At 41.6% G+C, this 60,964-nt stretch overlaps 1 protein-coding gene and 1 long non-coding RNA gene across 3 annotated transcripts in view; one reads left to right on the plus strand and one right to left on the minus strand.

Annotated features, from left to right (window-relative positions):
- LOC122540145 overlaps nucleotides 1–9,073 on the minus strand; it is a 9,118-nt gene extending 45 nt beyond the window's left edge. Inside the window, exons 1-3 of one of the 2 annotated variants that reach the window (XR_006309246.1) lie at nucleotides 8,949–9,073; nucleotides 1,819–1,880; nucleotides 1–185 (exon numbers count right to left, since the gene is read on the minus strand). The exon at nucleotides 1–185 is cut by the window's left edge and continues 45 nt beyond it. This is a non-coding gene — a long non-coding RNA (uncharacterized LOC122540145). Of the gene's footprint in view, nucleotides 186–595; nucleotides 874–1,818; nucleotides 1,881–8,948 lie in introns of those variants that run through there. The other variant, XR_006309245.1, reaches the window with a different exon arrangement.
- A 6,329-nt stretch (nucleotides 9,074–15,402) lies between these two features.
- LOC122540113 (MORN repeat-containing protein 1-like) lies at nucleotides 15,403–60,394 on the plus strand. Its single transcript, XM_043675422.1, has 8 exons — nucleotides 15,403–15,509; nucleotides 21,098–21,169; nucleotides 23,319–23,417; nucleotides 25,693–25,803; nucleotides 25,956–26,046; nucleotides 34,623–34,710; nucleotides 58,038–58,134; nucleotides 60,261–60,394. Exons 1-8 carry the CDS (start codon nucleotides 15,449–15,451, stop codon nucleotides 60,392–60,394), a joined length of 753 nt encoding a protein of 250 aa, XP_043531357.1. The 5' UTR covers nucleotides 15,403–15,448.
- The last annotated feature ends 570 nt before the right edge of the window (nucleotides 60,395–60,964 follow it).

Consider the following 60,964-nt stretch of genomic DNA (forward strand, 5'->3'; position numbering starts at 1 on the left):
CTACCTCCCCTTTTAAAACAGTGGCATCATAAAGAAAAGTGCTAATCCAAGTCCCTTTTTCTTCGGCAGTTTCTTGAGATCGAGGATGGCTGCCATTCTAGTTCAGTTGCTGTTGCAGTTCTGCAGGTTTTTGTTAACGATTTGATTTTGTTTTTGTTAGAGTGCCCCAGCAGGGACTGTCGAACCTGTTGAAGTTTTGTTTAAAAGAGCAGAAAGTTGACAAGTAATTGAGTTGAAGTATTTAAAATGATAAAGAGGTTTGCTGTTGGTGTTGGATATTTTGGGATTGAAGTTAATAGAAATTTGTTGTGTAAAGATATCTATCAAGTGATTTGAAACAAAATTAGGTGAATGAAGTTGAAGTGCAGCTCAAGCATGATCTGACTAAATGGTGAAACAAGCTTGAGAAGCCGAATGGCCTCCCTTCATGACATTGTAAAATGAATTTGTATTTGATCTCACTTTCTGTAATATGATTCAAGTACCTAATGTTTGGTCAATGTTGACACAGATAGACATTGCTGTTTGCTGCAACAAGTTTATCCACACAAATAACATCAACTTCGAGAAAGCTTGTAAATTATTGTGGGTTTTATTCACTGTGGGGCTTTGGGAGAAGATGTATTACAAAATGATGGGCAGCCAAATATGTAACAAAAAGGCATGTGCCTGTTTTAGGACAGGGCAAATAACAAAAAAAGTGTGATTAGACAAATCACATTTTCAATATGCGTTCAATATGATAAACTTCATGTCCAAGTCACCTCCTTTCTTGGAACTATATTGCTGTTGCTGCATTTTTGTTGGATTAAAAACCCTGGAACTCCAAATGGCCTTCAATGGTTCAGGAAGTAGAGTCATGACCATCACCACCTTCCCAAGGGCAAAAAAGGAAAGGCAGTAAATCCAGGGCTTTCCAGCAATGCCGGCATCTAAAGAGTAACTATGAAATGTATATAGTTGAAAAATGTGTTCCTTGGATATACTTATTTTGGAGGTGGTACTGCAAAGGTTCAGAAAATTAGTTCCTGGGATAAGAATGTTGTTCTACATTGACTTTTTGAATACATTGGATCTATACACTGTTTAGATTGAAATATATTTATGTACAAATGTCTGTCCTAGACTGACTTAGTCATGTGACTCCTTCCATGCGGCACACACCGTACAGACAGACAATTCAAGCATCACTTCAATAAACTCCTCCTGGGGACAGTGATGATACTATGGATTTAAGAGGTGTTTTGTGTCCAGTTTTTTTTTAATGAAAGATTGAGAAAGAGGTGCTTCTGTCTGTTGCAGCTAATATCTGGGGTTCTCTTCCTGCTGCTAGAATTGCATGTGAGACAATCTAGAGCTGAAAATGTGTTGCTGGAACAACGCAGCAGGTCAGGCAGCATCCAGGGAACAGGAGAATCGACGTTTCGGGCATAAGCCCTTCTTCACAATTGAAATATAGACAAAATAAAAATAAAAGAATTGCCTTAACTGAAACTCTATCAAAATGCCTCACAAAATAATATATATTAACTACTACTAATTAACTGTTCCAATTTGGTAACATCGGACAATCAATTTTACTGTATTTGCCTTTGCCAACGGTGTGCTTATAGGATGTTACCAAATTGGAACAGTTAATTAGTAGTAGTTAATATATATTATTTTGTTAGGCATTTTGATAGAGTTTCAGTTAAGGCAATTCTTTTATTTTTATTTTGTCTATATTTCAATTGTAGTGTAAAAATGAAATGTCTTTTACATAAAGTCAAGCAGTTTGACAAATCAAATTACATCGGGAGTGCAATGCCTTACACTTACCTTGAGGGTAATACATTTTCAATTCTTAATATATTTTCAGCGGGTAGGTCTGGTCAATAACACTAAAAAACACAAAAACCACAGTGAAGATACTGCTTAAGAGAAAATAGCTGCAGCTTTCCCCCGACCATCTCCTGCTCAAATTACTGGGAAAACTGGGAGTTCTAACATGAACAATGGCAGAATTATGTAACAGCTGTGGTTTGTTTGAACAAACCAGAACAAGTACAAATCTTGTATACTTTTATCACTGGCAGGGAGAGACTGTTTCAAATTATTTTCCACTCTAAATCCATCTGAGGAACTGAAAAAGAAGATGCAGAAATTGTAAAAGCTTTGAAGGTACACTTTGAGCCCCATAGCAAATGTTACATATGAACAGTATGTATTCAATACTACTGAACACATTGGAAAAGAATCCAATGATCGGTACATAATATCATTAACTCAGCTTGCAATGAAAGGATGAACTAATTAGACACAGGTTTGTGTTAGGAATAATGAATGTAAAAGCATAAACACCAACTGAGAGAAGGTAAACTTACATCCAGATGAGCAATTAACCTGTTCAGAATTCCAAGGTTGTCAATCTACAGCTAGAGCAGATTAATGCAGAAGAAACCAAGTGTTATACTGACAGAAAATCCAGACACACAGGGCAGAACAGTCAGAGACAAACAATGGGATGTGAATAATGCAGAAGGCATCATGCAAAGTGGGAAGGCATGTCCAATACAGAGAGACCAGGGTTCTCACTGCAAACAACTGAATCATTCTGCACACAAGTCTCTGGCTAAAGGGAAGATTAACCACAGGTACAGATGGCCATTGGAGAGTTAGTGGCTGAAAATCCTGACAAATGTGATCTCTACCTTGCGGCACACACCTAAAGCTTCACTTCAATAAACTCCTGTTGAAAACACTACTGTGTTGTGCTTTTGAAACATGCTCTCTGGAGTTCAGAAGAGGTAAAGATGGTTTCATTGAAACATTCAAAATTCTAAAGGGGTTTGACAGGACAAATATTCGAGATGGTGTTTCCCCTAGGTTGGGGAAACCAGAGTGTAAGGGCACAGTCTCAAGATAATAGACTCGTCATTTAGGTTTGAGCTGAGGAAGAAATTCCTCACGTGAGGAAGAAATTCCTCACATGAAGGGCTGTGAATCTGAGGTTGCAAGTACTCCTTTGTTTAGTATATTTAAGGTGGAAATGAACAGATATTTGTTGCTAAGGGGACTAAGGGATAAGAGATTGAGCACGAAAGTGGACCTGGGCTGAAGATCTGTCAGGATTGTTGTGAATGATTAGATTAGATTAGATTACTTACAGTGTGGAAACAGGCCCTTTGGCCCAACCAGTCCACACCGCCCCACCGAAGCGCAACCCACCCATACCCCTACATGTACCCCTTACCTAACACTACGGGCAATTTAGCATGGTCAATTCACCTGACCTGCACATCTTTGGACTGTGGGAGGAAACCGGAGCAGCCTCAGACACGGGGAGAACATGCAAATTCCACACAGTCAGTCGCCTGAGGCGGGAAATGAACCCGGGTCTCTGGCGCTGTGAGGCAGCAGTGCTAACCACTGTGCCACCCGATGGAGCAGCCTTGATGGTATGGCTTATTCCTCCTCCTCTAATTCTCTTGGGCATTTCCCATTTCAGTTGATCTACCATTCATGGTGGTATCTGCAGCTGCCCAGGACATAAGCTCTGGGAATCCCTCCTTATACTTCTCTGCCTCCCGACCTCTTCTCCCTTCAGATGTTCTTTAAATTCACCTTTGGGGCAAAGTATTTAGGCATCTGCTGTGATTTCATCTTTTAAATTTATTCATGGGATGCATTTGTTGCCCACAGCTAATTGTCTTTGAACTGGGTGGTTTGCTCTGCCATTTCAGATGGCTGTCCTCAAGTCATAGAGTCATAGAGATGTACAGCACAGAACAGAGCCTTTGGTCCAACCCATCCATGCCAACCAGATTTCCCAAACCAATCCATTCCCACCTGCCAGCACCCGGCCCATATCCCTCCAAACCCTTCCTATTCATATACCCATCCAGATGACTTTTAAATGTTGCAATTGTACCAGCTTCTATCACTTCTTCTAGCAGCTCATTCCATACACATACCACCCTCTGCGTGAAAAAGTTGCCCCTTAGATCTCTTTTATATCTTTCCCCTCACACCATAAACCTATGTCCTCTAGTTCTGGACTCCCCCACCCCAGGGAAAAGACTTTGTCTATTTATCCTATCCATGCCCCTCATGATTTTATAAACCTCTATAAGGTCACCCCTTAGCCTCTAATGCTCGAGGGAAAACAGCCCCAGCCTGTTCAGCCTCTCCCTATAGCTCACATTCTCCAACCCTGGCAATATCCGTGTAAATCTTTTTTGAACCCTTTCAAGTTTCACAACATTTTTCCTATAGGTAGGAGACCAGAATTGCATGCAGTATTCCAAAAGTGGCCTAACCAATGTCCTGTACAGCCACAACATGACCTCCCAACTCCTGTACTCAATACTCTGACCAATAAAGGGAAGCATACCAAACACCTTCTTCACTATCCTATCTACCTGTGACTCCACTTTCAAAGAGCTATAAACCTGCACTCCAACATCTCTTTGTTCAGCAACACTCCCTAGGACCTTACCATTAAGTGTATAAGTCCTGCTAAGATTTGCTTTCCCAAAATGCAGCACCTCACATTTATCTGAATTAAACTCCATCTGCCACTTTTCAACCCATTGGCCCATCTGATCAAGATCCCTTTTGTAATCTTTGCTGTCCACTACACCTCCAATTTTGGTGTCATCTGCAACTTACAAACTATATCTCTTTTGCTCACATCCAAATTATTTATATCAATGATGAAAAGCAGTGGACCCAGCACTGATCCTTGTGGCACTCCACTGGTCACAGGCCTCCAGTCTGAAAAACAATTCTCTGTCTTCTACCTTTGAGCCAGTCTGTATCCAAATGGCTAGTTCTCCCTGTATTCCATGAGCTCTAACCTTGCTAACCAGTCTCCCATGGGGAATCTTGTCAAAAACCTTACTATAGTCCATATAGATTACGTCTACCGCTCTGCCCTCACCAATCCTCTTTGTTACTTCTTCAAAAAACTCAAGTTTGTGAGACATGATTTCTAACCTTGCTAACCAGTCTCCCATGGGGAATCTTGTCAAAAACCTTACTATAGGCCATATAGATTACATCTACTGCTCTGCCCTCACCAATCCTCTTTGTTACTTCTTCAAAAAACTCAAGTTTGTGAGACATGATTTCCCACGCACAAAGCCATGTTGACTATCCCTAATCAGTCCTTGCCTTTCCAAATACATGTATATCCTGTCCCTCAGGATTCCCTCCAACAACGTGCCCACCACTGACGTCAGGCTCACTGGTCTATAGTTCCCTGGATTGTCCTTACCACCCTTCTTAAACAGTGGCACCACATTAGCCGACCTCCAGTCTTCCGGCACCTCACTTGTGACTATCGATTTTCCAAATATCTCAGCAAGGGGCCCAGTAATCGCTTCCCGAGCTTCCCACAGACGTCTGGGGTACACCTGATCAGGTCCTGGGGATTATCCAATTTTATGTGTTTCAAGACATCCAGCACTTCCTCCTCTGTAATATGGACATTTTTCAAGATGTCACCATCTATTTCTCTACATTCTATATGTCCCATGTCCTTTTCCACAGTAAACACTGATGCAAAATACTCGTTTAGTATTCCCCCATCTCCTGAGGGTCCACACAAAGGCTGCCTTTCTGATCTTTGAGAGGCCCTTTTATTGTAGATCCAGGGTTAAATGTAGCCCATTCCAGGTGAGGATGGCAGATTTTCTTTTCTAAGGAACATTAATGAGTATCTCCTTATGTAATTTAATGTTACATTTGCTTTTTGACACTTCTGTAAAGCACCTAGGATATTTAATTGCATAAAGACATGGTGGCTCAGTAGTTAGCACTGTTGTCTCACAGCGTCAGGGATCTGCGTTCAATTCCACCCTCGGACAATTGTCTGTGTGGAGTTTGCACGTTCTCCTTGTACCTGCATGGATTTCCTCTGGGTGCTCTGGTTTCCTCCCCAGATGTTCAGGTTAGGTGGATTAGCTGTGCAAAATGCAGGGATAGGGAGGCAAGCTCTTCAGACTTGATGTGCTGAATGGCCTGCTTCCACACTGTAGGGATTCTGTATTAAAAAAAATTATTTTAATACACGTCTTTTGCAACTGCTGCCCAACCTGCTGAATATTTCCAGCCTTTTCTTTAACTTTCCGAGAATCTACTGCCCTCATGAAGTTGGGCATATTCTTGGAGACACAATGAAAGCTCCTGGGGGAGTCTGGGGGGAGGAAAAAGTGTGCAAGCTCTGAAAACTGCTCCGTTCTCACCAACATCTTCGACTCACCGCTAGATGGCCTGCTTCCCAAAGTTAAAAATCACACAACACCAAGTTATAGTCCAACAGGTTTAACTGGAAGTACATTCTTTCGCAGTGCTGCTCCTTCATCAGGTAGCTAGTGGGGCAGGATCATAGGACACAAAGTTTATAGTAAAAGATCAATGTGTCATACAACTGATGCAATGTATTGAACGAACCTAGATTGTTGTTAAGTCTTAAATCATTTAGAATGGATTGCAGATTTCGATACATTAATATATAAACCCTAGAATTTTCAAGTCACATTCCCGAGATAACTTAAGGTTTTATAAAGAAAGATGACATCTCAGCTCAGACAATGCAGTAAAGGTGTGAGATTAGAGTCTGTTTGTATTCCAACCTTGAGTCTGACCAGTTCTATTTCCAAAGTAGGAATTTATAAATGTCACATAGACTGACAGTCTACAGATTGTGTGCTTTTTGAACAGAATAGAATGTATTTGCAAATGCAAATTCACCCCATAGATTTATATGTGTGTGCGTGCGTGTGAGCGAGAGGGAGAGTGTATGAGTGTGCATGTGTGAGCGAATGAGTCGGAGTATATGCCTGTGAGAGGGTATGCGCATGAGTGTGAGTGCGTGAGAGAGCATATGTATGCGTGAGTGTGATCATCTGTAAGCGTGTATGTGCATGTGGGTGTATCGTGTAGTGCGGTTACCTGTAATGTGACATGAACCTAACATCCTGGTTGAGACCATCCTCATGGGTACCGAACCTGGCTATCAGCCTCTGATCAATGATTCTGCATTGTTGTATATTCCTAACTCCACCTTGGAGAATGGTCACCCAAAGATCCAAGGCCAAATGTTCCTGATCACTGAAGTGTCTCCTCACTGAGATGGAACATCCCTATCTGGTGATTGTTGCCAGATGTCCACTCATCCATTGTTGTAGCATCTGCTTGGTGTCGCCAATGTACCATGTCTCGGGGCATCTTGCCTGCAGTGTATGAGATAGACAACACTGGCCGAGTCACATGAGTACGTGCTGTGTACATGGTGGGTTGTGTCATGTGTAGTGGTGGTATCCATGTCGGCTCTCTGATACGTGGTCACCATGACAGGGTTATATGGTGTTGTGATGATGTTGTCCTGAAGGTTGGGCAGTTTGCTACAAACAATGGTCTGTTTAAGGTTTGGTGCTTGTTTAAAGGTCAGAAGTTGAGGTGCAGGGAAGATCTTGGTGAGGTGCTCATCCTCATCGATAATGTGTTACAGGCTGTGAAGAAGAATGACAGGTTTTTTACATTACATTACCTACAGTGTGGAAACAGGGCCTTCAGCCCAACTAGTCCACATCGACCCTCCAAAGAGTAACCCACCCAGACCTATTTCCCATGCATCTAACACTATGGGCAATTTAGCATGGCCAATTTACCTAACCTGCACATCTTTGGACTGTGGGAGGAAACGAGAGCATCTAGAGAAAACCCACGCAGACACAGGGAGAACGTGCAAACTCCACACAGACAGTTTCCCGAGGCTGGAATTGAACCTGGGACCCTGGTGCTGTGAGGCAGCAGTGCTAACCACTGAGCCACCATGCTGCCCTGAGTGGAGTTTCTCCACTCCTGGGAAGTACTGGACAATGAAAGGTACCCTATCGGTTGCATCTCGTGTCTGGCACCTGAGGAGGTCATTACGGTTTCTCGCTGTGGCACATCGGAACTGGCGATCGATGAGTTGGGCATGGCATCCTGTTCCTATGAGGGCATCCTTCAGCATCTTCAGGTGTCCATCGTGTTCCTTCTCATCCAAACAGATCCTGTGTATGCGTAGGACTTGTCTGTAGGAGATGGCTATGTTCAGGGTGGAAGCTAGAGCATTGTGAGATTATCTGTGGGTGTATGGTAGAGTGAGGTACTGAGGTGCCCATCCTTAATGGACATGCGTGTGTCTAAGAATGAGACTGATTCCAAACAGTAATCCATGGTAAGTATGATGATGGGATGAAACTTCATATCATTGTGTTATTGTTTCAGTGACTCCTCGCCATGGGTGCAGAGGAAAAAAATATCATCAATATATCTGCCTCACACCTTTAATGCATTGTCTGAGCTGAGATGTCACCTCTTTTTATAAAATCTTAAATTATCTCGGGAATGTGACTTGAAAGAAGTTCTGGGATTTACATATTAATGTATCGAAACCTGCAATCCATTCTAAATGATTTAAGACTATGTTCGTTCAATACATTGCATCAGTTGTATGACACGTTAATCTTTTACTATAAACTCTGTGTCACATGATCCTGCCCCACTAGCTACCTGACGAAGGAGCAGTGCTCCAAAAGCTTGTACTTCCAAATGAACCTGTTGGACGATAACCTGGTGTTGTGTGATTTTTAACTTTGTCCACCCCAGTCCTAACACCGGCACCTCCACATCACTGTTTCCCAAAGTAATGGGTCCCTCACAGGGACAGAGAGGAGCTCAGAGCAAGAAAGTGGACCAATGGAATGTTGTATTCCTGCTCTAGGCCCTGAGCAAGGTGGCTAGAACGTCTACAATCAGGAAACAAGGGCCTCCATGGCCACTTTTAAAAAGACAAAGCAAGCCATTTGTAAATGATTGAGAATTACAAATTCTTAAATCAATTCTATAGCTTAATTTTTTCACTTAAATGCTCAACAATAATCCAGCTGCTGGACTGTATCCTACTTGGTACTTACAGTAATGCACACAGAGCATCTGTCCACTGAATGCTTATCTGAAACGTTCTGCCCAGGCACAACACATGGTGAAGCTGAGTATATATTGGATTCTCTGGTAGATTGGAATCTGCGTCTCGACACTGCTCCAAATTCCACTGACGGCTGCACTCAGCATTTAATCCCTTTTCAATGCTGGAGCTGGGAGGAGGTGAATTGCAGTACCACATTGCAGTGGAATGTTTGTGTCAGTCTGCCGCTTTGACACACAGCAGCTTTTGCTGACTGCCAACTTTCTTTGACCTGTTAATGTCACTTCTCCAGAAAATCAGAATAAAACCCCCACTGTTGCACTAGGAACTGGGTTTCTACTTCTCCTGCACGCTTAGATTCCTGATGAAGGGCTTATTCCCGAAACATCCACTCTTTTGCTCTTTGGATTCTGCATGACCCGCTGTGCTTTTCCAGTGCCACACTTTTCGACACTTAGAGAGTATCAACAGAATAGAATAGAATACAATATCCTTTAATGTCACGTGTACGGAGGTACAGGAGTACAGTGAAAAGTTTACAATGATGCCTCTCATGGTGCCATCTTAGATGCAAAGCACCTAGGAAGGGTAGCTCAGTGGTTAGCACTGCTGCCTCACAGTGCCAGGGACCCAGGTTCAATCCCAGCCTCAGGCGACTTGTCAATGTGAAGTTTGCACATGCTTCGTGTCTGCATGGATTCCCTCTGGATATTTCCGGTTTCCTCCCACAGTCCAAAGATATGCAAGTTAGGTGGATTGACATGCTAACTTTCCCTGTAGTGTCCAGGGTTTAGTGGATTTGCCATGGGAAATGCAAGATTACAGAGATAGGGCAAGAGGATGGGTCTGGTTGGGATGATTTTCAGAATGGGATTCTATGAAATTTTACATACAAAAAGAGGAATTAAAAACTAAAAATTGCATTACCTTCCAGTGATTCTTAGAAATAAGACATAGTTAAATGGATAAACATTACAGTTAGATAAACAAATTCCAGATAAACATTACATTATAGTAGCTCAGTGCAGGGGCTTCCATGCATGGTCCAATCTGCTGACCACCCATGCCAGACTCCAGTCTGACAATCATCCCCGCTGTGCTCCAGGTCTCCAGCCTGCTCTGTTCCGGCTCTCAGCCACTCCGATCTGCTCCCGCTCTCAGCCAATCCGACCTGCTCCAGGCCTCCATCCCGCTCTACTCCAGCTCTCAGCCACGTAATGAAATTTTAGAATTGATAATCAAAAACGGATGAGTGTTCAGGAGTGCTTTGTCGGAGGAGAGAGAGAAACTGAGATGTTTGTGGGTGGAATTCCAAACCTCAGAACCAAAGCAACTGAAGGCCTTTGGTTAGTTTTTAGCTTTCCAGTCCAGGTTTTATTAATTGAATTTAAATTGCACCAGTTGCCATGGTGGGAATTGAACCCCAAATCATTTTTACCTCGGTCTCTGGATTACTAGTCTACTACAAGTGACATTACAACAAGGCAACTGACTGACATGAGCATATTTAGCAGGCCATCCAGGCCTCAACTCCCCTTTCATGAAACTCAGCATAGCTGTCAACACCCTGATATTTCAAAAATCTATCTACCTCCACTTCAAATACTTTCAGTGATCGAGTATCCACAACTAAGTGAGGCAGAGAATTCCAGACGTACACCAACCTCCTTGAGAAGAAATTCCTTCACGTCTCAGTTAAGACTGGAGGCCTGTCATCAGCAGTGTGCCACAAGGATTAGTTCTGGGTCATAGAATCATAGAGATGTCCTGTACAGAAACAGTCATAAGAAGAACCTGTGTTGGCTGGGACTTTTTTCCCTGGAGCAAGGAAGGTTGAGGGGTGATCTTATACAAGTCTATAAAATCATGAGGGGCATAGATAAGATGAATAGCCCAAGTCTTTTTCCAAGAGTTCGTGGAGTCCAAAACTAAAGGGCATAGTGAGAGGGGAAAGATTTAAAAGGGACCTAAAAGGCAACGTTTCACACAGAGGGATGTGCATTTATGGAATAAGCTGCAAGAGGAATTGGTAAATATAGGTATAATTACAACATTTAAAAGACGCGGACAGGTACATGGATAGGAAAGGTTTAGAAGGAAAGGGCAAGTGGGACTAGTTCAGTTTAGGATACCTGTTTGGCATGGATGAGTTGCTGTCTGATAAGGGTCTGTTTCCGTCCCATATGACAATGAATCTATAAACGAGTTGCCTTATTCCGTAACATACCCCAGATTCCCTCACTAATGGAAACATCTTCTCAATATCTACCCTGCTAAGCCCACTCAGAATCTTGCACGTTTTAGTTTCTTCTAAACTCTAATCAGGAAAGACCTAAACTGTTTAGCTGCTCTCAATAAGTAAACCCACTCATCCTAGGAGTCAGCAAAGTGAATCTCTTTTGAACTGTCACAAATAAACACCTAATCTGGTAATTGTTGATTGGTGTGTGCAAATTGCTTGCATTTTTTCTGACTCGAAAGACCACATTTCAAAAAGTGTTTAATTGGCTGCGAAGTGCTTTGGGATGTTCTGAGGTTGTGGAAAACACTGTATAAATGAAAGTTCTTTACGAATCTGGAGAGTAGGAACTGAATGATCACTGAATGTTTGGTGTTCACTAATGTTGATCATCTTTTAATTCACTTACAGGATATGAGCGTCTCTGGCCAGGCCAATGTTTATTGTCCATCTCTGATTGTCCTGAGGGCAGTTAAGAGTCGAACACATTGCTGCAGGTTCAGGGTTACATGCAAGCCAGACTGGGTGAGGGTGGCAGAATTCCTTCTCTAAAGGACATTAATGAACCAGATGGGTTTTTCTAACAAACCACCAGTGGTTTCATGGTCACCATTAGATCCTTAATTCCAGATTCTTTACTGAATTCAAATTCTACCATCTGCCAGGTCCCCAGTACATAAGCTGAATTTCTGGATTAATAGTCAAGTGATAATACTACAAGGCCCATTGCCTGGAATACAGGTGAAAGGGTTAATGCTGAAGCATGCCATAAGTACCATCAACAATGATTATGTCATATGAGAACAACTTAAGACCTTGAAGGAGTAAGACCATTAATTGGGGTTTTCTTCAGAGACTCAATAACAGCATCTATCACAATGATGTAACTTGTACATCATACAATAAACAGTATGAGCCTCTTATCATTAGCTTACCATGTGATTTTCTGAGACAACACTAGACCAAGCAGGTCCTGTAGATCCCTACCAGGAAAGAGGATAGTGGCAGCAAACCTACGAGAAAGATGATACGACATGATGAGCAGTAGTGGGGTTTCATCTTATAACATGGTCACAGCAGCATGGATTCCATTCAGCTGCATCCTACAACATCAGAGGAAATTTAAAAACTCCTTCCAAGCCAGTTTTAAGAAATTGCTCGTGCAGATGGTCAGCAGCTAGAAAAACTGAGAAATCTCAAGAAGAGAACCTCCTGGCAATGAACAACAAAGCAGAATCGACAATTGATGGTCAAAGGTATTTCAGACCTGGCGAGGGTTGTTCAACAACAAGAGGGAGCGCAGAATTCTGTGCAGCTGGAGATTTAATCACACCAAGATGGTTACAAGTTGCATTGGCTGCTGCTGATCCATAGGAGCCATCCCAATTTGAGGTACAGCTAGAGAGTGAATGGGCATCAGAGGCTGCATGAATAAACTTGAAGTCTCTGGTAAGCAAGCAGTTTTAAATGGCACAATTTACGGGCTACGAAAACTGGAAATAAAATACAGGCGTCCAAATTGCATGGCACTCCCAAGTGATCCACACACAGTGATCAGCTTCATTAATCATGACATTGTCTGCCAATTCCAGAAGAAGCTGTGGAACATGGACTTCAGAGAGTGACACATCCAGAATGAAAATGAGAAGGAATGCTGACCGTGAGGCACAACTATTGTCAGGGAAATCAAGGGCCACAGAAACACAGACCTTGCAATGTTGTGAAGCCACAATTAAAGTGTTAAAGGAGCAATTTAGAAACCTGAACAAATAAAGTCTAATGGAAAAAGAAAGTGAGGAGACCATTGAAGCCATGGGAAAGGCATGACTTAAACTGCAGGTAAGTCAGGAAAGATTTAATTAAACCCCATGCTGCAGGATTCATCGAGGAAGAAAAGGCGTCAAAACAACAGGGATCATTATTTAGAGCAAGAATCAATCAGCTGTGTAAAATGATTAAAAACAGGATTCATTTCGTAGAGCAACTAAGAGAGGCATTCATTCAATAAGGCTGTTAAGAGAACAGAATCATTATTTAAACTACTTTAAAGCGAGGTGAAAGCAAAGATATTAAGGAAATGAGAATTGTTTATTATTTATGGCATTCATCTAGAAAAGCTGCAGAGAAGGCAGAAATTATCTATTATACTCACAAAATGCTGGAATCCTCCATTTTGACCACAAAAGTTCAAAAAACACTTCCATTGTGGCTGTTATCAGTAGCAGCAAAATGAAAAACCATTACCCCTGACTAATGCACCTAACACTATGGCAATTTAGCATGGCCACTTCACCTGCACATCTTTGGATTGTGGGAAGAAACCCACGCAGACGTGGGGAGAATGTGCAAAGTCCACACAGACAGTCACATAAGGCAGGAATTGAACACACTGAGCCACTGTGCTGCCATCTTAAAATTTAGAAAATGGTGAAATGAGGTTCCAACGCCTCTTTCACCTGGACTGCTCTTCAGTTTACAGAAAAATTTACATTCCTGTTCTTTGGCTGTCTACAATTGAGGGGGAAACAGATCAGAGAATTTCTTCATGAGAATTGCTGCTGGATCTAGCCTAACAGGTCCAAGCAGCAAGCAGTCAATGAGGTTCTTCAGGCCAACTGCCAGCCTCTCTCCCACAACTATTTCAATGCTTGGGTGTCTCTAAAGAAGGAGCACACGTTGTCAGCCAATACACCAGAGCCTTTCCTAGGTATCAGAATGACTGGAGTCCATAATACAAGTAATTGTTATCATGCAATAAACTACAAATTGTCAAGACAGGAGTCTCTTGTTAGACTACCAGCAATTTCCTTCACGAGATCAAACAGTCCCTGTAGATCCCTACTAGAATGGAGAATGATGGCAGCAAATCCATCAATTAGCTCAGATAACATGATGAACAGTGGTGAGGATTCATTTTATGACATATAAAAGCTTAAGTTTACAGATAAAACTCAAAAGGAGGTCATTTGATCTATCAGGTCTGTGGCAATCAAAGAACTGCTATCCTGTCTAATCTAACCTTTCAACTTTTGGTCCATAGACCCACCTCAAGTATAAATCCAGATTTTAAAAAAAGGCCAATAAGAGTTTTTCCCTCAACCTATACACTTTCAGGCAGTGAGTTCCAGATCCCCAACACTCTCTGGGTGAAAAATATTCTCAACTCCCCTCAAATCATTTTACTAATTGCTTTAAATCTATGCCCCCAGGCTGCTTATTTCTCTGCTGGGGGGCATATATTGTTCCGATCTACTCGATTTAGGTTTCTGAATTCTGAACTCCTCAATTAAATCTCCCATAAGTTTATTCTGCTCCCAAGGCAACAAACCCTGTCCAACAAAGCTTTCCTAAATTGATAAAACTTTCCATTCCTGGCAACGTGTGTGTGAATCTCTCCTGTACTCTCTGCAGTCTGATCACACCATTTGTTTGCAAAAGGATGAAGAATTCTGTTAAATATGTAATATGAACCAGTGGAGCCCAGGACTGGGAGAGCATTAAGTCTGGAGTTGCAGCATAAAGAAGAGGGCTGAGCAGGGTACAGATATGAAGCTCATGTGAGAGATTTTACTTGGGAATCTGGATCTAAATCTGTGCTTTGGGCTTGAGCGGCCAGGACCAGATACAGAATACTGCATGTTGAAGCTAATCAAATTTTAGGTGTGGTAGTCACATGGTTTCCTCATAGCATTGCCAACTGAAGTTGGACAAATTCCTGCAGATTTAATCACATGATCTTTTAGCGCAAAAATACTTTCAACTTGTTTTGACATTTGTATAAATAAACAAGTATTCCAGGAAAACAAAACTTTTTTTTTGTAAATGCCCTGGTGATTTGTCAATGAATTGCTCCCAGCAATATCCAGATTTTTTTTTGTAATTCTTAGAAAATCTAGAACTATCTGGGAGGGATCTTATTGCAATGAGGTTACCACCAACGAACAAGAAGCTGACAGAAGACAGCTGAAGTTAACAAAACCCATTCAGCACAATATGTCTCTCCCTCCCCTGTCCTTCCAATTGGGCCCAGGAAGATTCCTCATCAGAGTATGAGCAGTGGCCTATGGGTGGCGCAAACGTTGGGAGGACCGTTACTCTGGCGCCACCTCCTGCGATCATCTTGCTGGCCGTTGGTCGGGAGCATTGGACCCGCTGGAAACTCCGAATCGCTATTGGTGAGTTTCCCCTAGCAACGGCGTCAGTGCCTCGACCAATGGGTGGCGCTGTTATTGATTTCGGGCCGCCGTGCGATGGAGGTACTCCAGGGCACTGGTCGTTATGTCGGGGACGTGAAACGACAGCTGCGGGACGGTGAGGACCCGGAATCGGCCGGTTAACGGGGCAGTGATACGGGCCGTTTAGAGGGGTAATACCTCCAGCCAGTACAGTGCAGTTGGGAAGTTGTCTGCTGGTTGTTGTATTTGGCATGTTAATATTTTTCCCACATGTCTCTGGTTGTCAAGCGTGTTAGCTTAGTGGCAGTGGTCAATCTGCTTGTTATGTCGTTGCAAGACAGTTTAAACTCTGATGTGGAGGATATGGAGAATCAATAACAACCTAAACAGCTTACTTTAACATAACAAACACAGAGCCATAAGAGGAGGCTATTTTTCACCTCTCCCTCCTTATTAAATATATTCCATCATGGTAAAAATCTCACAACATCAGGTTATAGTCCAACAGGTTCATTTGGAGTACCTTTGGAACGCTGCTTCTTCATCAGGTAGCTGTGGAGTAGGATCATAAGACAGAATTTATAGCAAAAGCTCACAGTATCATGCAATTGATTCAATATATTGAACAAACCTAGATTGCTGTTAAGTCTTTAATCTTTTTGAATGGGTTGCAGGTACCAATTCATTAATATGTAAATCCAAGAACTTTTTCGAAGTCGCATTCCTGAGATAACTTAAGATTTTATATTAAAAAAGTGATATCTCAGCCCTGACACACTATAGGTGTGAGGTTAGAGTCTGTCTGTATTTCAATCTTGACTCACACCGGTTCTATTTCCAAAGTAGGAATTTATAAAATGTCACACGGACTGACTGCCTATTGTATGTTTTTGAACAAAATAGAATGTTTCTGCAAATACATTTGTGATTTGATCTTGATTTTAACTTTTAAACCTTACTGGGGATAACTCTATTCTTAGCACTATGTTTGACAACAAGTCCTTTCATTTAATTGATTTTTTTCAACAATGGGTAGGTATACGAAGGTAAGAAAGGAAGTCATGCACTTTAAACCAGGGTCAGGAGTTACAGTGTGAATGAAATGGTGCAATTTTGATGGATATGTACTCCATTGTGAAAAATGATGTTAGAAATTTAAACAGCAATGTCCTATCCTGCCTGTCTTTCAGTCTGTCTATCTTCACATGCACCATTTCTAGTTACACTCCACCTTACTTATAAGATACAAGAAATAAGTGAAGTTGCTATTTATCCAGGCTAGGAGTTACATTAAAACGTCTTGAGGCTGTCATTTACAGAAACATGTGTTTGTCACATATCTTTACTGGACATATTTGCTTTGAAAAGGTTTGACTTAGTCATTGCTAATCTTCAATCCCTCCCTGAGACAAAGGACTGCCGGGGTCTAATCTCTCACTTTCGGATTCTCTATGACTTTTATGCATATGCAAATGCAAATTCACCCTATAGGGTTGGGTGGGTGTGTGTGCGCGCACGCATGTGAGGGGGAGAGAGCGTGAGTGTGACAGAGTATAAGCCTGCGAGAGGGTGTGACCGGGTGTGTGTGTGTGTGTGTGTGTGTGTGTGTGTGAGAGAGAGAGAGACAGACAGACAAACACTGTGTGAGTATGTAAGAATGTGTGTGCATGATAGTGTGTAGTGTGACATGAGCCCAAGGTCCCTGTTAAGGCCATCCTCTTGGGTGCCGAATATGTTTAGGATGGAAGCTAGAGAAGTGCACTTCTCTATTACATATTAAAACAGCCATCCCCAACGGACAAGCCGTATGCATACTGAACTCATCTCTGTCTACCTTGACACTGTCCTATCCTCTCCAGTCTAGTAACTCCCCACATACGTTCAAGACACCACCCACGCCGTCCACCTCCTCCAAGACATCCGTTTCCCCGGCCCCCAACACCTCATCTTCACCATGGATATCCAATCCCTCTACATCTCCATCTGCCATTAACAGGGCCTCCATGCCTTCCGTTTCTTCCTCTCCTGACGTCCTCAACAGTACCCTTCCACAGACACACTCATTCGTTTGGCTGAACTGGTCCTCACCCTCAACAATTTCTCCTTCGAATCCGCCCACTTCCTCCAGACCAAAGGGGTAGCCATGGGCACACATATGGGCCCCAGCTATGCCTGTCTCTTTGTTGGCTACGTAGAACAGTCCACGTTCCATAGTTTCACTGGCACCACTCCCCACCTCTTCCTCCGCTACATTGATGACTGCATAGGCGCCATCTCGTGCTCCAGCGAGGAGGTTGAGCAATTCATCAACTTCACCAACACATTCCACCCTGACCTTAAATTTACCTGGACCATCTCTGACACCTCCTCCCCTTCCTGGACCTCTCCATCTCCATTAATGACCACTGACTTGACACCGACATTTTTAACAAACCCACCGACTCCCACAGCTACCTGGATTACACCTCTTCCCACCCTACTGCTCACCTTCCACCCTACCAACCTTCGCAAAAACCAAATCATCCGCCGACATTTCCGCCACCTCCAAATGGACCCAACCACCAGGGATATATTTCCCTCCCCACCCCTCTCTGCTTTCCGCAAAGACCGTTCCCTCCATGACTACCTGGTCAGGTCCACGCCCCCCAACAACCCACCCTCCCATCCTGGTACCTGCCCCTGCCACCGCAGTAATTGCAAAACCTGCGCCCACACCTCCTCCCTCACCTCCATCCAAGGCCCCAAAGGAGCCTTCCACATCCATCAAAGTTTTACCTGCACATCCACCAATATCATTTTTGTATCCGTTGCTCCCGATGCGGTCTTCTCTACATTGGGGAGCCTGCACACCTCTTAGCAGAGCGCTTTAGGGAACATCTCTGGGACACCCGCACCAATCAACCACACCGCCCTGTGGCCCAACATTTCAGCTCCCCCTCCCACTCAGCCGAGGACATGGAGGTCCTGGGCCTCCTTCACCACCGCTCCCTCACCATCCGACACCTGGAGGAAGAACGCCTCATCTTCCACCTCGGAACAATTCAACACCAAGACATCAATGTGGACTTCACCAGTTTCCTCATTTCCCCTTCCCCCACCTCATCCAGTTTCTCCCCACCTCCACCCTCCTCTCATTTATCTCTTCACCCTGCAGGCACTCTGCCTCTATTCCTAATGAAGGGCTTTTGCCCGAAACGTCGATTTTCCTGCTCCTTGGATGCTGCCTGAACTGCTGTGCTTTTCCAGCACCACTCTAATCTAGAGTCTGGTTTCCAGCATCTGCAGTCCTTGCTTTTACCGTATGCATACGGATCAGTTCAGATGGGGAGGAAGGCGACGGACACCTGAAGGTGCTGAAGGATACCCTCATAAGAACAGGGTACGATGCTCAACTCATCGATTGCCAGTTCCAATGTGCCACAGTGAGAAACTGTAATGACCTCCTCAGGAGACAGACACTGGATCCAACCGATAGGGTACCCTTCGTTGTCCAGTACTTCCCAGCAGTGGAGAAACTACGGCATATCTTCGCAGCCTGCTACACATTATCGATGAGGATGAGCACCTCACCAAGACCTTGCCTACGCCTCCACCTCTCACCATTAAACAACCGCCAAACCTGAAACAGACCATTGTTTGCAGCAAACTGCCCGGACTTCAGGACAACATCGACTACAACACCGTACTACTCTGTCTTGGCGACCACTGCAAGACGTGTTAGTGTTGACATGGATACCACCATTATACATGGGGACACCACCCACCATGTATGCATGTGACTTGGCCATTGTTGTCTGTCGTATACGCTGCAGGCAAGATGCCCCGAGACATGGTAAATTGGCGAGACCCAACAGATGCTACGGCAACAGATGAATGGATACCGTGCAACAATCATCAAACGGGGATTGTTCTCCAAGGCGGACTTCAGCATACGCAACAACGCAGAGTGGCTGAGCAGAGGCTGATAGCTAAATTTGGCACTCATGAGGAGGCCTTCAGCAGGACGTTGGATTCATGTCACACTACAGGTGACCCCACTACACTATACACTCTCACGCACACACAAAAGCACACATACACACACATTCTTCTGCTCTCTCACTCATGCAGATCCTCTCTCATACACACTGTCTTTCAGACACACACATATACCCCACACACACTTACCCATGTGCGCTCTCTCACTCTCTGTCTGTCTAGAGTCAGTCTGACTCAAGATTGGAATACAGATAAACTCGAACCTCACACCTTTTACTGCATTTTATGAACTGAGATGTCACTTTTTTGTTATAAACTCTTAAGTTATCTTGGGAATGGGACTTGAAAGAAATTCTGGGATTTACATTTAAAGAATCGATACCTGCGACGCATTCTAAAAGATGAAAGATTTAACAGCAGTCTAGGTTTGTTCAATATATTGTATCGGTTGCATGATACTATGATCTTTTGCTATAAATTGTGACTTGCGATTCTGCCCCACTAGTTACCTGATGAGGGCACAGTGCTACAAAAGTTAGTACTTCCAAATAAACCTGTTGGACTATAACCTGGTGTTGTGTGACTCAAAGTTTTGGAATTTGGGAAAAAGCCTCAAACCATCCTGGCCTGAAAATGAGAAGTTTTCTATAGAAAAGATGAATTTTTGCCCTTGGTGGTCAACTGTATATTCCCTTTCATTAGAGTTGACTGACTCCAATTCAGACCTGAATTGGTTTCAGGCATAACCTGTGTTGGAGTAATACTCTACTTGTATAACCAACCACATCTCAATAACAAATAAAAACAAATGATGTCTCAACAATTCACCCCCATCCCTTTATTGCAATGCGTCCTTAACTGAAGGCAGTAGGGTGAATGAGGGCAAAGTATCAAAGTCCTTCTTTATTTTCCACTCATTTAAATGCCAGTTGGGATACACAAATGTTATCAATAGAAATCAAATTAACAGTAGTGTCTCCTTTCTGATTGCAAAAATAATAAGTGTCTAATAAATAATAAATGTCAAATTATACTTAAAATAAAAGTGAGTATATTACGTCAAAATGTGTTACTGTGTCTAGTATGGTCTCCAGTCATTCTGATACCCAGGAAAGTCTCTGGTGTATTGGCTGACAACATGTGTTCCTTCTTTAGAGACACCCAAGCACTGAAATTGTTGTGGGAGAGAGGCTGGCAGTTGGTCTGAAGAACCTCCTTGAGTGCTTGCTGCCTGGACCTGTTAGGCTAGATCCAGGAGTAATTCTCATGAAGCGATTCTGGTTTGTTTCCCCCTCAGGTGTAGACAGTCAAAGAACAGGAATGTCAATTTTTCTGTAAACTGAAGAGCAGTCCAGGTGAAAGAGGGGTTGGAACCTCATTCCACCATTTTCTAAATTTTAAGATGGCGGCACGATGGCTCAGTGGTTAGCACTGCTGCCTCCCAGCGCCAGGGACCCGGGTTTGATTCCTGCCTCGGGCGACTGTCTGTGAAGTTTGACATTCACCCTGTATCTGTGTGGGTTTCCTCCCACAATCCAAAAGATGTGCAGGTCAAATAAATTGGCTGTGCTAATTTGCCCATAGTGTTAGTTGCATTAGTCAGGGGAAAAACAGGGTCTGGAAATTCTTTTGTAAGTTTCTGACTTCAGCTCAGAATGAAATGATTTCTGAATTTTTTTTTACTGCTGTAATTAAGTGGGGAAATTCAACTTTTGTAAATAGAACATTGATTTTTATTTCTTTCAGGGTTTGGTCTGTATATTTATCCGAACAGCTTTTATCAGTATGAGGGAGAATGGAAAAATGGGAAAAAGCATGGTAAGTTATTCATGTGCTGCTTTCTGAAGTATAACATCCATTGTGTATTGTCAAACAAAGGAAGACCTTGTGTTTGGAAATCAAGTTCCCAAATCTTGAACTTTCTGAAAGTCCTTGCAGTCAGTGAAGCACTTTTAGTGGAGGCTCCTGAGTTAACACGGGAAAGAGGGCGGCCAGTTTACACACAGCAGGGAATAATGACCAGATAATCTATTCTAGTGATATTGGATGAAACATAAACATTGTCCAGGAGATTGTATTCCAAGTCCTCACTCTTTCAGAATGGTTCCATAGGATCTTTTATGTCCACCTGTGATGCTTTAGTATTTGACTGGGAAGGCAATATCTCTGATATTGCAGCATTCCCTCAGTTCTGCACAAGAGTCAGCCTAGATTTTTAGTGCTAGTCTCTGAAGTGGGTCTGCAAATCCACAACCTTATAACTCAGGCTAGTATGCTACCCACTGAGCAATACTGATATTTGTAAAATGGTATGCTTCTATAAGCTTGATTATCATTCTATGCCTTCTCATAGAGTCATAAAGATGTATAGCACAGAAACAAACCTTTCAGTCCAACTCATTCGTGCAGACCAGATATCCTAAATTAATCTTGGCCCATTTCCTTCTAAACCCTACCTATTCATATACCCATCCAGATGCCTATAAATGTTGTAATTGCGCCAGCCTCCACTATTTCCTCTGACATTTCAATCCATACATGCACCATCCTCTGTGTGGAAGGAGTTGCCCCTTAGGTCCTTTTAAATCTTTCCCGTCTTGCCTTAAATCTATGGCCTCTAGTTTGGACTCCCCTACCCTGGAAAAAAGACTTGGCTATTCGCCCTATCTATGCCCCTCATGATTTTATAAATCTCTATAAGATCACCCATCAGCCTCCAATGGTCAAGGAAAACAGCCCCAGCCTATTTGGCCTCTTCCTATAGCTCAAGCCCTCAAACCCTGGCAATATCCTTGTAAATCTTTTCTGCACCCTTTCAAGTTTCACAACATCTTTTCTATAGCAGGGAGACCAGAACTGAACACAGTATTCCAAAAGGACCTAACCAATGTCCTGTACAGCCGCAACATGACCTCCCAACTCCTGTACTCAGTGCACTGACCAATAAAAGCAAATGTACTCAATGCCTTCTTCACTACCCTGTCTATCTGTGAATCCACCTTCAAGGAACTTTGAACCTGTACCCCAAGCTGTCTTTGTTCGGCAACACTCTCAGGACCTTATCGTTAAGTGTATATGTTCTACCCCAATTTGCCTTTCCAAAATGCAGCACCTTGCATTCATCTAAGTTAAACTCCATCTGCCACTCCTCGGCCCAATAGCCCATCCAATCAAGGTCCCATTGTACTCTGAGGTAACCTTCTTTGCTGTCCACTACCACCAATTTTGAAGTGCTCTAAGTTATTTGATAATTTCATATGCAATGATTCCATATATAGTTTAGATTTTTGTTTAATGTTTTTAAGTTGGGTAGGGAAAGGTGACTAGATATGTGATATCTGTAATTCTTTTGACTCTGGTGCACATTATATCTAAATCCAAAGTCACATCACAGACTGCAGTGACAGGTTTTCACAAATTTAGATTCTTTAAGCTCCTTTCCATTCTCTGCAAACTTGCATTACCCTTTCTGTTGACTCCACTGAACAGCATATACTGATATTAATAGATTATTCCTAGTGAGCTCAGGCACACTTTCCATACAGTTTTGCTATTTTGATTCTCAGCTTTTGGATTTTTCAAATTAAATTTTGGAGTCTTAAGAAAAGACTACAATCCAACATTTTGGTTTCAATCCATAATTGTCCAAATCATTACTCAAAACTATTAATACATCTACATATGATTAGCACTACTTTCTGACAACTGACACAGCATGGCCTTGACCGTTTGTTACAGTTGATTTAAAAACAAAACTGGGTTGCAATCTTTGTCTCCTGTTTTCTTACTCCTGGGTGTAATGTCTTTCTCTAAGCAAACCCTTTTTTAAAAAAGTAAGGCAGGTCTGTTTTGTCATTGTTTGCTGTCAATATTCTGATTTGTAACCTGGTCACACAGTTCAAATTTGAACTGTCTAGTACTGATTGACAGGAAAGGCTGTGATTGATTTTATTTTTGGTCATACTAGGTATTGGGAAGTTTCTCATGAAGGATGGAAGTTACTATGAAGGAGAGTTTGCGAATGGAGAAATAGAAGGGAACGGTATCCGGTACTGGGCTTCCTCTGGTATGAACACTTGTCAAATCGCTATCTGTTAAATTGATTTTTTACACATGATCTTAAAACCCATTCCTGTTTAAGAAAAAGAATAATTTAGCAAATTAAGATCTTGAGGGATCGAGCAAGTGAACTTGTGTGTCATTTTCACTTCAGTGATTTCATACATGCAATTAAACATTTCTGTACTTTATTACAATTTGTGTTTCTGAACAGTTTAAAATTAATGTCTTTGTTTCCTATACAGATGTTATGTCCTTAACTTATTTTTTTGTTTTTAAATGTTTTAGGTTCTTCTTGGACTGTTCCTATTAATCCCATCCTTTGTTTAATGTTGATTTAAGTATTAGAACTTGCTTGCTGCTTTAGCTGATCACCAAAACCTTGCATTTACGTAGCATCTTTGATCTATTAAAACATTCCAAAAAACTTCACATGAACACTATCAAATATTACTTGACACTTTCCCACATAATGGCTGTATCAGGATGGATGACCAAAATCTTAGGTTTTAAGGACCATCTGAAAAGAGGTGATTTGGGGGCAAATTGAGGTCACAACAACCAATGATGAAGAATTATATTTGCCGATACATGAGAGACCAGAATTGTAAGAGTGCAGAGTTCACAGAAGAACTTGAAAAGAAGGGATAAAGTTTTAAAACTGGTGCTGTCAACAGACCGAGAGGCAATGAGTGACTAGGAATTGGTGCAAGTTATGATGCAGACAGCAGAACTTTTTAGTTGAGCTCACATTTAAGGTGTTGCAAGGATCCTACTTGGCTTAGTCAAGAAGTTTTTATCAATTGATACACTGGGCCAGTGCTAAGGATGCTATAGAGGTGGAAGTAGGTGATCATTTTGCAGATTACTGTGAATAATGTTCTCAATGTGTCCCTTGTGGAAAGTGCCTGTGTGGGTATTGGATAAGGTTGGGGTTGGGACTCTCTGTGATGGCCAGTGATGAACAGCTTGCTTGTAAATTTTTTTCCTTGGCTCACACATAAGCCATAGGCACTCAGCCCCTTTGGGAAGGAAGAACATACTGTTCACAGAAACAATGACTGTTTAATGAGGTAGAGAAGGCATGCAGCTCTTTGAAGCAAAACCTAGCAAAGATTCTGCACCTGAAGGAATAGACAATAGGTGCAGGAGTAGGCCATTTTGCTCTTCGCCCTGCACCACCATTCAATATGATCATGGCTGATCATCCTTAATCAGTATCCTGTTCCTGCCTTATCTCCATAACCCTTGATTCCACTATCCTTGAGAGCTCTATCCAACTCTTTCTTAAATGAATCCAGAGACTGGGCCTCCACTGCCCTCTGGGGCAGAGCATTCCACACAGCTACCACTCTCTGGGTGAAGAAGTTTCTCCTCCTCTCTGTCCTAAATGGTCTACCCCGTATTTTTAAGCTGTGTCCTCTGGTTCGGCACTCACCCATCAGCGGAAACATGTTTCCTGCTGCCAGAGTGTCCAATCCTTTAATAATCTTATATGTCTCAATCAGATCCCCTCTCAGTCTTCTAAACTCAAGGATATACATACCCAGTCTTTCAGCGTAAGGTAGTCCTGCCATTCCAGGAATTGACCTCGTGAACCTACGTTGCACTCCCTCAATAGCCAGAATGTCTTTCCTCAAGTTCTGGAGACCAGAACTGCACACAATACTCCAGATGTGGTCACCAGGGCCCTGTACAGCTGCAGAAGAACCTCTTTGCTTCTATACTCTTGTTATGAAGGCCAGCATGCTATTAGCCTTCTTCACTACCTGCTGTACCTGCATGCTTACCTTCATTGACTGGTGTACAAGAACACCCAGATCTCTCTGTACTGCCCCTTTACCTAAATTGATTCCATTTAGGTAGTAATCTGCCTTCCTGTTCTTGCCACGAAAGTGGATAACCATACATTTATTCATATTAAACTGCATCTGCCATGCATCTGACCACTCACCTAACCTGTCCAGGTCACCCTGTAATCTCTTAACATCCTCCTCATATTTCACCCTGCTACCCAGCTTAGTATCATCAGCAAATTTGCTAATGTTATTACTAATACCATCTTCTATATCATTAATATGTATTGTAAAGAGCTGCGGTCCCAGCACTGATCCCTGTGGTACCCCACTGGTCACTGCCTGCCATTCCGAAATGGAGCCGTTTATCACTACTCTTTGTTTCCTGTCAGCCAACCGGCTTTCAATCCAAGTTAGTACCTTATCCAATGCCATGGAGGAACTTAAGCATAATAAAAATGTAAATTTTTTTTAATTTTTTTATAGGAAATGAATATTGTGGACAGTTCTCACAGGGAGAGCTTCATGGATTTGGAGTGATGAAGTACTTTGATGGCACTCGGTATGAAGGAGAGTTTCACTATGGCGTCCGAACAGGTGAATGTATTTTTGTCTGATTTTTTAATCTATATGTAGCCTGCCTGTTCAACTTGACATTGTGTCTTGTGACATTTACTATAATTGTAGAACTGGAGGCTGACCCTCTGTTACTGATAAAATGTATAAGTCTACTTTAATTCTTTGTCTAGGACACGGAGCACTGATAGATAAAGAGGGCCAGGTGTACCGAGGCTCCTTTCACAACAATAAGAAACAAGGAGAAGGAGAAATGTACTATAAGTAAGTGAAACCTACTTACTGAGATTCTGATGTTTTTATAATCAACCTGTTCAGAGTTGTTAATACATGGCTGTGGAGCAGGTGGGATTTGAACCTAGGACCGATGCTTTGTCAAGTCCCCCTAGTTAGTGAGGCAATATTTACGCATGTGCAAAATGAATAACATAGCTGTTTCCAGCTTCATTCACTTATTTACTTTCCTTATTTTCTTTTAGCTCTACATCTAACCACCAAATTTTGAAAGTCCCAAAATATTATGTATAGTGCTATCATAGAAACAGCCCGTTAGGCTCAACCAGTCCATGCTGGTGTTTATCCTTCACATAAACCATCTCCCACCTCACTTCATCTTACCCTATCAACATATTTTTCTGTGTGGGAAATCTCATGGTAAACCTTTTTGAAAATGGAAGAGAAAAGTCCAAAACATTAAATAAGATAGCTGAGAGGGGAAAATGTTCCCAATATTTTTGAGATGAAATCCACCCACTCCTCTCCTCTCATTCTTTCAATAAAATCTGAAATGTGGCACTCAAGGTACCAGAGTGTGATAAGCTCCGTGTAGTTCATCTGGAATCCTGAGCCTTCAGAAGTGATGAAGGTGTTTGGTATGCTTGCCTTTATTGGTCATAGGAGTTGGGAGATCATGTTGAAGCTGTATAGGGCATTGGTTTGGCCACTTTAGGAATACTGTGTGCAGTTCTAGTCTCCCTGCTATAGGAAGAATGTTGTGAAACCTGAAAGGGTTCAGAAAAGGTTTACAAGGATGTTGCCAGGGTTGGAGGCTTTGAGCTGTAGGGAGATGCTTGATAGTCTGGGGCTGTTTTCTCTGGAGCAACAGAGGCTAGAGGGTGACTTTAGAGGCTTATAAAATCATGAGGATATGGATAGGGTAAATAGCCAAGGTCTTTTCCCTGACGATGGGGAAATCCAAAACTAGAAGGCATAGGTTTAAGGTGAGAGGGGAAAGATTTAAGAGGGACCTAAGGTGCAACTTTTTCATATCGAGGGTGATGTGTTTGTGTGGAATGATCTACCAGAGAAAGTGGTGCTGGCTGGTACTATTACAATATTTAAAAGGCATCTGGATGGGTATATGAATAGGAAGGGTTTCGAGGGACATGGGCCAAGTGTTGGCAAATGGGACTAGATTAATTTTGGATATGGATGAGTTGGACTGAAGGCTATGTTTCCATGCTATACAGCTCTATGACTCTAAAGTAGGACAAGAGAGGATTAGACTGTCAGAAAACTGTCAAAGAAACTTGGCCTCTGTTCTCATTGCGCACACAACACAGACCAGGGCACAGTACTCTGCAAATGATGAACTGTAAAAGTCAATTAATGAGGAAAAAGATTGCTTTGACAAGAACTAATGACTCCTGCACTGCTGTGTTAGAAAGTCTTTGTTGCTCCATCAATACAAATTCCATTCCGTCAAATCTCAAGTGGATTCTTTTGTGAAGGATTTCATTAATATGCCCGCTCGCAGTTACTCATCTATACAGTCATGTTTTCGTGACCTTGTGCTCTTGTTTCATGGTGGTGCCTTGCTCAGAAGTGTTGCCTGCCTTCTTTCAAGCATCTTTCTTGTAACTTTAATATATCCATTTTGTTTTCATTGGCTTTGATTATCTGACTCTCCCTGTGTTTAAACAGTGTTGTTCAGTCACTTGTCTGTGCTTAGTTGGCTAACCTTCCACTGGGTTGAAGGCAGGGAAACCATGCAAAGCACCGTAATGTGCCCCAGGGCTAGGGCGATGTCAATAAGACTTAATTCTTGTTCTCCAGTGACCCCTACTGGAAAGTATGTGTTTGTAATTATCAGGTAAAGAAGGCAACAGGCTCAGCTGAGATATCCTCCAGGTTCATTTACAATAAATAACCATCTCATTCAGATATTAGACACTTTAAAAAGCAGGCAACTTCAGGAAAGAAGATAAATCGATTGGAAAAGCAAATGAAATTGCAAGGGAACCAGAATCACTGAAAAAGAGAATGAACTTAATATTATCTGTAGCTACATTTATATTGTGCTGAGACTACAGCCAGTGATACCAACTCCTCATCCTGCCAGTAAACAAAGAGCATCAGCAAATAAATAGATACAGTGTATTTCTGCACTATATAAAAATGTTTTGCATTTTTCTCTTCCCACTTCGTATCCTGAAAATATGGATTCCATCCTTGAATACAGTTTTCTATAGATGCTATGTAATACTGAGATACAGTTCCACAGACACTGAGTGATATTATGGTACAGTTCTGAAGGCACTGAGTAATCATAGGGTACTGTTCCATGGGAACTGATTAATGTTGAGATACTGTTCCACACGCACTGAGTACTTATTTTTCTATTTGTTTATTCATGGTGTATGGGCATTGCTGGCTTGGCCAGCACTTATTGTCCATTCGTAATTGTCCTGGACATTGTGAGTTGCTTTCTCAAACTCCTTGGCATGTAGGAAGACCCACAGTGCAATTAAGAAGGGAGTTCTAGGATTTGGACCTAGATTTTGGAGCAGCATGGTGGCTCAGTGGTGCCTCACAGTACCAGGGACCTGGGTTCAATTCCCACCTCGGGTGACTGTCTGTGTGGAGTTTGCACATTCTTCCCGTGTCAGTGTGGATTTCCTCCAGGTGCTCCGGTTTCCTTCCACAATCCAAAGATAGTGGACCCATAGTGTTAGAGAGAGTCAGAGAGAAATGGGTCTGGGTGGGTTACTCTTCGGAGGACCGGTGTGGACTCGTTGGGCCGAAGGGCCTGTTTCCACACTGTAGGGAATCTAATCTAATCTAAACGAAACTATGAAAGAACAGTGATGGTGTCCCTACATATTTACTGCCCCTATCCTTCTAAGTGGTAGCGGTTTTGAGAATGCTGTAGAAGGAGTCTTGGTGAGTTACTGCAATACATCTTGCACGTGGTGCACATTGCTGCCATTGTGCAAGCTGGTGTAAAAGGAGTAAATGTTGAACATGATAAATGGGGTGTGAATTAAGCAGGTGATTTTAACCCGGACTGTGTTGAGCTGCTTGAATGTTATTGTAGCTGTGCTCATCCAGGCAGATGAGTATTCTATCACATTCCTGATTGTGCTTGTGGATGGTAGATAGGCATTGGGAGACAGGAGGGGAGATATTCATTGTAGAATTCCTAGAGCCTGATGGTTTCTTGTAGCCACGGTATTTATATGTGGTTCAGTTAAGTTTTTGCTCATTGGTAACCTAAGCATGTTGAAAATAGTTTTGCTGTTAAACTTCAGATTGAAAAGAACTGCTTCTGTATCTGTCATAGCAAGTGCTAAACACTGTATGACCATTGATGAATATTACCATTTCTGACTTCCTGATGGATGGAAGGTAATTATTGGATCAGCTGAAGGTAATTGAGCCTACTCTGAGGAATGTTTGGAGTGATATCCTGAGACTGAGGTGGTTGACTGCCAACAAAAGGGCTGCATGGTGGCACAGTGGTTAGCACTGCTGCCTCACAGTACCAGGGACCCGGAATCATTTCTACCCTTGGGCAACTGTCTGTGTGCAGTTTGCGCATTCTCCCTGTGTCTGCGTTGGTTTCCTCCTACAATCCAAAGATGTGCAGGTTAGGTGGATTGACCATGCTAAAAATTGCCCTGTAGTGTCTGGGGATGTGCAGGTCATGTGTGTTAGTTACGGGCATTGGGTGTGGGGGGGAGGGGGAGGTGTGTGGTTTGGGTCTGAGTGGGATGGTGTTTGAAGGGTTGGTGCAGATTCAGTGAGCCAAATGGCCTCTTTCTGCATTGTCGGGATTCTATGATGCTGTGAAATACAGACACTAGCAGAATACTTTACACCTGATTAACTTCAGTTTTGCTAGGGCTCCTTTATGCTATAGTCAATCAAATGCTGTCTTGTTGTCAAGGACAATCACTCTCCTTTCATCTCTTGAGTTAAATTTTCTTGTCCACGTTTGGACTAAGGCTGTAATGAAATGAGGAGCTGAGTGATCCTGATGAAACCCAAACTGAGCAGCAGTGAGCAGGTTATTTCTTTGCTTGATAACACTGTTGATGATCCTTCTATCATTTTGCTGATGATCTGGAGTAGACTGATTGACCAGATCGGGTTTGTTGCACTTTATGGACTGGATATAACTAGGCATTTTTCCACATTACAGTGGGTATGTTCCAGTGTTGGAACTGTACCTCTTGGGTATGAACATGGCTAGTTCTGGAACACAAATCATTCATATTATTGTTGTCCAGACTTGTAGTATTAGTTCCTTAAATTGTTTCTTGACATAATCATGGAGTGAATCAAATTGGCTGAAGACTGACCACAGTGATGCTGAGTTTGGAGGAAATGTGATATGAATCATCTACTAGGCACTTCTGTCTGAAGATGGCAGCAAATGTTTCAGCTTTGTCTTTGACACTAATGTGCTGGGGACCCCACAGTGCTCCCCCAACCACCACCACCAATCATTAAGAATGTGTGTATTCTCCTCCAATAAGTTGTTTAATTGTCCATTACATTTCACATGGCAGAACTGCAGGTTTTACATCTGATCTATTGGTTGTGGGATCACTTAACCCTGTCTATTACATACATCTATTACATGCATAACTTTCATTTTATCCAGCATATAAGTAATCCTGTATTGTAGTTTTACCAGGTTGGCTCCTTATTTTTTAGGTATCCCTGGGGTACTACTCCTGGCATGCCCTTTGACATGTTTTGTTGGGCGAGGATTGATCTCCCAGCTTGATGATAATGTAGAGTGAGGGATACTGTGGGCCACAATGTTACAGATGGTAGTTTGCTGTGTCCAGAGGGCATGATGAGAAATTAAAGCAAAACTGTATTTCTTTATGTAATTTTGTGTTTAAATGCTATTGTTGGACTTTTAAAATAGCTCTGGCTGATCACTTGATCATAATGTCAGAAACTTGAAACTCCTGCGATGTATAGACATTCCAGCTAAAGTCGATAGAAAGGATTTGGAGATGAGCCATCTGCCTCAAGCCAACTTCTGTCAAAGGAAATAGTGGGGTGTAATTCCACAGGCACTGAGTAATTTTGAGGTACAGTTCCACAGCCACAGGGTAATGTTGGAGTGCAGTTGCACAGGCACTGAGTAATGTTGGTGTAGATTTCCACAGGCACTGAATAATGTTGAGGTACAATTCCACAGGCACTGAGTAATGTTGGCATACATTTCGACAGGCACACTGAGTAATGTTCCATCGACACTGAGTGATACAGGAGTGCAGTTCAACAGTATCTTACTCAAGCAGTCTTTCTTTGTGTGTTTTGGCAGACTGTTCAGTTGTCTTGAACTGGATAGTCAAGTTTTTCAGTGGGCGTCTGGCAATTCCAAATGTGGAAATATGCTGCCAAAAGATTTTTTGTTTAACTAGACGCCTATTTTAGTTGAAATGTGAAAACATTAATTTATTCAAATGTTATTAACATTTTTAATAAATTCTTCATCAGCAAGGCAGTTTCCTACATGTTCCCCTACCCCATCCAGTTTTGATCTTAGTTAAATGTGGCTGGCCAATGTTTGACCCTGGTAAACCACAGCGGAGGCTGATGTTGGCTGCACCTTATGTCCACACACCTGCACTTTCCAACAGAGAGTACTAGATAGTGTTTAGGAGCGGAAACCCTTGCTGATTTTCCTCACTCCCACTTCCCACAAGCCAGCAACATTAAGGCCAATTGTTGGTTCCTCCCCTTCATGCCACTAATTTGGCTGGTGTTGCACAGATCGGAGTCTAAAACCTCTCTTGTCTGCTTGAGTCTGTGCTACATTGAATGAGGCCTTTACTCCAATTGCAGTTAGAGGGCTTGCCAAGATTACTTCTGCAGTTTAATGGGTAGGAGTACATAAAATGGCCATGGTCTGGAGTCAGTCTTGAGGAGAAGGCATAAACTGTCCAAATCAGTTTTTTTATTGCTACCAGTAATACTCCTGCTTTGACCTGCCACTGAGAGCTGTGAATGTCTTCACAACAGGAATATTACATTGATCGAAGAGTACATTACTACAAATTAAGTGTGCCAGTATAACTTAACAGAGTCAGTTTCTGACCTGAATTGCTCTGATTAGAATTATGTGAGACGCTCCTGAAGGAGTTGGTCTTTCCCCAGTTGGGTTTTGGACCAGATGGACTGTAATTCCAGTACTGGCTAAAGACAGACTAGGTAAGAGTGGTGTTGTTGTCAATGAAGTGTCTGAGTATTTGTTCTCTTACCTTTGTGTTGGAGAGCTATAAGTTAGAGATCCCACTTCTGGTACCTGAATTTTTGACCTCACTGCAGTACTGAGTGAAGGTGGCATTGTCAGAAGAGCTACATTTTGGATGAGATATTAAAACAAATAATGGACTTTTCCTGGTGTTCCAGGGAATGCTTAAACCCTCAACCAACACCAGAAACACAAACAGACTGTACTAGTGTTGGCAGTATTCACCTGTCTGTGAATAAATGTGACTGTGAGATTTCGCAGGTAATTCAGCTGTTTTCTTTCCTTCATTCTTGGTATATGGGCTTCACTGGAAAGGTCAACATGTATTACATATTCTTGATTATCCTTGCAAAAGTGGTAATGTGAACCAATACGTTCTGTATGGTGAAGGTGCTGTGACTGCTGGTGGATAGGGAATTCCAAGATTTTGATATCGGAAGCTTCTTTGATGAAGGAACAGCAATATACTTTTAGTTTGCGGTAACTGGTGATTTTGAGGGGAACTTGGAGGTCATGATATTTCCACATGTCAATTGACTTTGACAGGTTTAGGATGTGCTATTAAGAAGCCTTAGCAAGTTGTTGCAGTGTAGCCTACAGATAGTAGATGCTGCAACCATGGTGTGCCAGTACGGAGGGACTGTATGTTTAAGCTCTGAAACACCATGAAACATTATCAGGACATAGTCATAGAGATCTACAGCATGGAAACAGACCCTTTGGTCCAACTGTCCATGCCAACCTGATATCCTAATCCAATCTCGTCCCACCTGCCAGCACCTGGCCCATATGCCTCCAAACCTTTCCTGTTCATATACCCATCCAAATGCCTTTTAAATGTTGCAATTGTACTAGCCTTCAACACCACCTCTGGCAGCTCATTCCATACGTGCACCACCCTCTGCGTGAAAAAACTGCCCCTTTGGTCTCTTTTATATTTTTCCCCTCTCACCCTAAACATATGCCCTCTAGTTCTGGACTCCCCCACTCCAGGGAAAAGACTTTGCCTATTTATCCTATCCATGCCTCTTATAATTTTGTAAACCTCTATAAGGTCTCCTCTCAGCCTCTGACGCTCCAGGGAAAACAGCACCAGCCGATTCAACCTCTCCCTATAGCTCAAATCCACCAACCCTGGCAGCATCCTTGTAAATCTTTTCTGAACCCTTTCAAGTTTCACAACATCCTTCCGATAGAAAGCAGACCAGAATTGCACATAATGTTATCTATAAATAGAAGTTCTTTCTTCTTTTCCAGTACTTTTCACTACCTTATTTAGTACTTATTTAACAGTTTGAGACTGATTTCCACAGAATAAATGCAGCTTAAAAAGAGAGTAGGGTGAAGGTGGCCAACTGCCATCTTGGCTTTCTTCATTGAGGCTATTGTTGATGCAGTTTCAGCAATAAATTTGTGTACTGGTGACCCTTGACTATTGTCTGTTATTTCCTGAAGAAAAACATTATGAAAATTTTATAAAGATTTTAAGATAATTGGTAATAAAGGAATTTACAATTAAAAGTTTACCTCAGTGAGGAAGTCATACCTGGCAGCAAAGCATGGATTGTACTGTGCTTAGCTTAAATGTGAAGTTGCGCCTGCTGTACTGGATCTTATGGTACTTCCTCTTTGTCTCGCTTCGCTTCAGGAAACTCCAGCAGACGGTCTGGAGCCTGCAGAGAACAGATTTATTTATTTTTCTGCACTTTGAGCATATCAACAACAGCAACAGCAAAAAACTTTCCAACAGTAAGTTGGCAGTGTTGCAGCTGCAGCTGAATTGATGTCCTCTGACTGTGCCTGCCTCTAATACTTAGCCAGCACTTTCTCTGCCTTTATTTAAAAAAAATCCAAGTTGCTGACTCATGTTATAGTGTGAATCCATGGGCTTTAAAAATTTCTGGTGACTTCCCCAGTACTCATTATTTATCTGCAGGCACAAGAAATGACTGTTGGCTGGCTAGTCCACCTAGGGGAAATGGCAGCATTGGCCACTTCCTCCTTACCCAATGTGCCCATTCCAACAGTGAACGCTACATAATGATCAGGGCAAGAACCTTAGCAGATAGCCCCATCTCACCCAGGGGTTCAAAGGTCAACAATAGTGCCTTTAAAATGGCCGCCCTTGGGATCAGCAAAACCCATCATCTCCAAGGGATTAAATCTCCTGATCTGTATATTTTAGTTTCAAATTGAGTTGTGTGCCCGACTGGCAACCGGGGTGCAGGTGGGTTAACAAACTAACCATACGTTTTGAGTTTGGTGCTTTCAGATGAATCATTTGTGAATTTATTCAAAAGTTGAATTAAAAAATGACTCCTATTTTTCCCTCTTATTTCAGGTATGGGAGCCACTATCAGGGAGATTGGGTACTGGACCAGCGACAGGGCCATGGCATTATGCAGTACGCTGATGGTTCTCTTTATGAGGTATTCCTATTTGGCAGTAGATGTCACTGTGAGCAAAGTTTTCAACTCAAAGGCAACACACTGCAGGCTTTAACAATTTGCTGATTTTCAGGATGCCAACTAAACTTGTAAAGCCGTATGGTTTGTTCAAAAACAAAGTCAAAGAATGACACCACACAAAGTGTTCTAAGTTTTATCCTCTCCACCCTTCTCCCTACACTTCAACTGTCATCCCTTTATAGCCTGACAACACTGACATTTATCTGTTTATCCCTCAAACAGTGACATCATATCTTAACAAAGTGGCTATTCCTTATGTGAGAGCTTTTCCAATGAGCATCAACATGTTGTTTGGTCATTGAGGATTTCACAGTTGATTTCAATCTCATGTTCATCCACTGTCAACTGATGAGCTCCAGATAAAGTTAAAAACAATATTTGCATTAATTCCTAATTTGTTTCTAGTTGCTGTGATAATCTGGTTTCAATGTTGAGTTTAGAATTCCTTCACAAATAATAGAACAGCCTCTGTGAAATCTTGTGGCTCTTAAAATTCAAATGGAGCTTACCTTGCTCAAGTGAGTTATGTTGCCTCTGTTCAATCCACAAGATTGCCAGAGTGTCTTGTGGCTCAGGTGGCATAGGCTGGGTTCCATAATTTTACAAAAAACAAAAGCCTGAGCCAATTGTCACTGTTGAACCCCAGTCTGGTGTGAGATCAGTTAATGTAGCACAGTCTGGGGATGAAGTTGTACATTCCCATTCAGTACAACAATAACACAGTCCATTTACAGTACTGTGCAAACTTTCAAGTTTAAATGTTTAATTCCGTCAATTGCAACTGTTCTTATAAGGCAGAAAAACTGTGCAACCTTCTTGAATAAATCATAAATCGTTTGAGGTTCCTGCTGCTGCGGTGTGGTAATTGAAATGACTCTACAGAGGCCGGTATCCCATCACCAAGTCATCCTTTATTTACACACGGAGAGTTCTTGACACTAGCCCGGCCTCCTCTCAGTCAGCTCTCTGAGTGAATAGAATCTCTAATACTCTGCTCATATCTGTCAGCCAGGGCTCCCTGATTGGGGCTGTTACCCTGGTCCAATCATGGGAATCCAATCCATCCACCTGGCTGACCTCAGAACAATCACTACAGTAACCTTTTACAAAATATTTTATGGGAAGTCAGCCTCACTGATAAGGTTAGCATTTGTTGCCTGTCCCTAATTGTCCTAGATTTGCCAGAAGTCACAGTAATTCCTAATGCTAGAAGGAACTTCCGCTGATGACCACTGCAGTGCCCTGACAGACTCCAGCTTCACAGGCAATATCTATCAGAAAAGATTCTAACATATGAGATATTGGAGGCTAGCAATGAAAAGGATTGCTCAATACAACAAGCTTCTCTCGAGTTCTGTAGTATCACATCAAATGAAACGAAAGGCTCCATCTGAATTGTCTTGCATTCTATTTTTTAACCTTTTCAATGAAGGCTAGTGAATTATGATCAGTGTAAGTTAATATTTCCTTGATACTTTAAAATGCTGAAGGGCTAACAACAATCCAAAGTCTGTTCTACAGTAAGTGCTTCTGATACTGATTTAGTTATTTAGAGAAGTACTGTGCTGGCATCTCTACTCCTGACACAACATCCTGTAAAAAGAAAGCACCAACCCGCAAATCATTAGCATTGACTGCCACTTTGAAATGTTTGGAAAAGTTAGGAGGGAGTCAACACAGCTTCATTTTTAAAGATTGCCTTCAGCTTTTCAAAAGCTAATTGGCGTGCTATTGACCATACCGCTTTTGCTTTTTCCTTTAAAAAGTGTGTAAATGGTATAGTTAATAAACTGAAATTATGCACAACTCTCCGGTAAAACCCACATTCCAAAAATCCACATGAGTTCTTGTTTAGTTTTAGGACTAAAACTAAACAAGTTTTAGTCACTTGCACTGTTCTTGGTAGCAACCTTAGGTACTCTTACTTTTCCAATTTGATTCATTCCATGTGATATCAAAAAAATGGCTGAAGGTACTATAAGCCCCGACAACATTCTGTCAATAGGAATCATGAGGGGCATGGATAGGATAAATAGACGAAGTCTTTTCCCTGGGGGTGGGGCAGTCCAGAACGAGAAGACATAGGTCAGGGGGGAAAGATATAAAAGAGATCCAATGGGCAACTTTTTCACACGGAGAGTGGAGCATGAATGGAATGAGCTGCCAGAGCAAGTGGTGGAGGCTGGTACAATTGCACCATTTAAAAGACATCTGGAAGGGTATATGAATAGGAAGGGTTTAAAGGGATATGGGCCAAGTGCTGGCAAATGGGACTAGATCTGGTCGACATGGATGAATTGGACTGAAGGGTCTGTTTACATGCTGTACATCTCTATGACTGAGTGGCTTCCTGGGCCATTTCAGAGTATCAGTTAGAGTTAATCATATTGCTGTGATGCTAGAGACATGGGCCAGACCAGTAAGAATTGTAGATTTTCTTCACTAAAGAATGTTCAGGAATGAGGTGGGTTTTCAGTATTGATCATACAGTTACTAAGACAAGCTTTATTTTCCAGGTTTTCATTAATTGAATTTGAATTCCAACAGCTGCTGTGGTGGGATTTGAATCCATGTCCCCAAAGTCTCTGGATTAATAATCCATTGACATTACTACCATTCTACCATCGCCCCTCTGTGGGGGGGGGGGGTCACTCCTTCTGGCGAGTGGTAGATGGGGGTGTCACTCCCTCTAGAGAGTGGTAAATGGGTGGGGGGGTCACTCCCTCTGGGGAGTGGTAAATGGGAGGCCACTTTTCTCATGAAGAAATAAATGATGGAGTTCATCCCACTGTAAACCAGTAAATGAGATTTAATGTAGATTCAGAATGATGGATGGGACTTTACAGCAGTGAATGGGGATTCTCCTATTGCGGGATTGTTAAGGAAGTTTAAGTGCGAATTCCATTGAGTGATAACTGCAGGAACCCCCCCCCCCCCCAAGTCTAGGCTGTACCGCTAAAGGGAAAGTCAGAGGGGATAGTTGGGATAGTTACAGGCTACAGTGCTGGATTGTAGGATACCATTCGCAAAGCTGTTGGAGGTGGTGACCAAGCTACCCATTTTAGGTGGGGAAAGTTTTGTGCTCTGAGGAAAAGGACTGGAAACATAATGAAGTGTATGTCTGATTAAAATTCGGAACAAATAAAACTTCAATCCTAAATGATTAGTCCTGTATAAAATAGTTTTGCAACTGGCATGTTGTTCATAACTTTTCATCTTTAGCTCTGCTTTCAAAATAGAATTCAAAAGATGCGAAACATGATCAAATAACTCTTAAATGGCAGTGTTCTATGGGAAGGAGACCAGTCGATGAAAAATCTGGCTTGGAATAAAATAAAACTTCGGCGTCCGAATGGTTAACTCCTACAGGACATTGGATGCCATTTGGCGTCATTGCCCACTGGAGGCTCCAGGCTCCAGTCTCCCCAGACGTCAGTATTGCAGCTGTGTGGAGTGTGTGCAGGCAGGAACACGTTACCTCACCATGGCACTGTGTAATGAATGAATTAATTCAGATTCAGTGAATGATAACATCATTTTCCCATAGTATAATCACTTCTCTTTTCACACCATTCACTGGAAATGTGCTTGTATGTGTGCTTGGGAGTTATGAGTTTTAGTTTGAATGTTCTGAAATTCTGATGCACTTAAACCTGCCAAAATTAATAATGTGAGAAGTTAATAGTAAAGTTAACAGTGGTCATAGTCCCAGAGGACCATAGGGCTCTGCTCTCATTAGAGAGAGACGACTTCAGGTGGTTTAACCTGAAGTTCTTGAGTGAGGGGTGAGGTTGAGAAAGAGAGTTTTCTTCATGGTAACCTCAGCCAATGCGGGAATTGATATCACACTGCATCGCAAACCAACCCATAGTGAGAAATTAATAGGGCAATATACTCCAACCTTTGCTGAATGAATTCTTTCTGCTGCACACATCCATGCTCTCTCACCATTTCACTATTGGTAACCAGGTCCTTAGCCAGCGAGCATTTTTCATTTCACTTTTAATGTTCCTCATTCATATTCTTAAAAGTCGTTGTGACTGAGCAGTGTCAGGGGTTGGGTGGGTGAGCACAAATGGCGGAATCTGTTGCAGGCAACAATGAGACTGGTGGAGCATAAGCCTTAGTGGTTGGTAGATACAATGGCAGAAATAGAGTGAGTGTGAGGTATTGGAGTGTCGATAGTGGTGCTTGTGCTAGTGGAGTGGGAGAAGGTCATTGACTTACCCACATTACTGTGCATTCTGCCTGAGACTGATCTGGCATAATCTGGAATTATTGCCTCCTCTGCTGGTTCTGGGGGAGAAGGACTTCCCACCTCTACGCCTCCTTGGCCAACAGGACTGCTAAGTGCCTATCCGCAAAGTGGGAAGCTAATTTTCCCTTGTCTGCCATGTCCAGTGCAAATGTCAAAAAACTTGCAGGGTATCTCTAGACTCTGTGCCAACTTGCCAATCCATTCCAGGATGTCTTGGCAGTGGTGTGATGTTCTGGGCACAGCAAGTGATAGAATGGGATTAGAATTGCTTGAGAGGGGCAGGGTAGGAAGTTAATGAGGCAGTTTTGGTAAGATTCAGCAAGAAAACGTGTAAGGCCTTATGGAGAGAAATCCTCTGTGAAACCTGACAAAACTGACAGTTAGCCAAAAATTTGCAAGACTTAGCTGGAGACACATGCCTGTTTTTTTCCCTTTAGCTCTGAGTAGACTACGTGAAGCCTGTAATCTCTGCTTTTGATCATTACCGTATCCTCATATGAAAAGATTGAGAAGGGAAAAAAAGCTATTGAGGCCATCAACATCCCACTGGTATTTCATGTCCCAACTCTCAACATCCATCCGTCTCCAATATCCTTCACATCACAGCCATTGGAATTTGTCTGTGTTCTAAGTTGTGATTTGTAATGACCCCTTAGATTCAGTAAAATTATCTAACACCAAGTATCCCATTAATATGTGAAAGCAATCTGTCAGTCTTTCTCATCTTTAGTTTTTGAGCCTCCAGCAGTGCAGCACTCCCTCAGTATTGACCATCTCACAATGCAGTGCTCCCTCAGGACTGACCCTCCGACAGTGCAGTGTTTTCTCAAAATGGACGATCAGATGAACAGTGGTGAAGGAATTCTGTTCCCTTTGTGGAACAGTGCTGATGCTATCTTGGACTGCAGGTGGGATACTACTGATGGATAGTAGAACAGGTCGAGTGGAGTAACTGAAACCCGTGCGGAAGAACTCAGCAGGGGTGCAGCTAAGTGGCTTTTTCAAGTGTCAACTTACAGCTTTTTTTGTAAATCTACAATAGTGAGTAGAGTGGGTTCCTTTTTGATTAAATGTTTTATTGAGATCTGTCTCTTGATTAAACATTAAAAATAGAAAAGATAGGTACTATGTTAACCAGGAGCAGTGTTTTATTTTTGGAGCAGTAAGACTCTTCTAGTTTCTGGCTCTGGAGATCATTAAGGTGCAAAGAAGGGCTTTGGTAGAGTGATGTGCTCTTACTGTCGGATGTGGGAGATAAGGCAGGGTTTTCATACTACTGATAATTACGTCAGCAGGAAGTGTTTGGTTGCAAATCCTGTTGGATAGCATGGATCAGTTGGAACGGCAGTTAGAGGCATTGAGGAATTTACAGGAGCTAGGGGTGGCAGTTGCAGGGAGGGAGATAAACCAAAGATACAGTCAAGTAAATGGGTTACACCCAGGAAAGATGGGAGAGGGCAGTAGGTCGTGCAGGAGTCTCCTGTGGCTATCCCCATTTCAAACAAGTGTGCTGTTTTGGAAAATGTAGGGTGTCATAGTCTCTCAGGAGAATATAGCACTAATAGCCAGGTTTCTAGTACCGAGACTGGCTGTAATGTAATGAGGGGTACATTAGGTTCCAATTGATCAGTCTAGTCAGACCAGATGTTTCTGCAGCCGACAGTGAGACATCAGAATGGTGTGTTGTGTCTGTGCTGCAAGGATCAAGAATCTCTTTGAGAGGATGCAGAATGCTCTCTAAAAGTAAAGGGACCACCAGTAGGTCATTGTATACATTGGAATGAACGACATAGGAAGAGAAAGGCATGAGAGTCTGAGGAGAAAATGTAGGAATTTTAAAAGGAAGTCCTCTGGGGTAGTATTATCTGGATTGCTTCTGGTGCCACGGACTCGTGAGGGTAGGAATGGGAGGATAGAGCAGATGAATGTGAGGTTGAAGAGTTGTTGCAGGGGAGAAGGATTGGCAGATTTGCATCATTGGAATCTCTTCTGGGGTAGAAGTGACCAGTACAAGAAGGGTGGATTGTACCTGAATCGGAAAGAGATTAACATACTGTCAGGGAGATTTGCTAGAGCTGTTTGAGAGGATTTAAATTAGTAGGAGCCGGGGTGTGAGAGAGAGAGGCGCAGTGGGACCCAGGGACATACTGAGGAAAGAGATCAGTCTGAAACTGGTACAGTTGAGAAAAGGAGCCAGTCCAACAGTCTGGGAAGGCAGGAACAAAGTAGAGAATGATGTAGGACTGATGAATTAGACTGCATTTATTTCAATGCAAGACACCTAACAGGTAAGGCAGATGAATCAGGGCATGGTTGGGAACATAGAACTGGGAAATCAGAGCAATTACAGAGACATGGCTCAGGAACGGACAGGATTTGCAGCTTAATGTTCCAGGGTAGAGTCATAGAGATATATAGCATGGAAACAGACCCTTCGGTCCAATTCATCCGTGCCCACCAGATATCCCAACCCAATTTAGTTCCACTGGCCGTTTTCCCTCTAAACCCTTTTTATTTATATACCCATCCAATGTTGTAATTGTACTAGCCTCCACCACTTCGTCTGACACCCCATTCCACAGACGCACCACCCTCTGCATGAAAAGGTTGCCCCTGAGGTCTCTTTTATATCTTTCCCCTCTCACCCTAAACCTATGCTCTCTAGTTCTGGACTCCCCCAGGAAAAAGACATTATCTGTTATCCCTATCCATGCCCCTCATGATTTTATAAACCTCTATGAGGTCACCTCTCAGTCTCTGATGCTCCAGGGAAAACAGCCCTAACCTATTCACCCTCTTCCTATACCTGCAATCCTGGGAACATCCGTGTAAATCTTTTCTGAACCCTTTCAAGTTTCACAACAACTTTCCGTTAGGTAGGAGACCAGAATAGCATGTGATATTCCAAAAGTAGCCTAACCAATGCCCTGTACAGCTGCAACATGACCTTCCAACTCCTGTACTCAATATTCTGACCAATAAAGGGAAGCATACCAAACGCCGCCTTCACTATCCTATCTACCTGCGACTCCACTTTCAAGGAGCTATGAACCTGCACTCCAAGGTCTCTTTGTTCAGCAACACCCCCCCCAGGACCTTATCATTAAGTGTGTAAGTCCTGCTAAGATATGCTTTCCCAAAATGCAGCACCTTGCATTTATCTAAATTAAATTCCATCTGCCATTCCTCAGCTCATTGGCCCATCTGGTCAAGATCCTTTTGTAACCTGAGGTAACCTTTTCGCTGTCCACTCCGCCTTCAATTTGGTGTCATCTGCAAACTTACGAACTAAACCTCTTATGCTCACATCCAAATCATTTATATAAATGACGAAAAGTAATGGACCCAGCACCGATCGTTGTGGCACTCCAGTGGTCATAGGCCTCCAGTCTGAAAAACAACCCTCCACCACCTCTTCTGTATCCAAATGGCCAACCTTGCTAACCAGTGTTCCATGGGAAACCTTGCCAAATGCCCACTGAAGTCCACATAGATCACATCTCCTGCTCTGCCCTCATCAATCCTCTTTGTTACTTCCTCAAAAAAACTCAATCAAGTTTGTGAAACATGATTTCCCATGCACAAAGCCATATTTACTATCCCTAGTTGGTTCTTGCTTTTTGAAATACATGTACATCCTGTCCCTCAGGATTCCCTCCAACAATGTGCCCACCACCGAAGTCAAGCTCACCGCTCTATAATTCCCTGGCTTGTCCTTACCACCTTTCTTAAATAGTGGCACCACGTTAGCCAACCTCCAGTCTTCCGGCACCTCACTGTGACTATCGATGATACAAATATCTCAGCAAGAGACTCAGCAATCACTTCCTTAGCTTCCCACAGAGTTCTAGGGTACAGGTCCTGGGGATTACAGATGCTATAGGAAGGATAGAAAGGCAGGGGGTGCAGGAGAGGAAGAGGAATGGAAAATTTGATTAAGAATAACATTACACCTATACTTAGGAAGGATATTCCTGGGAATATGTCCAGGGAAGTTATTTGAGTCAAACTGAGAAATAAGAAAGGGATGAACACCTTATTGGGATTGTACAATAGACCCCCTAACAGTAAGTGGAAATCGAGAAACAAATTTGTAAGGAGATCTCCATTATCTATGAGAACAATAGGATAGTTATGGTAGGGGTGTTAACTTTCCAACATGGACTGGGACTGCCATAGTGTTGAGAGCTTGGTTGGAGATGAAAGTGTGTACAAGAAAATTTTCTAATTCAGTATATGGATGTGCCTACTAGAACAGTGCTAAACCTGATCTACTCTTGGGGAAAATAAGGCAGGGCAGGTGACTGAGGTGTCAGTGGGGGAGTACTTTGGGGCCAGTGACCATAATTCTATTAGTTTTAAAATAGTGATGGAAAAAGATAGACCAGATCGAGAACTCAATTTTTAAATTGGAGGAAGGCCAATCTTGACAGTATGAGGCAAAAACTTTCAAAAGTTGATTGGACGCAGAGATTTGCAGGTAAATGGATGGCTGGACAATGGAAGCCTTCAGAAATGAGATAACGAGAGTGCAGTGACTGTATGTTCCTGTTAGGGTGAAGGTCAAGGCTGGTAGGTGTAGGGAATGCTGGATGACTAAAAAAATTGAGGATTTGGTCAAGAGAAAGAAGGAAGCGTATGTCAGGTATAGACAGCAGAAATAGAGTGAGTCCCTAGAAGAGTATAAAAGCAGTAGGAGTATACTTAAGAGGGAAATCAGGAGGCCAAAAAGGAGACATGAGATAACTTTGACAAATCAGGTTAAAGAGAATCCAAAGGGATTCTACAAATACATTAAGGTCAAAAGGGTAACTAGAGAGAGAAAATAGTGCCCCTTAAAGATCAGTAAGGCTGCCTGTGTGTGGAACTGCATGAGATGGGGGAGATATTAAACAAATATTTTGCATCAGTGTTTACTGTGGAGAAGAATATGGAAGATATAGAACATGGGGAAACAAATGGGGACATCTTGAAAAATGTCCATATTACAGAGGAGTTGTTGCTGGACGTCTTAAAATGCATAAAGGACTTGATCAGATGTACCCTGGAACTCTATGGGAAGCTAAGGAAGTGATTGCTGGGCCCCTTGCTGAGATACTTGTGTGACCAATAGCCACAGGTGTGGTGCTGGAAGACTGGAGGTTGACTAACGTGGTGACACTGTTTAAGAAAGGTGTAAAGGAAAAGTTGGGGGACTATAGACTGGTGAGCCTGACATTAGAGGTTAGCAAGTTGGAGGGAATCCTGGGAGAAAGGATTTACATTTATTTGAAAAGTCAAGGACTGATTATGAATGGTCAACGTGACTTTGTGTGTGGGAAACCATGAATCACTAACTTAATTTTTTGAAGTTGTTTTTGAAGAAGTAACGTTGAAGATTGATTAGGGTAGAGTGGTGGATGTGATCTATATGGACTTCAGTAAGGCATTCGACAAGGTTCCCCCGGTAAACTGGTTAGCAAGGTTAGATCACATGGAATACAGGGAGAATTAGCTATTTGGATACAGAACTGGCTCAAAGGTAGAAGACAGAGGGCAGTGGTGCAGGGTTGTTTTTCAGACTGGAGGCCTTTGACCAGGAATGTGCCACAGGGATTGATGCTGAATCCACTGCTTTTCATTATTTATATAAATGATTTGGATTTGAACATAGGAGGTATGGTTAGTAAATTTGCAGATGACACCAAAATTGGAGGTTTAGTGATTGGCAAAGAAGGTTAGCTCGGAGTACAACAGAATCTTGATCAGGTAGGCTGAGGAGTGGCAGATGGAGTCTAATTTAGGTAAATGTGAGGTGCTGCATTTTGAAAAGGCAAATCAGGGTAGGACTTATACAGTTAACAGTAAGATCCTGGGGAGTGTTGCTGAACAAAGAGACCTTGGAATGCAGGTTCATAATTCCTAGAAAGTGGAGTCACAGGTAGATAAGCTAGTGAGGAAGGCATTTGGTATGCTTTCCAATACTGGTCACTGCATTAAGTATAGGAGTTGGGAAGTCATGCTGTGGCTGTACAGGACATTGGTTAGGCCAGTTTTGGAATAATGCGTGCAATTCTGGTCTCCCTGCTGTATGAAGGCTATTGTAAAACTTGAAAGGATTTGGAAAAGATTTACAAGGGTGTTGCCAAGGTTGAGCTTAGGGGGAAAATAGACTGGGGCTATTTTCCCTGGAGCATCAGAAGCTGAAGGGTGACCTTAAAGAAGTTTATAAGGTCATGAGGAGTATGCATATGCTAAATAGACAAAGTTTTTTCCTCAGGTTGGGGGAATCTAAAACTAAAGGGCACAGATTTAAGGTGAGATGGGAAAGATTTAGCAAGGACCTAAGAGGCAACTTTTTCATGGAGGGTGGTGCATATATGGAATGATCTGCCAGAAGAAGTGGTGGAGACTGGTACAATTACAACATTTAAAAGGCATCTGGATGGGTGTACGAATAGGAAGGGTTTAGAGGGATATAGGCCAAATGCTGGCAAATGGGACTGGATTTATTTAGGATATCTAGTCAACATGGACGAGTTGGACCTAAGGCTCTGCTTCTGTGCTTTATGTCTCTATGACATTATTTTAGGTTTGTGAGGAATCTCAAAGTTAGTAAGGTGTAACAATTTGAGTAGAAGGGACATACCCGAAACGTTGATTCTCCTGTTCTTTGGATGCTGCCTGACCTGCTGCGCTTTTCCAGCAACACATTTTCAGCTCTGATCTCCAGCATCTGCAGTCCTCACTTTCTCCCCATTGCTGACAGGGAGCAGTGCCTATGAAGTGTGGCACTGGAAAAGGCATAGCAGGTCAGGCAGCATATGGGAGCAAGAGAGTCGATATTTTGAGCATAACCTTTCATCAGGACTCTTGTCCTGTCCTAGTGACACAGTTCTGATGAGGGGGTTATGCCCAAAACGTTGGCTGTCTTGTTCCTTAGATGCTGTCTGAGATGCTGTGCCTTTTCCAGCACCGTAACTTTATCGACTGACTCTCCAGCATCTGCAGTCCTCCGTGTCCCATGGAGCAGTGCCTTCTGAGAGGGTATGTTAGGACTTCAGATATGCACAAATTTTCTGGTGCTTATTTTAAATGACACTTGCTTTTCTAAACATCAAAAACTCAAACAGTCTTTTAAAGCAGCTAAGGAAGATTTGACTTGACAGGGGAATAAGTTGTTTGTATGAAAAGAGTCAGTGTTAAACCTGTGTGTCCTGGGAAATAAAATGAAATGGTTAAATCATGGCAAGGAACTTAAAGCTAAGAATGATCCTGAATTTAAATTTGATGATATGAATTCAATTGTTGGGAAGGACTGTTCAGATATTTGGACGGCTGGAATGTTTATTAAAGACTTGTACGTTAAAAACACGGCAATATGAAAAAAAATGGATATCGAGAGTTTAAAAACTGACCAGAAGTTTCAGATCTGTTTTGAAAAGTAAAATGCTGGATACTTTAATGTCTAGCTTTAAGGAGAAACAAATTAAATTGTTGAATCAAGCAAATAAGAAGTAACATAATGGGATTTCTCCATGGATTCCAATTCATAGCCACCTGTACCCTGAAACCATATCATTTGCCTGCAGTCAACAATGTTGATCTTGACAAAGTTAACCAGACCCAACAGATTATAGAACCTTTGGATTCCTCATTAGTGTTAATCCTGACTATACAAAGTCTAATACAGATTTATATTTTAAAAAAGGCAACATGACCAGTGCAAACCCAAGGTGCTAGTATATAAAAGCCACAACCTAGGTGTTCCAAGAAAAGTTGGAAATGAACCTATGGCTACCTTGTTCAATTTTCAAACTTACTTTATAAGACAGTGTATATTGTTGTTACCAGTATGACATGAAATACATTAGTTTAAAAGTGTTTATGATGTTAAGAAATTGTTGCAATTTGAACATTGTTGTAAAGAAAACTTTACTACAATAAAGTTTCCTTTTTATCCAGGCTTCAGATCTGTGATGATCTTTGACCAAGAGCAGTACTATAAGGAAAATGTGTAGCTATTCTAAATTTGTCGAATCTGTGTTTTTATTTTCAAAGAATGTTTGAAAACCATTTGGATCTTCTGAATTGATCAGTTGCAATATTTTTAGATTAGATTCCCTACAGTGTGGAAACAGGCCATTTGGCCCAACAAGTCCACATCGACCCTCAGAAGAGTAACCCAGCCAGACCCATTACCTCTGTCTAATGCACCCGACACTATGGGCCATCCACCTAACCTGCACATCTCTGGATTGTTGAACGAAACCAGAGCACCCTGAGGAAACCCGCACAGACACGGAGAGAATGTGCAAACTCCACACCATCGGTTACCCGAGGCTGGAATCGAACCCAGGTCCATGGCGTTGTGAGGCAGCAGTGCTACCTAAATACTAGTCCATGTGATCTGGCAACTGTATACCTGGAAGCAGTACCAACAGGACAGAAGTTAGGACAGAAGCCACACGGAAAGTATGAATAAAAGATTTAAACAGGAGCTGGAGAATGTAAGCATTCAGTGCATAGTTGTAAAAAGAAAGAAGGAACAGTGAATTTTTGTGTAAATTCATTTTTAAAAATTTGGCCGAAAGGAGATAGGAGCTCTTGGAGTATTTGATGAGGTGACTTAAAAGGTCTAAAACCTGAAAAGCTATGTGAATAAAGACATGAAAGAGCTGAGTGTTTCTCAGAAGTGGCCAAATTATGAAACTCAAAGGTGAAAGGTTTCGCTAACCAGGGCTGCTGACCTATCTTGTATGAAATGCCAACGCATGTTTTACTGCATTTAAGGTGCTACATGAAAGCACAGTAGTTTTGTAACATTATTTTCAATACATTGTATTATTAGTTTTGTCGTAACTGAAGAAAAAATATGGATTCTACAGTGGGATAAACAAACAATACTGATAATAAATAGAATTGTAAGTCAACCATACATCAGACTTGTCTAGGGCATGTAACTTTTTAAGGCTTGAATCCTCATAAAGGGATAGCACAGTAATAGAGCCTGATGCTTATGCTTGTTGTCTAACATCCCAGAAATCATTAGTTGCTGTCTAACCACTGACAGTGGTGAAATACATCAATGGTGCACTATAAAAATATTATTGCAACAAGGGGTAGACAATGAATAGTGGCACTAACAAAGTTGTGTGCATGGCTGAGTGCACTAGGTAACAAACTTGGAAGTGTTACTGAGCCCAGCACTGCAAGAGAACTAAACTAGCATAAGTGGGACAAAGTTAATTAGACCTTATATGCTTCAGTGGCTGTCATTTAGCATGTGTCGGTGACTTTCAGCTCTTTTGCATTGCAACATGCAGTAACCCCTCAAATTTTGTCATTCAGCATTATCAAACAAAAGAAAATTCACACAAAATCAGCAGAAATAGATCCAAACAAGCAAAGAACCACAAAATTCTAAATCAGTCTTTATTTTAAAGCTCCTTGCACTTTAAGATGATTTGCTTGTCTGTAGTGCTGACAGTGGGATTTTGGAATTTTCTTTGCAAAGCACTTAGCAAAACAATTCTGTAATAATCCAGTGCCTAGGTAATGAATCATTTTTGAGTATTAACGGCTGGGACTGTGGAGTTTTGTGTGGGGAATTACTATCCGCCTATGAGAACGAATGTTTGGATTTGCAGCAAATACCTCTCTACGCGTTGGTTGCTGAAGACTAGTACAAACAACACTTAATCATTTTGAAACTCTGCTGCACTATGACCAATATGTGAATGTAATGCAAATTTATGCTGAGTGTTGGCCTTCAGGTTTTGACTAATTTTGCTTCCTTCATATTTGCCTCTAAAGGTCAGCATGGTGGGATTTGGGTTTAAATCTCCTGTCTCTTTTGTGAAAATACTGCAGTCATTTCTAACATGCCAGTGTTGCGGATGGGGGAGATAGAACTTGGATCATGATTTCAATATTTTTAAAATAGGTCACAAGCCAATAATTAATTGTTTAATTTTTCCCTCGCTACCAACACTCTTTTCCCCCATCCCATACTGTACCAGACAGCCCCCATCATCACACTGCAGTGTGGCTATTCTAGCGCTTCTGAAATCTACAGCCTTAGAATAGACAAGTTGGGAATGATAGTTTTTACACATACAATTTTTTTTCTGTCTTTTTGATTGTGGACTGAAATAAGGAAAACACTAGTAAGACCAGGATTGTTGAGGGGTTATTTCATGTTTTTGAAAGCAAGTTATCTGACATCATTGTACGAAGTGCTTAGACAGCTGCTAGTTCAAGGAGTAGTGGAAGAAGATGCAGACAAACTGAAGCTAAGGCTGTGTACAAATGGAGATTCAGTTGGCAACCAGGAGCTGATTGTTCTGTGGAATACTGACCAGTTATCAAAGGCAAACAACAACTATGTGATTGGATCTCAGGTAGCTGAACAGCTTTGAGCTGTGAATAAGATAGGGCGAAGCTATCAGATTTCCACCAACTCAAGAGCTGTGTCTGTTCTCTGCAATAAAATGACTTTAAACCTGAAGAAAACTGGTTTATTCTTTCTTTAATAGTTTCTATAAGCTATGACTTTTAATAAGTCGGAGACTTTTTATTAGTGTGAGCCAGTCAACCTGTGCCTCTTGTAAACCAGTAAAAGAATCTGGAGAAGGAAAACTGAGAAGCAGCATTCTGATCAGCACAAGAAACATCTCAGCAAATCCCGTGAATTGACACCACTGAACTGCTTTCCAATTTTTCCCTTCTTCCATAACACCTGTACTTGTTTACATGTGCTTGTGTGTAAGAGGGAGGTTATAAGAGAATTAGAGTTTTGACTTGTAAGGTTATGCCAAAGGTTCATAATTATTTACATGTAGCAAGAGTATACTTACTTGTTATGAATAGCTATTCTTGATAAGTACAAAATCCTGGTCTGTGTTTTCCATTAACCTGTCTGAAAATCAAGTAAATTGGGGAACTTTATGATTTTCTAAACTATGTTTAACTTTTGTGATGACTCTGGAAATAGTGGAGTACTATTTTCAGTTTTCAGTGAGGTATAATATTTGGCTCAGTTGGTCACATTTTATTTAAATCATTGGGTGTGCAACGTTTTGGCATATCCTAAAAATGTGATTAAATGCTGTATCAAAGCACATGCTTTCTGTCAAAATTTTGATGAAGATGCTTATTGCCTAAATCTCTGTTCATTGTCAGCTGACTCAGTCAGGCAGAACTGAAGCTGGCCTGAATATTTCTGGGTTAGGAAGAAGCCAGGCCTACTCTACCTCAAACACATTTGTGGATCCCAATCTTCCAAGAGCAACGCAGCTTGACATTTCCTTCCTCTAGGCCTTGTCATCATTTGAAGGCTCCCTAAGGGAGGTTGTCTGTTTATTACCAGAAATTATGAGCAGTCTGTTTGTTCATAAGCTGAAACTAATTTCAATAAAGAATCTTACTACTGGAAGACAGAAAAGACATCCATTCTATCGGTCAGCTGGATACATCAGCAGATTACTCTAAACTAGATTCAGATGGACAGTGACTTAAAATGAGCACAGAAAGGATACTGAATAATGCAGTTAGTTAGCAAACAATTGTAGAGTGGAATGTGGTTGGTGTGAAAACATTAACCTAGGATCAATGAGTTGAATGACCTGTTCTATAGAATCTATGTATATAATCCGATATAAAGTTGTTCCTGGTCCTCACCTCCCTGCTGGAAATGAGGATGTATGATTGCCAGGAGAGGACTGGATCATATTTAGCTGTGGGGTCCTCACAATCAAATGGTCTGTCAAAGCTGACATTTGCAGAGGGTCAATTAAATGAAGAAATAAGTGGTGTGACACAAAGTGGAGAACATGAATGTTTAAATAGACTATTTATTCCATACCTAAGTGAGGGAATAGAAGAAAATCGCTTTCTAAACTCATTTTTCCCAAAGCATTATTCCTTGGGGAAATAATGGTCCATTTGTATTATTGCTCGACGAGAGACCGAGGTAATGTTCTGGGGATCTGGGTTCAAATCCCACCATGGCAGATGACTATGAAACCATTGTCAATTGTCAGGAAAATCCATCTGATTCACTATCTTTGAGGAAGGAAACAGCTGCCCTTACCTAGTTTGACCTACATGTGACTCCAGGCTCATAGCAATGTTGTCTCTTCAGGGATGGGCAATAAATACTCTCCTCCCCAACGATGCCCACATCCCATGGATTAATAAAAAAGCTGATGGCACAGCATATTAACATCATATCATGAAGGGTCATATTAATGGGATGTGCAACCTGTGGAATTCAGGGTGAAACAATTGGTTAGCCAAATGAGTTCTTTTTGATAATTCCATGCATACGAAGATATTTTTTAAAAAGCCTGGAAATTTACACCAATTAAGTCAGGTATTCTCTCCTAAAACTGAGATTAGATAATTAAGGCAGTGTTATTAGGAACAGTATTACCTGTGCTTTGTTCAACCTGGAAATTCTCATTATTGACTCTATTTAAGTGGAAATATATCGCATTTCCATACACTACCTTCCCAAATTGTAACTCTTTTTGGCTAAAATTTAATATATACAAGCTTAATAAATGTAGATTTATTATTAATACTCTTGACTTGTATGATTTAAATGATCCCTAAGCAGGTAAAAGCACTAGTATTCAAACTTGAACCATGATCAAATCATAGAAAAGGACTTTCATTGTATTGTGCTGGTATCAGTACTAACACTTGAATTGAAGTAGACAGCTTTAGTTGAAGTTCCCTATCCATTATCTTTTGATCTTCTATATTTTTACGTCTGTCCAGTTTTCCTTTAAATAATGTAACGGCCTGTACCTCAACACCTCTCTTGAGGTGAAGTATTCTATGTTCTAATAACATCTGTTTGGGACAGAAAAACATTTTCCTCACTTCTTCATTCTTCTAAAATCCTGGAGTGAATTCCTCTATTATTCCCTTTGGCCTTTTTTTTCATGCATGAATTTTATTGAAAATATTCCAGGGATTTAATTTGCTTTCCTCTTTGTCCTGTTCATTAGACGCAAGGGTATTTTTAATATATACAAAAGGTTGAGAATGGAGAAAACATTTAAATGCAGCTGCTGTTAGTGGTAACATTTCCAAGTGCATTGAGTCACTAACGGTATACACCAGAAAGTTTTGATACCCAGTCTATCTCCCAACCAGAATGGTGAAAGGCTAATAGAAGCTGTTAGTATCCCTGGGCTAAGGAACGGAAAATTAACCTGACTTCCTGCTCCTGATGACTACCCAGTGAGCTAAATCACTCATTTGAGAGAATAGGCTCAGGTTTCTATCCTGGCCCCATTAGGTTGAAGAAACTCTTGATTCTCACTGATTAAGAATGACCATTTGGGCATGAAGGAGAAGCCTTGCTTGTGAAGTTATATGCCAGTTAGTTAAAAAAAGGGAGGAAATGCATGAGTACGACACTTGAGTTTTACTGTTGAACAGTGGACCACAGCATTTGGATCAATGTCAATTTCTAACAATGAAAAGAATATTACCAGCAAGTCTCAAGTGTTGGCTTATTTGTTATTTAATAGAAATTATAGAGAATGGCAGAATTTCAATTACCAAAATATGGACTGGGATACAGGTAGATTAGGAGGCATTGAGCAGCAAGTGTTCCTAGATTGTGTTCAGGAGAGCTTTTTACTGCAGTATATTAACAGTACAAGAAACTATGTACTGTTGGACCTGATCCTTGAAAATGAGGTGGTCTATATTGGAGGATATTTATGAGACAGTGATTATTACATAATAAGATTCAGGGTAGTGATGGAGAATGACATGCAATAATCCAGAGTAAGAAAAATCAATTTGCGGAGAGCTAACTTCAGTGAAGGAAGAACAGAGCTGGGCTGGATTGACTGGGGCAAGAGATTGGCAGGAAAAACAGTAACTGAACAATGGGCTACCTTCAATGAACAGTCAAGACATATTCCTTTGAATGGGAAAGAACAAACAAATCCAGAGTTTCCTGGATGACTGACTGTAATGTTTCAGTCTTCCCTCAACTCCTGGGAATGGAGAATTGCACAACTTATGGCCTTGTTTGTGAAAGGTTGTAAGGATAATACCAGCAATTACAGACCAGGCAGTTTAATTTTGGTAGTGGGGAAGCTTCTAGGAACAATTATTTGGGATAAAATTAGTAGTCATGAAAAAGAATAGGTTGATTAGGAAAAGCCATCATGGATTTCTAAAGGAGAAACTAAGTTGCTGGAGATTTTTTTGAAGAGGTAACAGAATAATGCTGTTGATGGGCTATACTTATATTTCCAGAAGGTGTTTGCTACAGTGCTACACAACAGACTTGTGAGGAAAAGTATAGGTCATGGTATAAAAGGGACAGTAGCAAGGTGTATGCAAAATTAGCTGGATAAAAATGCTTTTTTGGGGGCTGGAGGAAGGTTTGAGGTGGAGTTCCTCATGGATGGGCATCTGGACCCTTGCTTTTCATGATATATATAAATGATCTGGATGTTGGTGTGCAAGGGACAATATCAAAGTTTGCAAATGACATAAAACTTGCAGAAACCAAGCTGTGAATAGGACAGTATGAACTCCAAAAGGACATCGATAAATAGGTGGGGAGATAGATGGCAGACAAAGTTTGGTGCAGAGAAGTGTGAGGTGATGAACTCTGGTAGGCAATATAAAATAGTGGTACAATTCTAAAGTGCAGGAGCAGCGGGACCTGTATATATGTGCACTGATGATGGCAGGACAGATGGAGAGAGCAGTTAATAAAGCATTCTTGGATTTATTAATCTGGGCATAGTATACAAGAGCAAGGAGTTGATAGTGAACTTGTAGAAGTCACTTCTTAGACTTCAGTTGAAGAATTGTGTACAGTTGTAGGTGCCACATTGCAGGAAGTATGTGAATAAATTGGAGAGAGTATAGAAGCAATTCATAAGAATGATTCCAAGAAAGAGAAACTTCAGTCATGAGGATAGATTTAAGAAGTTGGGACTGCTCTTCTTCGAGAGAAGAAGGCTGAGAAGAGATTTGATGGTGGTTTTCAAAATCACGAGTGATCTGGATAGAGCGGTTAAGGAGAAGATGTTTCCGTTTGTAAAAAGAACAGGAATGAGAGAGCATAGATGTAAACTTATGTGAAAGAGAAGCAAGAGTGATGGTAACAAAACCTTTTTCAAATAAGTAATAATTAGGGTATGGAATGCACTGCCTAGAAATGCACTGGAGGCAGTTTCAGTTGAGGCAGTCAAGAAGGCATTCAATGTTTGTTTGGTTAGAAATAGTGTGCAAGGGAAAAAGCAGGTGATTGGTGCTAGATAACGATGGACATATGAAGAGCCGGTGTAGGCTCAGTGGGCCAAATGACCACCTGCACCGTACAATTTTGTGATTCTGTGATTATACCTCCTTTCTAGTCCAAAGCTGATAATTAGTCCTCAAACCAAGTAATACATTCCTCTCAAGTTGCAATTGCATTTCCTCATGAGGGAGAGAGGTATAAAGAAATGCCTATTCAAAGAAGGGATAGGTGTAGAGAGACTGTGCGTGCGTTCCTGTGAGGAACAGAGGTGTAAAGTTATTGTATGTTCTTGTGAGAGACCGAAGTGTTAGAGATATCGTGTAAGTACTTGTCAGAGTTGAAGGTTGTAATGAACTTTACAGTCTTGTGAGGGACATAAGTATAGAGGAAATTTGTCGATGTGTATAGGTACTGAATCTCCTTGTGAGGGACAGAGTTCCAGAGGGACTGTATGGCCTTGTGAGGGGTGTAAATGTAGAGGAACTTTGCAGAAGTGTGCAGGTACTGAATGACCTTGTGAGGGACATTTCCAGAGGGACTGAATGGCCTTGAGGGACAGAATTCTAAAGGCACTGAATGTCCTATAAGTTACAGAGGGATTGTGTATCCTTGTGAGGGACAGAGATGTAAATGTACTATATTCTGATGAGTGACAAAATGGAGAGGGGCTGTCCATAGAATCAATAGTATGGGTTAGGGCCAGAAACCTAGCAAGTACAGCCCTTTTTTGGTGGTAATTAATTTACTTGGATTAAGGATTGATTAATGGATACAAAACAGTCAGTAGGAATAAGCAAATCTTCAGCTGGCAGGTTATAACTGGTAGGTACCATGTGGGCCAATGCTTTGAGCACAAGCATTAACAATCTATATCAATTATTTTCATGAGGGAACAGAGTGTAATGTTTCAGGATTTGTTAATAATTCAAAGCTAAGTGGGAAAGTAAACCTTATGGAGAACAGAAAGAGATTGCGAAGGAATTTGAACATGTGAAGTGAGTTATGAAAAGCTGGGAGATGGACTGTAATTTGGGTAAATGGGAGATTATCTACTTTTATTGGAACAATAGTAAAACCACAATATTTCTAAAAGATGAGAGACTAAAAATTGTTGGTATTGGACCCAAAGAAAATTATCCTGTGGGTATGACATGCAGTTAGGAAGGCAAATGTTATGTTTGCCTTTATTGCAAGAAAGTTGGAGTACAACAGTTATAAGACTTACTGCAATTACATAGTTAAAAATCACACAACACCAGGTTATAGTCCAACAGGTTTAATTGGAAGCACACTAGCTTTCGGAGCGATGCTCCTTCATCAGGTGATTGTGCAATTACATAAGCTTTGTTCAGACAATACCTGGTAAACTGCAAGTTTGGTTTACTTTCCTAAGGAAGAATATACTTACTTTGGAGGGGTTGCAACAAAGATACACTAGATTGATGCCTTGGACAAGGGAAGATTGAATAGAATAGATCTATATTCTCTGTATAAGCATAAAACATGATCTCATTAAAATGTATAAAATTCTCACAAAGATTTGACAGTATATACTGACAGGTTGTTTCCTTGAGCTGGGGAGTCCAGAAATTAGATATATAGTGTCAGAACTGGGGAATAAGCATTTTGGACAGAAGTGAGGAGACATTTCTTCACTCAGGCTTGTGAATCTTCCGAATTATCCACCCCAGATGGCAGGGGTACTCAACCGTTAGGTTTATATAAAACTGAAACTGAATGATTTATGGGCACAAAGGGAAGAAATTTGGGGATTAGTGAAGAAAGTAAATTTGAGGTTGAGAATCAGCTATGATCTGAGTGAACAAAGGAGCAGACTTCATGTGCTGTATGGTGTCCTACTGCTTCTATGTCTTAGATTGTTTTGTAAGAGTACTTGTCATCTGTCAGCTTTTGGTTAAGATTCTAAGCAGAGATTTTACAATGATTGCTCCAAATGTTTGGAACATGGAGAATTTGTTGGCTGCTTGTATTCTGCCGTTTTTTCCCAGAGGAGACCTTGCTCTCCACACCTGCTCAATCAGTTATGGCTGTTTACTACACTGAACAGGTGGGGATTCTTAGAGTTCCTTTCACCTATGAAATTTTAGGGAAATAAGTTGATAGGAATGTGCTCCCCATGCATTCCAATGTCTTTGAAGAAAAACACTCCTTGTATTTGCCTGGACCCTTTCTCCGGAATACCTCCAGGAATCAAACATGTTACTTACAGGTCAACTATAATGACTGTACACAAACATCCTACATGGGTTAAAAGATGCACAAACAGCTGCTGACTGCATACCATTTATTACCAAAGTTTATTTGGAAACCATCAAAATTTTTGTTGTGCAAAGTAGCATAATATGTTCCAGTGCTACTCTTTCATCTCTGGCCATCAGATCCAATGCATGCCAACCAGCGATCCAAGGTAGAGTGATGCATGACAAATGAGGTGCATTCATTTTTTGTAAGCAGCCTATTGAAAGATTAAAAAAGAGAGTATCAGATTGAAGAGGCTATTTTGATCCAGTGACTTTGTGTCTATCCTGGAGTCTCAGCATTACAGATAGTGCATGCTGTGAGGACAGTCATGTTACCTTTTAGCTTAGATTAAATTACTTACAGTGGAAACAGGCCCTTTGGCCCAACAAGTCCACACCGACCCGCCGAAGCGCAACCCACCCAGACCCATTCCCCTACATTTACCCCTTCACCTAACATGACGGGCAATTTAGCATGGCCAATTCACCTAACCTGCACATTTTTGGATTGTGGGAGGAAACCGGAGCACCCGGAGGAAACCCACGCAGACACGGGGAGAATGTGCAAACTCCACACAGTCAGTTGCCTGAGGCGGGAATTGAACCTGGGTCTTTGGCGCTGTGAGGCAGCAGTGCTAACCACTGTGCCACCGTGCCGCCCATAGGTATACCTATGTGTACTTAAAGAATCACTTCAGAAAAGTTGGCACTAATCTAACAATCTGGCATTGAAATGCTCCACAATTGAATAATCCCCGCCAAAACTGTCTGCCTAGGTTCTCACGTGAAGAATGGCCAGCTTAAACCAGATGATAGAGAAGGCTGATGGTCTATGTTAAGATGAGCCAATACCCTTGAGAAGAGTTTGGGTGATAGTTTGATCTGTTGAATGCCTACTCTGCTTATTTGCAATTGGGAGGAATTTTCACAGATCTTCTGATTGCTCTTTATGCTTGCTACAATTTATAAGTTTGTGTATAGCAGCTGAATTTTGTATTCACCAAGGTGAGGACCTGGAATTGCTTTGCATTGCATCAGTGCCAACAACAAAAGCTCCCAGACTATACATAGCGCTGCCAGGTGCAGTGGCATGCTCCCTTTACCCTGCTGCAACAATGTGGATATATGGTACCATAGGGGATGTATAGTTTTATAATGGCCATATGTTCTATAATGGGGGAGCTTTGGTATTATAGTGGGGGGGGGGGGGCATATGATTCTTTGGAGGATATGCTTCTGTAATGGGTTTGTAGTGCAAAATATTATTTTGTGCTAACATTGTGGCTGGGTCACAATAATGTGGCGAATATTGTTTTATTGTGGGGATATAGGGGGGGATGTGGTTCTGTGAGGCACGTTTGTATGGAGGATATCATTCATTAGAGGTGATAAGGTCCTGCGGAAAATTTGCTTCCGTGTAAAGTATTGGTTTTGGTAAAGAGAGAGGGTGGTTTCTAACCGACTTCACAACAGTGGTTGAAATGTTTTCCTTTCATTTCAGGGACAGTGGAGAAATGACCTGTTTAATGGACAAGGCTCCATGATTCATTGTAGTGGAGTCATTTATGATGGAATATGGATCAATGGCCGTCCCGCCGGTGCGTACCCTTCAGACTGCAATACCAATTGCACTTGTCACACTGATAACACAGTCATTGATTAACAATTATGTAGTTCGTGTTGTTTTAGTGATGTAGGGTACTAAGAGGTTATGATCTGATGAAAATTTAGAGGGCATACAATTATGTGTTTTTAATGGATATTTGAATAGTCACTGCTTGTCATCAAGTGGTCCTGTTTCCTTTATTTTATACTTTAGCACAAAAGCTATTTTGTAAGCATCCCAAACATTTGATATTTTGTTGGAAAGATTTTTTTTATTAGGTATATTTCCTCTTGATAGCCATTGTCTTTACTATGTTTGTCAAGAGCATGGATAATACTGTTAAGACTACTGGGCAGCACAGTGGCTCAGTGATTAACTGAGCCTCACAGTGCCAGGGACACAGGTTCAATTCCAGTCACTGGTGACTGTCTGTGTGGAGTTTGCACATTCTCTTCATGTCTGCTTGGGTTTCCTCTGGGTACTCTGGTTTCCTCCCACAGTCCAAAGATTTGCAGGTTAGATTGATTGACCATGCTAAATTGCGCACAGTGTCCAGGGATATGCAGGGTTATAGGGGTAGGGTTGGAGGAGGGGGGTGGGGGTGGTGGTGTTGGGTTGGTGTGGAGTCAATGGGCAGAAAGGCTTGCTTCCATGCTGTAAAGCTTCTATGATTCTACGATTATTGACCATATTTGGCTTGACAAGGCATTTCAAAGAGTGAACCACGTGATGCAGGACAGGAACTATAGTATGGGGTGACAGATCCATTCTCTGATATTAGGAACAAAATACCCAGATTTATTGAATTGAAGATTTGAATTCATGACTTCTGGTTAGCTAGTCCAGGATCATAATCGGTTTATTACTGTCCTGGGCCAGCGGATGTGCACAAGGAAGCTATCATCAGTATCTAAATTGATTCACAGTGATGGTATTGGGTCTGAAGATAGTTAGTTTGCAGCTATGACATGTGGTCCATGAAGGCAAGTGTTATTTTAACGGTTAGTGTGAAAAGGTTGGACCTTAACAGTTATCAGACCTCCTGCAATTACATCGACTTCGTTCAGACAATACCTGGAAAACTGCAAGTTTGGTTTACTTTCCTAAGGAAGAGCATACTTACCTTGGAGGGTTTGCAACAAAAGATCATGCGATTGATGCCTTAGATGAGGAAAGATTGAATAGAATAGGTCTATACTCTCTCCACTTTATAATATGATCTCATTGAAATGTATAAAATTCTCACAAAGAGTTGACAGTACATACTAACAGTTTGTTTCTTTAGTCTGGGGAGTCTAGAAATTAGGGATATAATCACAGAACAAGGTGTTTATGAACACTGTTGAGGATGACTCTGGTTACATTGTTTGTATCAGGCAGTGTTCCCAAATCCAAAGCCAGCTGGAAGTATCGGTGTGTAGACAATGGGTGAAAAATCAGTCAAAATTGCCTGAGATTCATTTCCTGATGGAATAATTTCCCCAATTCGTACTATTAACTGTTATACATAAATTAAGATTATTATCCAGGTGCCTATTGACATGTACTCCAGTAAAAGTCGCTGCCTTTAAGGGAAATAGGAAAGAATGTGGCACTGAAAAGAATAAAAATGGGGTTGAAACAGTTGGCTGGGAAAGATTTTTATTTGTAATGAATTAAGTCATAAGATGAAGCATTTTTGTGTTGTATTGTTGTAGTTCATCTCTGGTGGTGGTTCTTTATATACCTCCCTTGAGTCTCAGTGACCAGAGCATCTACAGTACTCAAGGTGTGGTCTGTTTGAATATAACTTTGGCTTGTACACTTTTTTTCTCTGACTACAGTTCAGTGTACATTTTGTTTTGTTGAATGCGGCTCTGTAGTAATAGATTATGGTTTTGCACTGAGGACATTAATGCTCCCACATCCTTCAACTCTGTCCTTAGCTCTTTGCTACCCATTTGCCTTCATAACCTTTTCCATTTTAAAGGAGAATTCACAAAGTAAAGTAACATTCCATTCTTCACAGAATTAATTCATTAGTCTAAGGCTGGGGTCCCTGTTACTAGTGTTATTTAACTTATAGTGTATAACTAACAATATTTTTTAAATAATGTAATCTGTCTGCTTTTGGGATAGCTGAAGCCAGTAAGCTGGTGATCCTTGGTGAAGAAATACGGGAGGTGGTGGAGGGCTGTCCTTTCTCTGTTGAAGTTCAGCTCCAAAACAACAAAGGCGAGATAGTGAAAGGTAAGGGTCTTCCATTATCATAATTATAGAGCTCCTAGAAACCAGAGGCAAACATCACTTGAGACTTAATGCTACTCTAGTAGTTTAGCAGACATATGCACTGTCTGACACTAAATAAATCATTCAGGCTTGAAAGCTCTTCTTGACATTGTCATGTGGACAATGTACACAGTTCGTTAATTCCAGTTGAGTAACAGCAGCACTGTTGCATTTGGCCCAGTGGGAAAGGGCATATGTTTGAATGTTGGGCAAGAACCAGCAAAAGGCTTGAGTCTGATGCATCTTCTCCATGTCATCCCACCAAATCAATACAGCTGTGGCATCACCATCCCCCACCCACCCCGCTTCCCAGTTTTATTGACTGGAAGCACTAATTACCTGAGTTTGCATATGAAGAATTACCACTTGGGTGAGAAATAAAACTCTGGCAAATTGAGCACCTTGATGATAGAGGACATGATATAACTCTGGCTAGACATGACTTGGAATAAGGTGCAATGTTGTCTAGCGAAAACAAAATCTCTCAGCACAAATTAACAATATCACCCCCCGCCCTCCCCCAAACAGGTATTAATATTTGGTTTAGTACCAAT

This window comes from Chiloscyllium plagiosum, chromosome 34 (genome assembly GCF_004010195.1).
Source record: "Chiloscyllium plagiosum isolate BGI_BamShark_2017 chromosome 34, ASM401019v2, whole genome shotgun sequence".
Classification (NCBI taxonomy): Eukaryota; Metazoa; Chordata; class Chondrichthyes; order Orectolobiformes; family Hemiscylliidae; genus Chiloscyllium; species Chiloscyllium plagiosum.

Coding starts and splice junctions, on each gene's coding strand:
- LOC122540113 (XM_043675422.1), top strand. CDS start 15,449: ATGGAGGTACTCCAGGGCACTGGTCGTTATGTCGGGGACGTGAAACGA. Junction 26,047..34,622: donor GAAGGAGAAATGTACTATAA/GTAAGTGAAACC, acceptor CTCTTATTTCAG/GTATGGGAGCCACTATCAGG. Junction 34,711..58,037: donor CTGATGGTTCTCTTTATGAG/GTATTCCTATTT, acceptor CTTTCATTTCAG/GGACAGTGGAGAAATGACCT.